This window comes from Camellia sinensis, chromosome 15 (genome assembly GCF_055761805.1).
Source record: "Camellia sinensis isolate YWXY chromosome 15, ASM5576180v1, whole genome shotgun sequence".
NCBI lineage: Eukaryota > Viridiplantae > Streptophyta > Magnoliopsida > Ericales > Theaceae > Camellia > Camellia sinensis.
Window position 1 is genome coordinate 130,222,464 of NC_138975.1, and position 72,089 is coordinate 130,294,552.

Sequence of the window (72,089 nt, forward strand, 5' to 3'; positions counted from 1 at the left end):
CCATCCACCATCACCACCAACCCGCCACCACTCATCACCACCCACCTGCCACCACCACCCGCCACCATCACCTACCACCACTACCCGCCATTCGCCACCTACCTGCCGCCACCACTCACCACCCGCCACTACCACCACCACCACCCACTCGCTACCACCCACCACCCGCCACCGTCACCCACCCACCCACTACCACCACCCATCCGCCACCACCAACTACCCACCACCAACTACCCACTACCCGCTACCCACCACCCACCGTCACCACTTTCTACCACCGTCTTCCGCTGCCACTTGCCACCACTTGCTATTTCTCACTCTTTTTTATATTTTTTATTTTTTTTAAACATTTTGTCACTTACCAAACGCGTTTGTAGTTTATGTTTTTTTAAAAATAAACAAAAATCAGTTTATAAAATTTTTATAAACGTAAACTAAAAATGTAAACGTTACCAAACACACCCTAAATATTTCAATATCGGTGGGTTTTTAACTCGCAAGATTTCCCCAAAAAAAACCCTCCATAGAACTCTTTGTCTGCCCATTCGTGTCAAATTTTAGTGATGATCACAAATGGAAAAACTATACAATAGTATTCTTTTACAAAAATAATTAAAGATAAGTGATAACTTTATCAATATTAATATAAGTTACAAAATTTTCAAACAATTTATAATTATTTTTTAAAAAATATACTAAATGATAATTACAAATCGATTTATTCTAATAAAATTTTAACAAAATTTCTCATATTTATTTTTTTTATTGACAAAAGTCAGTTGTTAGTTATTAGATGAGTAGCATCTATGGCCTTATTTGTTTTCAAAAGTTATTTTCAGAGATAGAATGGAGGGGATTGATAGTGAGAGGATTAAGTAAAATTGTGTTTGTTTTGATGATAGTTGTTAGTGTAGAAATTGTTAAATTATTTTTATACAAAATAAATATAAAATAATAAAACAAATAAAAAAATACAAAAACATTAAACATTAATGTTCTAAAAAAAATGCCCAACATGTAAAAAAAATTTAAAAAATAAAAATAAAATAAAAATTTTCCTGAAAAAAATAAAATAAATAAAATAATGATTTTTACTGAACAAAAAATACAAAAAATTAAACATTAATGTTCAAAAAAAATGTCCGACATGTAAAAAATAAAATAAAAATAAAAAGTCCGCCGGACTATTTTTCTAATACTAAGTCCTTGAGGCCCATCCGAATCCCCTTGGGGAGGCCCATCCTAATCCGGAACTCACTATCAATCCCCTCCCCATCTCTCAAAACAAACACAATATTAGTAGGTCTCACCTCACGACCAATCTCAATCCCTTCTCTAACTCTCTAAACAAACGAGCCCATAGGAGTTAGCATCTCCACCTTTAGTTGTTAGATGATTAAGGCCTATAAGAATTAGTCTCTCTAGTCTTGCAAACCACAAAGTGTTTGAATTAGTTGTAAGTAAGGGTGGACAAACGTCGGCAGGGTCGGGGTCAAGTCAAGTCAACACTGTATAATAAAGGACTTTGTGTTTGTCCAAATCCGACCTAACCTTAACATCGGGCTTCTATATCTGCCCAAACCCAGTCCAAAAATTAATTATATATCTCAAACTCACCCATTGAGTTATTTGTTAAAAAAAAAAAAATTAAAACATTCTATAATTAAATTCAATCACACATTATATTTCTTAAATAAATATATTGACATCATTATAAACTGAAAGATTTTGTGTATAAATTAAAAAATTTCTTAAATAAATTCATCGCCACAAATGTGAGTTTCAATAAAATCAACAAAGATAAAATCTGAATCTCAATAAAAAATATATATATTAATCTATTATAAATAAATAATTAATTAATTAATTTAATAGTGCACCATACCGAACTGGACTGTGTTGAAAATATAAATCCCAAGCTCAGTCCATTAATATTTCAGGATGAAAATGTTGGCCTGGTCTAGCCCTATGGATTAAAATAACATCCCCAAATCCTAAAAAAAAAAGACTGAGCCAGGCGAGTTGGACGAGCCAACGGGCTGATGTCCACCCATAGTTGTTAAATGATTAACATCTACGGGAATTTGTATCTCCACCCTTGCAAAACACAAAGTTCTTGCCTTTAATTCAAAAGTTGAACCCATGATCTCCTCTTTGGAACTAAGCCTTTAGAAGAGTCATGATAGCCAACTAAGTTAGGCATAGTTGATATACGAGTACAAAATAATCTTCACTCGTATAATTCTGTTCAAGTTTACGCTCCTCCAAACATCATCGTAACACCGGAAATCACAAACATAAACTAGCCATCAAGTGTATGCCAGAAACCCCTCCAATATCTAAATCAACAAATTGATTAAGGAAACAAAAGCTATGTGAATTGGGAAATAATAATTGCTATACATGAGATTAGGGTTTGGCTTGAGCTTTTGTAGATTCAGCATGGTACAATCTTAGTAAGATTCTAACTCTCCTTTGGAGAATCTTTATATGAATCGCATTCCTAAAGGATAATACTTATTCTTTAACATCCTCCTCACTACAAGTCAAGTGAGATGGCACAACCCTTTGTACGGCTTCCAGCCGAGCAATCGAACTACTTGACTATGTCCGCCACTAACTTAGCCGTGTGACACACAACGTGCACAACTTGCTTGGCACGCCATCTTGCTGGCACTACGCGACTCTTTCCCTAGCTCGGTCGAAACTTCACTCGCAACTTAGTTTGACTACCTTGCATGGTAGCTCGACCATGACGTTGACCCCTACTAGAAAGTATCTAGGTCCAAAATATGGCCATTTACTAGTTCGGTCAAATATCTTTACCGTCACTAGGATGTAGCTAGGTCTAGAAATATGGTCATTTACTAGTTCGGTCAAATCTTTGATCGCCTTCCAACCTAGTTTCGATCAAACCTTTGACCACCCTTCTAACATAGCTTTGGTCAAACCTTTGACTGCCTTCCAACATAGCTCGGCCCAATTTGACTACACAAATTACTCTCTCAGTTGATTACAAAGACTTTGTTATTGATCATTTATTATAGTGGCATGTGTCACACAGGTATTGAGCAAAGATCTTATTTATTTATTTATTTATTTTTAAAAAAATTGTGTATATGCAAATTTTATAAATGATTTTTTCTTCTTCTTTTTTGGATTGCAATGGTGAAGTTAGTTTTCCAAAATTTTATTTCAGTTTGGGAGAGCTAAATCAACATTAGCACTCTATTTGGATGGAGCGATTTAGTAAGAAATGATAAGAAAGATCATTATTTTCTCATATTTGATTTATAAGTTGAATGAGAAATGATGAAAAAAAAAAAAAAAAAAAAAAAAAAGAAAAAGAAAGAGAAGACACTAAGCCTATTTTATTTCTCACCAAAAGTAAAAAGAAGCAAATTGATTTGTTGTAAAATATTTATAATATTAAGATTGTCCCTTAATCATTTTTGCCTCTCATATGTTTTGTTTCTTACTCCTCCAAACATGATAATAATAAATAATAATAAATCATTTATTTTCTTTCCTTACCTAAATGAGATACTATAATCATTTTTTTTTCTTTTGACACCCCACTATCTAAATAGAGTGTAAATACAATAAGACTGTGTTTTGATGATGAATTTGAGTAAAAATTTGAAAAGAAAAAAATATATATGTAAAATAATTTTTTTTTTCTTTTTTTCTTTTCTTTTCTTTTTCTACATACTTACCCAATACATGACCCAAAAGAGTCCGATCATCTGCAGCCTTTCTTTGCGGCGGTTTCTACGGTGGCCCAAAATGACGTCGGAGGCAAAATTGCAAAAGGAAAATGTTTGAGGGCCCGAAATACCTGGCTCGAATGCCCCGAATGCCCAAAACGACGTCGTTTTGGGCATTCCGTTTTTTTTTTTTTTTTTTTTCTTTTTTTTCCGCCATTTTCGACCTCTGCATTTGCAGAGGAAGAAAGAGAAAGAGAGGGAGAGGGAGAGGGAGAGAAAGAGAGAGAGAGGTCGCGTCGCCTGCGTCGCCTCCGGCCGCCGATCGCGTTGCCTTCTCCGATCGCGTCGCCTCCAGCCGCCGATCGCGTTGCCTTCTCCGATCGCGTCGGCCACCGCCGATCGCGTCCTCGCCTCAGTCCCTCCTCCTCCATTTTTTAGGCCCCCTCCAGTCCTTCCCCCCCTCCCCCTCCCCCTCCCCCTCCTTCCCTTCTTCTTCTTCCTCCTTCTTCTCAAATTCGAGCCAAATTGGCTCGAAAGGGTTTCGGGCTCTGTAGCAGAGCCGATTTCAAAAAAAAAACCCAAAAACAAAAACACAGAATCAAAGAAAAGAAAGATGGGAAGAAGAAAGCACTGAGGAGGAGAAGGAGAAGAAGAACACCTCTTCAAACAGAGCCCCTATTCTTTCTCTCTCGCCGGCAAATTCCCCGGCGACTCATTCGCCGTCAAACTCTTCTCTTCTTTTTCCGTTGCTGCCGATTGAGAATCGCGCTTGTCTCTCTCTCTCTCTCTCCCATTGTCTCTCTCTCTCTCTCTCTCTATATATATATATATATGCATATATCTATCTATAACCAGTCGGCCTCACCACCACGTCTGCAAATCTGAGATCGAGCCGATGAACAATGGTGAGATCTGGTGGCGGCAGGGGAATTAGCGAGAGAATTCGTGTCTCCAGATCTGAGTCTCTCTCTTTCTCTGCTCTTTTTTTTAGTTATTGTTTTTGATGATGATGATGAAATTATTTTTTGTGTTCTTTGGTTTATATCAGTTTTAGTGAATCCCATTTTTGTTGATTGATTGATTAGCAGATCACTAAGGTCCATTTGTGCTAGTTGGTTTTGAATTTTTTTTTGCTTCATCTTGCTTAGCTTTGTCTCTCTCTCTCTCTCTCCCCTTCGTTTTTTTTCTCTTTTTTTCTGGGTCTTCATTGTAGAGACAAATCTCTTTTTCTGTATTTGAAGAGATGTTCTTCTCCTTTCTTTCTTCCTCTGTGCTTTCTTCTTCCCCTCTCTCTTCTCTGATTCTGTGCTTTTTTTTTTTGTTTTTTTTTAAAATTTTGCCCCAAAACGACGTCGTTTTGGGGCACCATAGGAACCGCTGCAAAGAAAGGCGGTAGAGGATTTGGACTCGGCCCAAAATAGTCTTTATAATCCTTTTGCACTAAGAAAAGGGGAAAGAAAGAAAGAAACATCTTTGCCTCAAACAAATCATCACATGTGGTTCACTTTGACACTGGAATCTCTTTTACCTTCTTTATGCAAAAGTCCCCATTTTAATTAGTCCTAACCAATTACAAATACAAGTACTCTTATCATCTTCAAGTAAAATACATGAACCTCAATGCTTTTCCATGCCTTTCCATGTTGTCTTCCACTCATGCACCTAAAAGCTCTGTTTAAAAGAATGCCTGTATCACTTTTACTTCAAATTTTATTATACAAATACATAGCCTCAATTCTTTTTTTTCTTCCTTTTTCTTTTCTTGGTGACACATAGCCTCAATTCTTGCATATATATATATATATGTGTGTGTGTGTGTGTGTGTTTCTAATGGGGCTATACTTGACACTCAATCTCAATGGCAACAACAACAATAACCACACCAACTTTGCCTGATCAACAACTGCCTCAACAAGTGGTGCCAAATCCTATAGTTGCGGCGAATTCCAACAGTTCTTGGCACTCTTCTGGATCAATTGGACCTTTCTTTGCAGTTATTTCTGTTTTAGCAGTTCTTGCAATCATTTCATGTGTGTTGGGTAGGATTTGCACTGCTCAAGGCGTGACACCGTTGGAAAGTGTTAAGCATAGAGGCTGGTTTGGGTGGTTGAAGGGCAGATGTAGGTGGTGCATGGGTGGTGGTGATGTTGAAGTTGGAGTCAAGATGGATAAAACAAGCAATGATGCAAAGGCTCAAGATGGTGTTTAACATCCTACTCAAATCTTTGGTTTTTCTGGTTTTATTATGGAAGCTGAATTAGCTTTGGCATGGACCTTTGTCACTTCAATAGGATCCATATAAATGTTCAAATTTGGTGCTTATTGCCTTTTTGTATGTTTAAATAGTTTCTTGATTGTAAGTATTTGTGGGTGGCTTTTCCAATGATAAAATTTGTCATTAATGTTTCTACAGAATTCGTGTATAAAAACAATCTCGTCAAAATCTCTAAAAAAATAAAAAAAAAAATTTAAATACTCGAACACACCTATAAATCTTACTCACCCTCAACTATATTTTTACAGATGTCTTATGTAAAAAAATTAAGGATAAAAAATGGTAACATGCCAGCTTAATTTTTAGAATAAATTATTAATAGGTTTTAATAGTTAAACTTAATTGCCATCAAGTTCTATTGAAAATAAATTCTAATAAAATCGTCGTTAGAAATAATTTTTTATGACGATTTTTTTCATGTCACTAAAAATTGATAATTAGTGACTTTTTTTTACCATAATTTTTATAAATTATCGCTAAAACTTACAATTAATGACTTTTTTTATGACAAATTTTCTAAACTGTCGTTGAAAGTTAAAAATTAGTGTCGTTTTTTGTAACAATTTTTTTAAAATATCGCCAAAATGTATAATTAGTGATATTTTTTGTAACAATTTTTTAATTATCGCTGAAAATTAATAATTAGTGACTTTTTTTTAATAGTGTTTGATAAAAAATGTCATTAATTATCATAAGACTTATTAGATGATAAGTCCACCTATTAAGATCTACACGCAAGTATCTCTAATTTTTACTAGTTCTGGCAGAGCGATGGTCCAACAACTAAACGATGAAAGTGGCACTTAAAATTGGTAACAGTGTGTGTCCAAATTAAAAATTCAGCTCAATAGAATTTTATACAATAAATATTCTAAATTACAAACTTAATTTATATTTATATATCAATACATCATTATTTAATTACCTACATTTATTTAGGAAAACAAGACTTGGTTACATTTCATACAATTGCTTTATCTCCCTCTTGTTTTCCATCATCAACCCCCAAAAGTTCAAAAATCGATACTCATCTCCTACTCCCAGATGCCTTCAATTTTAAACTCACAGCACAAAAGCACAACAAAACACACTAGCTCATCCTCTTGATAGCCGTTGGATTAACAACTTGATGTGTTTGTATGACAAAAATAGCAATAAAATAATGATAGAAATGACACAACAGAGGACCCAAACCCCCTTATATAATGGAAGCATTAAATACCCAAAAAAATGTTGCATTAAATAAAATTAGTAAAAATTTATTTGATTTGCAACGAGTTTTAAGCTAGTACGCTTACAAGATGGAATTGCTTTGCCACATTGATGATCATATCGTTCATTTTATAATATTTTATAAGAAAATTATTCACATAAAAACAGATTAATTAGATAATTATAACATATAATCAAATCATATTTATTGATACAAAATAATGAACAATAAATATGATTTGTATTCATTATTTTAAGTACAAATGTGATTTAATCATATGATTATAATTATTTAGTCAATTTAATTTTGGGTAAACTACACTTTGCCTTCCTTAAGTTTGAACACTTACTCTTTAAGTTTTTTTTTTTTTTTTTTTCCACTTTAAAATATTAAGTTTTCTTTAGCCAAAGTGAGAAAACTTAAGAGGGCAAAAGTGAAATTTACTCTTTAGTTTTTTTAATATAAATAATTTACCTCAAAAATTTTATAAAAGAAATAATTTAGATAATCGAGAATCTTGTGATAAGCTCACCAAAGCAAAATAGCATAATCCAGGACCTTCCTTATCTCCATTATACAATTGCAATGATAAATTTCTATTACAAATCTAATAACTAAAAATTTAAAATTTAAATTTACTATTATTTTAAAGAATAATGCTTGGGACCTCCTTTTTGGGGGTCACCCCCTCACCCCCTTTGCCATGTGGCAGGGGATGATTGGAGGAACAGGAAAAAAAAGAAAAAGAAAAAGAAAAGGTAACCAATGAGAGAGAGAGGGGGTCAAAGGGGGTGGGGGAAAAGGAGGATGAATCATTACTCTATTTTAAATTAATAAAAAATCATTTATATAACCGTTTGATGATATAACGGTCTTCGTCCGTTCCAACCATACAATAGGAGGATCACAACCCCATAATGCAAGAAGGCATACACAATTTCAAGGTTCATTAAAATGCAAGATTCAAGGAATCTTATTCATACCCAAAAAAAAATATAAAATTATTTAGTAACTTTGGAATATAGATACGTAACAATTCATAATATTATAATTAGTGAAAGATGTGAATATGTGAGATATTGTGATGAGTGATTAAAGAACTTGAAAAATCATAATAAATTATAATTAATTAAAAAATCCAGAGACGTGATATTCTAAAATATTTATAATTTCCCTATATTAACAACCATATTACATTTACACCTAACAAAACAAAACGAAAACAAATGCAAATGCAACCTCTCACTTGTAACAAACCACCCAAGCCCACCTCATGATTTCCCTCCCAAAATACAACCACCAAAACCTCCTCCTTCTCCTCCCCACCACCACCACCAACCCCACCACCCTCCTCCTCCTCCTCCTCCTTTGTGATCATCTCCATCCCACCACCACCACCACCATTATCATGTCCGTAGTCTTCGAAGTCAACCAACTCGACCAACTCAGAGACATATTCTCTCGCTTCGACATGGACTCCGATGGCAGCCTCACCCTCCTCGAGCTCGCCGCCCTCCTCCGCTCCCTCGGCATCAAGCCCTCCGGCGACCAAATCCACGTCCTCTTAGCCAACATGGACGCCAATGGCAATGGCACCGTCGAGTTCGACGAACTCGTCAATGCCATCACACCTCACATGACAGAAGACCTCCTCATCAACCAAGGGCAGCTTCTAGAAGTTTTCAAATCGTTCGATCGAGACGGCAACGGCTATATCACCCTAGCCGAGCTCGCCGGATCGATGGCGAAAATGGGTCAGCCATTGACTTATAAAGAGCTTACAGAGATGGTCAAAGAGGCTGATACAGATGGAGATGGTGTCATTAGCTTTAATGAATTTGCTTCCATCATGGCTAAGTCGGCCGCCGATATTTTCGGCTTCCCCGTGTCATAGCTGCCGCCCGAGGTTTGATTCGTTTATTTATTATATATTTATATACATACATATATCATGATTTTAAATAATGATATTAAAATACGTATTAATATCAGTAATACAGTCGTGTATCGACTGAGTCTTGGTATATATATGTATATGTTTTTTATAGGACTAATTGTTAGATGCTGTGATTGAATTGTAAATTAACATGCCATTAGGATTTAAATGTATATGACTAAGGATTTTGGGTTTTTTAGGTTATTTTTATGTTGTTGTTACATATTGGATTATGTGAGAAAATTTCTATTTATTTAGGCATATTTGTGTTCTACTTGATTACGTTTGTTATTGGTTTGTTGTTGTGCTCAGGGAAAATGTTTTATTAAATTGATTTGAAAAGGACTTGTAATAACTTGTTTTTCAGAAACATTTTACTTGTGTTTTATGTTTTTTACTTTCATTTTTGTAGCGAGGGATAGAGACAATGATTTGTATACAGAACATGTCTGTGTTTTTCATGAAGTTCTGTTATGTATTAGAATTTGTATGTTTTTGGAAACAAAAACAATGAAAACATAAAAAAAAAACACGCATCATTTTCATATTTCTGAAATTGGTTGGGTGGTTTCTATCTCTTGTTATTTGTAGTGCTTATTATGCTTTTTCTTTTTTTCCTTTTTTTCTGTACCTATTTTATGTTTTATTCAAAACAATGCGCAATCAAAACACATTATGTGTTTTCAGAAATTGTCAATGTTTCCAAAAGCATGTTTCAGAAAACTTAAAACGGAATAAGTCCGATAATGTTGCTTAAAACAGAGATTTTCTTTTTGTTGTATTGAGAGCCATGTAACCGTGAAATTAGATTTTAAGTTGAGGCAATATCAATCTATTTCTATGGTACCGATAAATATTTTGATATTTATATCCAAAGAAAAATGCTATACAAAATAATAAATTTTAATACTCTGTAATGATTCGTTAAAACAATATAAGGATGATATTGAAATCTCGAGCAAGATTTGTGAAATAAAACACTGGGAGAGCGCTTTTTGCTCTAATTCTCAGGTTCCTTGTCGATTCTTCCCCTCCCCTTGTTCCTTTTCTCTTTGGCATTGCACTTGGAATGCAAAGAATCCTAATAATTAAAACTATTTTTTTTTAAAAAAAATTTGTATTTTCTGTTGCCAAATGAAGCATAATTAACCCATCTAACATTCCTTTATGTGATTCTCAATAAATTTTTTAAAAAATTCATTAATGTTATCTTTGCATTAAAGAGACAAAATTCAAAACTATGCTGGAATTTATTTTTGTACCACAATGAAGTTTCACAAAATTAATGATAAAATATTTATTTATCAGAAAAATAAAATAAAAGACTACAAAGCTACCAAAACATTAAAATACTAGTTTTGGAGCTTCCTCTGCCTTCTCAACAACGCACAAAACAGAACATCCTTGTACTAACTCCCCAACAATGATCAATTGTAAGACTCATGTGACTACACAAAAGTCACTTGTAACTATTGTTGTCGTTGCAATTGTGTCAAAAAGTACCATCTATTTCTCACAACAACAATTTTGTCAAGATCTCATCCCTTCGGAACTTTGTTTTGAAAGACTTGATTTTGCTTCAAAACGTGCCGTATAACCGACAGTCGTGGGCGACAACGATCTTTGTCTGACCATATGGCAGTATTCGGGGTCTTCAGATTGGCCATTGATGCACATCCATTGGATCATCTGGTGATACATTGGGAAAAACTGCATTTGAACAGTCGAGTAAGCGACTGAGGGGATGAGAGTCGAGACAAGCACGAAGAGCGTCGTGATCCAAAACAATGGGGATGGTGCACATGCTTCAATGAAAACCATGAAGGCGGTTGTTGATATTGTGGGAGACATAGCCCCATATCCCAAGAGGAACAAGTACCAAAAGACAATGCTACCCCAAATGAAGAGGTGTTGTACGTATGTGAAGTAATTGATGGAGAGCGCCATTTGGCAGTTCACAACCAATACGACACACGTGTACATGGTTGTGCCGAGGATTTCTAGACTGACAACTTCCCCGCCTTTACGGAAAGCTTGATCCTCGATAGAATAAATGCAGAAAAAGAAGATGCACGTGGCACTGAACACACCGTTTAATGCCCAACTGAAGATTCGCAACCAGCTAAATAGCACATTTTGTATGCCTTCTTGGTACAAAGCTGGGAACTGCATGTTATGTAACGGTTGTTAATTGTCATCGTGAAATTGATTGATCGTTTGTCTAGAATCTCGTTCAGTTGAAATAAGAAAGGGAAGGTTTTGGAAATTGGAACTTGCCTTGAGACAGCACTGTGCAGATATGTCCTGATCAAACACTCCGAGGGCAATCACAGGAAGTGATGTGAAGAAGACATTATAAAAGGAAAGATACCAATCGTTATACGGAGCTTGGCCAGAGAACGAGGCATATACCTCGAAGAAGAAAAGAGTGAAACCAAATGCAATGTTCTTGTAGAAAAAGTAGCATATCTGCAAAATAACAAAGAGAACACGTTATCATCGGCTTTTCTATGGGCTAGTTCTTAAAGTTGTGTTCATAAGTTGGCAAAAGAAACTAGTCAAAATTTTCAACAAATTGTTTTTACAAATTTCAAACTAAAATACTCATTATTCATCTCAAAAGGCTTCAAGATTTTATATCTTCATTTGTATCCGTATTAAAATTAGTCCGTTTTGGATGGACGTAGATTTGAAATGCATGGGTTTGACTTCAATTATACAAGGAGAATAACTTACATTTAGAATTGGTAGTTTACATTTGAATTTCAAGATTGAATTAAATAGTTTCATCATGATGGATTTGAAATAACTATACAAAAGTTTTTATATTTGAAATCATGTCAAGGATTCTCTTCTAGCTACAAAGATCAGACTAAAATACATATCTTTTATCACAACTAATCTTTACTATAATTTTTCTCCCCACGTGTAATAGCTAACTCTACAATAATTTTAATCTCAAATCCCTTGATTTGAAATCCACAACCATCCAAACCGACCCTAAAATTGTAATTTAAAATGTTCACTCATGGCCACTGCTGTTTCTAGGTGATGAATTGAGTGCAGAAAATAAAAGCTTACCATTGACGAAATCCTTCTGTAACACCAATGTCCATGCACAAGTAATAAACGCTCAAGAAAGCGGAATTGTGCAATTGCAATGTCGCTTGACATGACTGCCTTTTTTGGGGAATGGAAAAGGAGAGATTAGAAGTAGCATAATGAAATAGTTTCAAGATACACGTACACCTCATTGATAATGAAATAATAAACCATTCAATCTTCATCCATGTGATAAGCGTATTTACCTGCATTCCTTCAAAGCCACTGATACCAACTCCGATATCCGCTTCTTGAAGCATTCCAACATCATTTGCCCCATCACCAACTGCTAGTGTTGTCTTACCAGTTCTAACTTTAACCAATCTTGTAACCTTCAATATATATACATATATATCGAAATACATTACTTTGAATATTCTTATGTACACGACAAAAAGTAAAAGGATTTCTGGAAGCTTGTTCTATTTTTTATTTTTTCTCTGGATGAGTAATTTTAAGAAACAAGTTTGTGTTCAGTAAGATATCACAAAATGTGCTTTCTTCATAAACGATGCTTATGAAAAGACGAAATGAAATCCAAGCATGCTTGACTGCTTTTCTCTTGAGCATGGGCTTTTATTTACAAAGTTCAAGAAAAGGGCTTCTTTTTTTTGATTGATTAAATTTTCTTTCGGCACTTGATTGGCATGAATTTGTTGTACAAAAGACAACACTAAACAGCACTTAAACTCGTATTTATTAGAGAAAATAACCATTATTCGTGTCCATTCAAAATAAAATCCAGGCCTAAAATAGAGAACAACAAAGAAACAAGCAAGAAGACATTGGCCTTGTTTGGTTTAACTCTCAAAACATAATTTTTGAAAAAAATTTCCAAAATTTTGTTGTCACTTTATCTCTCCTACACATCAATCAATCACTTTTTCTCTCACACACATCTACTCAACTACAACAAAATATCAAAAATCTCAAATTGCCAAACTCCAAAACTATTTCCAAAATATACAACCAAACAAACCAAAAAAATTTCTAAACTCTTTTTTCAAAAAAAAAATTCAAAATTTATCTCTCAAAACCAAACCAAACACACCCATTATCTTTATTATTTCATAAATATCATGATTTGTGAGTGCTAAATTATATTCTTATTATGAATAAAAATAGAAAACGACAAAGGAACAAGGTACAATAAATTTATCTTTTCTACTTTAGCATAAAAAATTAACTCACGAGTGCTTTCTGTTTTGGTGACGAACGACAGCAAATAACAGATGCACAGCCAATGGCAAGATCCATAAACAAGTCCTTCACATCATCGTCGAGAGCATAAGTGAGTGACTTCCCATCAATAATTAGAGCCAATGCATCATAGCTTTCACTTGATGCAGTAAGCAGTTCCTTCCCCTCTATTATCTGATTGAGTACACTCGCTTTTGATGCCTAAAGAATCAACCAATGCCCATCAAACTTCCAAGTTAAACCTTAAATATGTTTGTCAAACTATTACAATTTACCATGTTTGGAGGAACTGTAGGTATATATGGCTAGCTAATAGCTATTTATATGTTTCCAAATGCCAACACTGACAACCTCGACTTTCCTATAATGACTATAAAATCAAACATATAATATGACATGAATCTTTAGATTGGGGGACTAATGGACACGCATATTTTATGCAATATATAATATACTATGAGATTGTTTGTTTAGCATATTTTATGATATTGGTTGTTTAGCACATTTGCCCTGATCATTGATATTGGTAGTTTAGCATATATGCCATGATCTTTGCATTCATTTGTTGGTCATAAATTTGTCATGATGTTACCAGTTAGGAAAGTGTAAGAAAAACTGATGTATTATTGATTTATGTATATTGTTGTGTGATTGATATTACAAGGATTCCTATTATATAGAAGAGGATTTGGGTAGTAGGTGAGGAGTAGGTGAGGGTAAATTGGTGGTAGGTGTAGTAGGTGTGGTAGTAGGTGGTGGTAGGTGTAGGTAAATTTTAACAGCCCCCCGCAAACTCAAGGAGGATAGAAACTAACCAACTTGAGTTTGGAGAGAGGAACAAAACAAGAAAATACATAAAAATAAAAGAGGATAGGAGACACTGTATGGTCGTGTCAGACCATTGGTGAAGACACTGGATGGTGGTGTCATAACGTTGTAGAGGACACTGTATGGTGGTGTCATAACGTTGTAGAGGACACTGTATGGGGGTGTCATAACGTTGTAGAGGACACTGTATGGTGGTGTCATAACGGTGTAGAGGACACTGGATGGCGGTGTCAGACCGATATAGAAGACAGTTTATGGGGTCATGTCGGACCGTTGTAGCAGACAATGTGGTGACAGTTGTTGTGACAGTTTACAGAGTCTTGCTGGACCCTTGTAGAAACTAACCGGAATCAATGTCGGGACAGTTTACAGAGTCTTGTCGGACCCATGAAGGAGCTAACCGGAATCAATGTCGGGACAGTTTACAGAGTCTTGTCGGACCCATAAAGGAGCTAACCGGAATCAATGTCGGGACAGTTTATGGGGTCATGTCGGACCGTTGTAAAAGTTGCACCCTCAAAAGGTGTGCCCAATTTTGTCAAAAGGCGTGCCATCAAAAGGCGTGCCCATTTTATCAAAAGGTGTACCGGACATGATGGCGAGGCGCGTGACTTGGCTTGCGCGCCCAGGTTGTCGTCTAGCGCCGAGCGGCGCATGATACGCGTGGCTGCCTTGGCTATATAACCAAGACGAAGGCAGAGGCTGAGGCAGAGAAAAACTGGGAGAAACCTCTGAAAAAATCCTTCGTGTTGCTGAGAAAGAGAGTTCCTTGTGCTGAGAGAGATAGTCTGTAACACTTTGTTGCCCAGAAAATGGCCTCGTCTTCCCGTGGACTGCTCACCCTCTTTCCCGACCTCAACGAGTCAACAAGAGAGAGAACTGGAGCGGTGGCACTGGAACCTCAACCGAGTGCCCCGGAGTTTGCTCCGTTGAACTTTCCGATGCGGTCGGTGGAGCAAAAAATGGCAGTGCAAACGGATGTGGAGGCTAATCAGTATACTTTGAAGGCATGTGTGGAGTCCATGACGGCGGTCACAAACTTGTCGCACCGGCTGCAGAGTAGGACAAATGAGGTGCAGCAATTAAACGCTCAGCTGGCTCTGCTCCAACGCATGTATAAGGATGCGCGAGCAGAGATAAGCGTGCTAAGGGCAGAAAACAAGGAGCTGAAGCGGAAGGCCACCGTGATGTTTCGATTTGGAGGTCCACCATATGCTGCAGTGGAGGAGCAGGGAGGAGGCAACTTGCTTGGTGGTCTAGGAAGCACGGAGGCAACTCCGGCAAGGGCCGCCCAGGACGGAGGCAAAAAGAAGAGACCGGCGGCAGAGTAGAGAAGAAAAATCCCACTGTGGGTGTGGTTGTTTTGTTGTGGTTTGTTTGTTTGTTTTGTATTTTTTTTTTTTTTTTTTTTTTTTGTGTAAAATTCTGATCGGGGTGGATCCTCGGCATGAAGAAATGACAAGTGTGTGGAATGTTTTGTTTTGTTTTTTTTTTTTTTTTTTTTTTTTGTGTTGGTGTTTTGTTGAATAATAAAAAGAAAATAAAATAAAAAATAGATAAAAAATATATATATATATTTGGATGGGCTATTTGAGAAAGATCGGTGTGAGGTGGATGAGTGCCTATGTATGCAGGTGTGTGGCTGCCGTGTGTGTTTGGATGTGGATCTGTGTCTTCATGGGTGTGCATGTGGGTGTCTGCCGTGTGTGTGTGGATATGTGTTAATCAGCAAGAGTTTAATTTATTTTTATTTTATTTTTTTTTTTGATAAAATAAAATAAAGAAAAGTAAAGTGGGTTTTATATATATATATATATACACTGAGAGAGTGGGGAACAAGGGGAATAATGAATATGATAAAAGTGGGTCTAGTGGAGAGAAAGGGACCAGAGAGACAGACAGAGAACTCGAGGTGGTGGAAAAGTATGGTTAGAGAGAGAGAATGAAATGTAGGGCCGCTTCAGATCTGTGATCTGTGATCTCCACTGCTTCAGAATGTTACTCTCACCAAACTCTTTACTATGGCCATCCCAATTGCGAGAAAGCACGCAGCAGCATCAAAAGGTGCTACAGGCCCAAGATTCAAGCTATCAACTAGCAGGTTTCCGAACAACCCAGTGACAATAGCAACTAGACCATTGCCAAGAAATATTGCCTTTGAGAATATTAGCGACAACCATTGTTGATCAAACCCTCTCTCAAAGTGTTCTGCCACAAGCCAAGAACCCACAAGCACTTGGTGTCCAGAAGAGTATTTCAGGGACACCAAACTCTTGAGCAGCTTTGAGAGTGAAGCTCATGCACCCATCGGAGACGATACACGTCACCGGCGGCACATCCGATGATGACGATGACGTGTCATTGAACTTGGAGAGTAAATTGCGGAAAGGAACAATGCAATTTTTGGAGGTAGATTAGGAGAGAGAAGGGATGTCTTGGGTGGAGTCGGCTTCTGAAGGAGGGAGGCCATCGGGGATGGTTTCGAACTGGAAGTCCGGCAACCCGTGGACCGCGTTGGTACCTCTGGACCTGAGTAAACGTTCGTGACTGTATTCGGTGTTGACAAAGGTTATGTGAAAGCCTCTGTAGTGGAGTAGCTTTGCCAGTTTTAGCATTGGGTTCACATGGCCTTGTGCTGGTGTAAACATAAGTGGAATAAATGGTGAAGTGATGCCTAGCCAGTGGGAGTTTCAAAGTGTTGTTGAAGAATCTGCCATTGAAGAAGAAATTAAGGAAATTTGGGTTTGTCCGGCGGGCGGCCAAGGCGAGGTTGCCGCCCGCCGGTGAAGCGGAATTACTAAGTTGTTAACTTTGCTCTGATACCATGTAAGAAAAACTGATGTATTATTGATTTATGTATATTGTTGTGTGATTGATATTACAAGGATTCCTATTATATAGAAGAGGATTTGGGTAGTAGGTGAGGAGTAGGTGAGGGTAAATTGGTGGTAGGTGTAGTAGGTGTGGTAGTAGGTGGTGGTAGGTGTAGGTAAATTTTAACAGAAAGGAAACCAGACAAACAGGGGAACAAGGGAAAATAGAAAAATGAAAGAAATGTGGTAGAACATTTATTGAGTTCTACAAAAGAAAAGATACGTTAAGTATTATTTTCTATTCTTTTTTTCCACCTAAATGTCATCTAAACATTGTGAAGATCTTTTTGGCTAAAAGTTTTTTGAAAAAATGTTTATCATATGAAGAGATAACAAATCTAGAGCAGTACTAATGATTGATATCGCTCATTAGAAATAGATTTCCCAAAAAAATTGTAGAGGAGCTCCATTTGGTTTGAGATTAAATATTCCCACAATCAATTGATTCTAGTAATTCTGCTGTATAAATGCGTAGCAGCGTAGGCCATGTTTGTGTAATAAATACACAAGAACATTAGATTAGTAGCATATATGATGAGCCTATCCTAGTTAAAAGTTAAAGACTTAAAAGAATAATAAGAAGAAGAGCAACTACTGCATGTTAACCTCACGGATGGCAGACTCATTCCCAGCTTTCTCCAGCGCTTTAAACCCTGGTGCCTCCGAGTTTACTATTATTTGTTTCATTCCTTCTCTAAGTAAACTACAGGAAAAACTGCAAAATTGAACTTAAAAGTCAGAAATGTTGGTTTTAGACTTGAAGTCTAACTGATGTGGAAAGTCATATCTACCGATCATACCCAATATTAATCGCAGTCTCCATCTTATCTCCTGTCAAAACCCATATTTTTATTCCAGCTTGTGCAAGCTTGTCAATGCATTCAGGAACCTATTCCAAAGGACCCAAAATAAATCACTCATAATGATGATGATAATAATAAATAATATGAAATTAAACATGAATCAATAAAACCAATACCCAATATCATAAAAAAAAAATTGTGGATGTTTATATATAATACTCAAGACGAATTTGTGAGGCAGCATGAAATTGATTGTGTTGGAATTCAAAATAAAAGTTATTTTGAATTTTCCATCCAAATTTTCCGACGAAACTGTATTTTTACTTCTTCCCCAAAAAATTAAATAAATAAAAGATTCCATACTATGCTCTAGAAGGCTATAATAAAATTTATTGACTTTAGTTCAAATGTTGTATTCAAGCACCTTCTTTGTTTAATTTCGTAAAACATACCCCGTGTTGCAGTTTGTCTTCAACAGCTGTAGCACCAAGAAGAATCAGATCTTTCTCAATCTTCTCCGCAACTGTCTCAATTATTTCTTCACGATCTGCACTGACTAAATTCTTGGCTTCCGTATATGCCTCGTTGAATTCATTGTATTCATCCTCATCAAGTTCACGATACGCAAGTACCAAAGTCCTCAAACCAGCATCAGCATACTCATTAATGTGCTCCTTAGTCTGCTCTTCAAATTCCCCTCCATTCTTTGCAAGTCTTTCAAATATGACGCTATTTGTGAAAACAAATACAGATACCATGTTAAAGTAAAATGAAATTGGGATTAACTACCTTACATAGGTACCAAATTTATAACATCCTAAACTAAATTTCATTAACCTAATGGGATTTAAATTGGTTGTTCATTTTACAAACCTGTCAGCGCCTTTACAAAGTAGAAGTAGCTTTCCTTCATAATCTCTTATGATTACAGACATCCGCTTTCTTGAGCTACTGAACTCCAAGATATTCAAAAGTTTATACAACCTGCAAAAGTGCAAGAGAATGTTCTCTGAACACATTCAACACCAATAACTTGTGACTAAGAAGCAAGGACATAGATACAGACATGCAACGGACACACCGATATGACAATTTTTAAAAAATGCAGTGCAGGACACGACACGACACAACACATGAGAGATAAGCCCAAAATATAGGGCTTTATATGTTTATTATGTTTCATTCGAATTTAATAAAAATATACAACATAACATGAGTTTCTAAAGTTTAGAAGATGATGAATTAATCAGTATAAATCTAAATTATTTTTCTTTTATCATTAAATTCTAAGATTTATCCTAAACCTTAAAAAAAAATAAATAAATAAAAATTTAAATAAAAAATAATAAGACATGTTTGGACTGTGTGTTCGGCATGTGTCCTGAAGTGTCTATATCTGACACGAGCCACACGGACACGTCATCTTCTTAAAAGTATCTGTGCTTCTTAGACTTATAACACTACCTTGAAGAGAACAGATCACAAAAAACTCAATGAACTGACCTTTCAACCTTCCTTCCAGATATGGGATCTATCTCATGCAGTGAAATGCTTGTTTGAGACCTCTCAAAAAATTCAAAGCCAAGTTCTCTTGCGGCAATCACAAAAGCTGCCTCGTCTGGTGATTCGGCCTCGTATGAAATTCTACCCGTTTCTTCATCAACTTCAGGTATAGCAGTATGGCAGACAGCCAATAACCTGAAGAACTTCTGGATCACATCTGATCGAGGCTCATTAACCCAATTCCCATTCATAATCCTTTCATCCACAAAATTAAACCCTTTAACGGACGGCTCTGATTCAAGAAAGCCTTCAACGGGGACCCCTTCTTCTGTCACTTCCTGAGCTAAAGGTGATCCTTTTGTCTGAGCCAAAGCCCTCTCAACTTCTGTAACTCCACGTCCATAAGCCGTCCCCGCCACTGAACACTTGATAAATTCCATTGAATTGCAAGTCAAAGTTCCGGTCTTATCAGAAAGTATTGTGTCAACTTGTCCAAGTTCTTCATTTAAATTCGACGTACGCGCGCTTGCTGGCTTATCGCCTTCCTCGTAGTACATGTGCAAATCATGGTTGATGAAAACAGTCTGAAGAACTTTGACAATTTCAATTGAAACATATAATGAAATAGGGATCAAGTAACTATACAACATTAGGGCAGTCAAAAATTGCAAAATTGCTGCAATCACTGCTCGTTTTGGATCATAGTAAATTGTCGTGTCATCAGGTCTAAGGTACCATCTTGTCATCAAGCCATTTTGCAGGTCCTCCCTCGTTGCAATTCCAAAGAAAATTGATCCAATAAAAGACATCAGAACTAAAACAGAAAACAACAAGTAGACAAGTTTATCAGTTCTTTTCTCAATTCTGCTTCTCTTTGATGGGGGTGCTGTCGAATTTTGCATAACCTTCGTATCGTGACCTGTAAAGATAACAACTCCATATATGTAATCTGTGTTCTTTAGCTTTGAGCCTCTTAGCAGAAGCTGCTGAATTGTAAGAGGGAACTGTTGTTCTTCGATTTCCAAGCTCCCAACAAATGAATACAAATTTGCATTTGGGTCCTCACATCTAATGACAGCTTTGAAATTTTGGAACCTAGAGTCCTCATTTAAGGGTGAAGTTACTTCTAGTGCTTGTTTTAGTTTCAAATTGGTTTCTCCATCGAGGTTTGTGGTTTCAACGTAGCAAAGTGCTTCATCATAACTTGATGAAAGCAAGATAATATCTGCTGGAAAAAATTCATCCTTTTCCACCTTCACTACATCTCCTACTCTCAAGTTCATCCATTTAGTATGATCAAAAATGCCATCACCATGATGCACTTTAACAGTTCGATTGTTCACCTCGATATCCTGATATCATTGCAAAGACTAATTATAAGGGTAGATAATTACCAAAGAAATAGAGAAAAATGAATATCAGAAACAAATAGATGAAACAGAATAACTTGGACAAGGTTGTCTTCCAAGTTCAAGATTAGGCTCCTCTTTGTACCGAGAAAACAGCTTTGCATAATATATCTAATAAAAACTAACAATGCAAGAAGTTAATAAAAACAATTTTGATTCTTAAGGCAGTTCAAAGAAGCAATAAGTCTAACCCTTTCGCATCTTGAGACAGGAGGCTCTTAAAGAACACCCCCCAAGAAAAGCAAAAACAATGCACTTTCCAATAATTTCTTATTCATCATGAGTAATTGTGAATTATTACCAATATGCCAATCCAAAATATATTCACATTGTTTGAATGATATATACAACACTCAGGTGGCTGATCTGCATTGCAAATAACTACTGAAACAAATAATCTCCAACATCCACATAGTTTAAAAGCTACTCTGTTTTACTTCATTGATCAACCCCATCATGACCGTGCAAATATGTTGCTTCCTGGTATTAACATTTCTAGGAAGATTATTCCATTTAAGGACCCGTCTGAATAGGTCAAATTTGTACAAGTTTGGAAATCTACACATGTAGCATGCATAGGCTAGGACATATCATAGACAATGTGACAAATAACCAAGAAAGCAACATCTAAAAAAACCATTGATACAAAAGTCTGATGAAATATTAGAACAGAAAATTATGTTACCTGCATTTTCCTCCTCCAGTCTTCAAGGAGCTCTTTGCCCATTGTCACTCCAACCACAAGAACAAAAGGAAGTACAGTACTGACTGCAGAGTAAGGAGAGAAAGGCGTGAAGGACAGAATCGCACAGATGAGGAAATACACGTTTGCGACGCGCCTGAATTGCTCGAACAAAGCTTTGGGAACAAATGTTGCAAAGGTGAACTTTGTAGTTCTGACATAATTGGTTCCATATTTGAGAGAAGTGGCTTCAAGGCATTCAGGGTCATTGCAAAAGACTACTCTCGAAAAGCCCGGACCTCCAATCTGTGAGTGCTCACCATTGAAAGATGGTTTCCCAAATGAAATAGAATGGATTTTGCTCAAATGCTGTTTTTTCCTTCTACCATCAGACATTCTCTGTAACTATCACCTTTACTTCCAAATGTTTTCAAAAAATAGAGCAAAACCCTTTAGAAGGGACTAAATTTACTTACCAAACAGAATATGATTTTGCTCTCCAAATCCCGCTTTAGAGAGAGTCTTGTGCATTGGCTTTGAAAAAACATTCAATAGCAACATTTTTCTAGAACCAGATTCTAAAACAATGGGAATTTTTCTGAAACAGTAAACATGTAAATCTCCAATGACCTAATTCCAAGAGACTCTACATGAACTAAACACAGATGATGTAAAATTTCAAAATAGAGAGGGGAAAATCTCAAGAAAAAAACCTTGAAGATTTTCAATGTTTTGAAAACAGTATTAATATAGCTCAAGACAACAGTCAAAGTCAGAATGTATATGCCCCTAAATATGTGGTGTGTAGTGTATATATGTGTTTAGCAAAGAAGAAAGTAGCTCAACCCAATTCATCAATCAGAAAGTTCAAATTATGATAATTTGCTAATGTAGTTAGAGTGAATAGGTCTAATAAGCCTTAGACAAAATATCTTGCCCATAGACCCTTGACTAGTAGTTAGAGACCAACAAGCTGAGACTGTTGACATGGGTTTCAAATCTAACCCCCCCAAAATTCAACTACTTCAGAAGCACAAAACAAATAAAAGTATTTTGAGGATGGAAAATTACAAACCACTGACCTTTTCACTGTTTAAACTTGTAGAGTGTACAATGAAGAACAAGTAAAGAACAGAGTTAGAGACAGTTGAATACAAAGCAAGGGCAGCCCAATGCCTAACAAGTGGTTTTTTCATCTGGGTCTGCCTCGGATTGATCTTTTTTTATTTATTATTAAATTTTTCTCCTGTAAATGTGAATCTACGAAGAAGAACATACCCAGAAAAGTCTGATTCCATTAAATGGACATGTGTAATATGAGAGGTGTGTGTGCAAGCGACTGACAGTGAAGTTATTTGCTCAGTCTTCGTTTGGAAACAGCTAAAATAACTTCTTCTTTTTCTTTTTTTTTTTTCCGTTATTTTAGTTTAATTTGTTTAACCTCCTTTGAATTTTTTTTTTAACCTTTTTAAATTTTTGTAAAAAAAAAATATAATAATTATAATTTAAATATAATATTTTATCTTACTAATTTATGTGATCAATCTTGTCTTTTATATTTTTTTAAGTTAAAAATCCAAAACCAAACGTAGCTTCCGTACTGTGAATCTCCTAAATGCAAGAGCAAGGATCCTCTAGAGTGATTTTTCCCTAAAGTTTCCTAGAGTGTTACATTGTGTGGTTGAGATTTACTGACAAGTCACATCAATTTTTCTGATGTGACTTATCAGTAAATCTCAACCACACAATGTAACACTCTAGGAAACTTTAGGGAAATTTCACTCTAGAGGATCCTTGGTGTAAAGGCAATTGTGGGGAACAAATAAAACAACAATGATTCATCCCACTAAAAATATCATCACTAATAGCACTAATGCATTAAAAAAGTAAAAAAAAAAATACAACTTCAAGACCAAAACATCACATCATTAATGACGGGACCCACTGTCACCTAATTAGTGGGAGCACTAATTAGTGCTCCCAAGCATTTTTCCAAATAAAAATTGGGAAAGATGGTCTCCAGTCTATTTTTTAGATGAGACGATATTATTGTGTCTGTGGATTCATCACAAATTTTATTTTTATAATCCGAATCATTAATATATAGTTCTCGTTGTGTATTTTATTTATGTAAAAAATTATATTAATCAAATATCGATAGTTCCTTGATTAAAATACATTTTTATTGACAATTTATTTTTAAAATCTTATTTACTATTAATAAAAATATGATCTGATCAAGAACCATCGATATTTGATCAATGTAATTTTTTATAAAAATAAAATACATAATAAACTCTACATATTGAACGATTCAAAACAAGACTCGTAGTGAGTCTCATAAATACAACAATACCGTTCAATCCACAAAATAGATTGGAGACAATCCTTCCCCATAAAAATTTATTGAGCAATTTATTTTTTTCCTAGCTTCTTTTCACTTCTATTTTTTTGATTTTTTTGAATTTTTTTTTTTTTTTGGCGTTTGCTTTGGGGGTGTATAAGGACAGAATTTTGAGGGATTGTAAAAGTCAAACTTCAGGCATCCATAGGTCCAATAAGGATGCCTAGAATTTTAGAATGGACTTGGTTTGTCTGAAGTAGTTCATCTAAATTTAAGAGAGAGCTTTGGTTTGATAGTTTTATTTTGGCATCAATTTTGATAATTTGACCTATTTATTTTTTAAAATTTATTACATAAAATATTTATATAAAAAATTAAGAATATTAGATATTAATAATTAAGATAAATTATAATTTAACCTCCTGTGATTTGTCTAAAAAACACGGAACCCCCTTATAGTTTCATTTGTAACACTTAAACCCTCTACACTTCATACCAAAGTGCAATTTTCGACATAACTGTTTATTTAAACAGAACGTGTGCTGCACGAACGACTATGAATGATGAGTGGAACAGTTTTTCCCTCCCAAAAGTATATAGCAAATGACCAAAACACCCTTATTGTCATATATATATACAAAATGGTGTAGTGCAATAGAGCATGGATTACATTCTTAGCGAAACATTAACATCTTTACCCCCAAACGAAATTCAATGTTTGAGCATGGGTTTCATTTACCTCAAGCATTAACATCCTTTGAGCATTGGATTGAGCATGTGTTTTGTAGGGATATATTTTCTGAGTGCCAACACGTGGCTAAGGTAACGCCGACGTAATAGCCGAGGTGCCACGTGTCCAGGTCATGACGCCGAGGTGATCTCGGTTAAGCCGAGGTTATCTCCAAAAATATCGGAATCCGAAATAAGCAGATAAGGCACAAGAGTCCTAGAAAAGGGGAAGACTACAGTTGGGAAAGGATAAGACTATTAGGGAGTTTATCCCAATCCTACTGGGAGTCCAAGATAGATAGTAATCCTAAGTCCATTAGAGCAAGGCTCCTATTGGGACAAGGATTGAGTTAGCTATAAAAGAGAGGCACTCCCGTGGGTCTAAGGTTTGCAATTTATATTCGGAATAGTGAGTTTGCACTATTGATTATCTTTGAGAGATATACTAACTTGATCGTCGGAGTACCCCCGGGTGGACGAACCACCGTCGGAATCTTCTCTTTTTGTTACAGGTTAGCCAGGTGTCATCTATTCTGCCAGTGTTCTCCAACTGAATACTGAGTTGGGCAGTGTGATCGGAAAATCACTCACACAATTTGGCGCCGTCTATGGAAAAAAAAGTAGAATAGATGGCCAGTAACGGACAAAAGGAAAAAATTGGGGACGACACTCCTCCTGGGAGTGGAAGACTGATTGACCTTGATATCACAGGAGACAAACGCAACGCAGAAACTCATGGCCAGAATCACGGAGTGAAAGACGTCAGCCAGACTGGCGACACACCAAAAAAATCAGATCGAAGTGGATACTACAACGAGGACGACCTCCAGGTTTGGAAAGATAGGTGCCTACGGAGGGACGAAGAGGTAAAAGAGATGGCAAACAAATTGGCAGATCTGCAGTCGATCGTCAATTTCATGATGCAAAATAACGTAATGTAGCCACCGTTCCCGCTACAAGACACGCCGGTTCCAGCGGCCAATACCCAGAAGGGAGGACAGAAAACAATCCCCATAGCCCCTCAGCACAACAAGAGCGACAGATACTCTCACCGACCTTCTAGGGAAGTCGGACGAAGAGAGTCGAAAAGAGAAGAATCACGGAGGATGCATCGCACAAAGGAGGCAGACCCCAAAGGACATCGGCATGTTCAGGGACAGGCATTGTGCTTTGACACAACTCATGGAGAAAGGTCGAAAAGAACTCACCACGAAGCTGAAAGTAGCGCACTAAAAAGACTGAAAGCAGGAGATAGCCGAGCTCCTGGGCGGACAAAGGAAGACTTAAGAGATTACTTCAAGAGAAAGCAACAGAATGCCGAGGCTGAGGTAACCTCTCTAGATAAGTCGAGGACACCATTCTCGGTGGAATTGGACAGGTTTGAGGCATCGAAGAGATTCAGTATGCCGAGGTTTCAAATATATGACGGTAAGTCAGACCCCAACTTTCACGTTGGACTATATTTGAACTCAATGGCATTGAATAGTGAAAACGAGCCGTTGCTCTACAAAGTGTTCCCCTCATCCTTCGGGGAGATTGCATCAAATTGGTTCCACAAACTACCGAAGGGAAGCGTGAAGACTTGGGAAGGCATGGTCGAGATGTTTGTGGCTAGGTTTGTGACAAACAAACTGCAGCCATTAAGGGTGGACGCATTGATGGCTCTGAAGATCAGCAAGGATGAAGGCCTTAGGACCTATGCAAAAAGATACTATGAGGTGTTCAATCGAATACCCGAATGTAATCAAGAGGTGGCGGTCGTATTCTTCAAGAACGGCCTGAATGACAACTGTTCACTACGAAAGTCTTTGGCAAAGACATTGCCAAAAAGTATGGAAGAGCTCATGGCGAGAATCGAGATGTACGCTAGAGCCGAAGAAGACACGTCGGGAACTAGGGAGATAAAATAAGAGAAAGAAAACGGCTCGTCGAAGCGAGACCGAGGTAATAATGGATCGAGCAAACAAGAAACAGAGCTGAGGGCCACACAAGCAGTAACAACTGTGTTCCGAATCCCAATTCCCAAAGTCCTAGATCGGATTCGGAACCAACCCTATTTCAGAACACCAGCGAAGGCACCAGGAGAGTTTATGGGAAGGAATGTTGGCAGACATTGTGCTTACCACAATGAAGACGGGCACACGACTCAAGGTTGCAGAGCCCTGAAAACACACTTGGAAGAATTGGTGAGGTAAGGCCACCTGAGAGACCTCATCGATGAGGCCAGGACAAGGGAAGAATAGGCAAGATTGCCTCAGGCACCAGCAGCTCCGCCTCCCCTAGCACCACAACCTCAGGCAGGAGGACCTCGGGTAGTCAATGTGATTCACTCGAAGGTCAACGAAAACGAAATTAGGGGGGAGACCTAGAAGGTAAAGCACCTGCAACATGTCTACCAAGTTGGGGAGAAAAGATATCGCGCAGAGGAGCGCCAATGACCAGTAGTGTTCTTTTCAGAAGCCGACCTTGAGATGGTACAGCATCCGCATAATGATGCCTTGGTAGTATCCCTCCAGGTTGGAGAGTGCCAAGTAAAACGCATCCTGATTAACCAAGGCAACTCTTGCGACATCATGTACGTTCGATGTTACAAGGAGCTCGGCCTTCACCCAGACGATATGGAACAATCCAATAGCCTAATGGTCAGGTTCAATGGAACGCCGACATGGCCACTGGGAACAACCAACTTGGAGGCGAAGGCGGGCACCAGGAAGGTAACAACAGAGTTCACCGTAATCGACACACCCTCCCCTTACAACATCATCTTGGGAAGACCATGGTTGCATGCAATGGGGGCAGTTCCCTCAACATTGCATCAACTATTGCGATTCCCAACAAAGCATGGGATAGAGGAAGTCAGAGGCAATTAGCTGCAGGCGAAGAATTGCTCCATGGCAGCAATAAAATCTACCTGCAGCATACGAAAGCTAGAAAAGGCAGAAATTGAAGATGAGGACGTGGAAGTCCTCGAAGACGTCGGCAAGGAGCCAGCCGAGAAGAGCGAAGAGGCACTGAAGAAAATCCTCGTCCAGTATGGGGAAGAAGAAAGCTTCTTTCTTCTCGGCTCGGGCTTAGCTGAAGAAGATGAAAAAGAGTTGGAAGCTTTTTTAGAGCAAATATTGAGGTGTTTGCTTGGACACCTTACGAAATGCCTGGCATTGACCCCGAGGTCACTTGCCATAAACTAAATGTTGACAGGTCGGCCAAACCTGTAATTCAACGAACCAGAAGACCGACGTTGATGCACATCGAAGTAGTAGAGGAAGGAGTAGACAGACTTCTGGAGGCCAGGGCCATTAGAGAAGTTCACTACCCGACGTGGCTATCCAATACAGTGATGGTAAAGAAGAAGAACGGAAAATGGAGGGTCTGTGTAGACTTTACCAGTTTAAACAAAGCCTGTCCCAAAGACAGCTTTCTTCTACCCAAGATTGACCAACTGGTAGACGCCACTTTAGGGCATGGAAGGATGAGCTTCCTGGATGCCTACAGGGGGTACCACCAGATAGCCATGTACCCCCCAGACGAAGAGAAGACCGCGTTCATCACCCCAAAAGGCTTGTACTGTTACAGAGTAATGCCTTTCGGGTTGAAAAACGCAGGAGCAACTTACCAAAGGTTGGTAACCAAAATGTTCAAACACCTGATTGGCCAAACAGTAGATGTCTACATCGACGACATGGTCGTTAAGACCAAAGAGCCTGAGGGTCATCTCGCCAATCTAAAAGCAGTCTTTGAAATTCTTAAAACATATCGGCTCCGACTCAATGCATTGAAGTATGCATTTGGAGTTGGATCTGGTAAGTTTTTAGGATACCTCGTGACTAAAAGGGGCATCAAGGCCAGCCCAGACCAGATCAAGGCTATTCTAGAGTTGAAGAGCCTAACGTCGGCAAAACAAGTGCAGATGCTAACTGAAGGGCCGCAGCCCTGAACAGATTCATCAGCAGAAGCTCAGACAAGTGCAGACCTTTCTTCAACTTGGTGAAGAAAGCCACAGACTTCCTGTGGACTGAAGAATGCGAGGCCGCCTTGGCCGACCTAAAGAAGTATTTGACCACAGCTCCAGTCCTTTCAAATCCAGAACCTGGAGAGGAGCTGTTTTTATACTTAGCCGTTTCAGAGCATGCGATAAACGCAGTAGTAATCCGAGAAAACAAATGAGAACAAAGAGCAGTTTACTATGTAAGCAAAACCCTGGCCGATGTAGAAACGAGGTATCTACCCTTAGAGAAATTGGCAATGGCTTTAGTAATGGCTTCAAAGAAGTTGAACCATTACTTCCAGGCCCATAAAATTGTGGTGCTAACAGAACACCCTTTGAAGTCCTTACTGCAACAAGGAGACCTGACAGGAAGGATAGCTAGGTGGGCAGTCACCCTAGGCCAGTATGACCTAGAGTACAGGCCAAGGACAGCAATCAAAGGCCAGGTTCTAGCCGACTTCGTGGCTGAGTTCACGCCAGAATCTATTGAACATCGGGCTCCATTGAGCCAGGATGAACGATGTCCAAACAAGCAAGGAGAAGCTCAGCCAAAAGAGAAAGAACAAAGAAAAGAGAAAAAACTCAAACCCTGCAGCATTTACATTGACGACTCCTTTCGACTGTTCATTGATGGGAGTTCAAACCGATAGAGAGCGGGGGCAGGAGTAGTGCTGATATCTCCAGATGGACAGATAGTGGAACAGTCCATTCGTTTGGGGTTCAAAGCCTCAAACAACGAAGCAGAATATGAAACATTAATTGCAGGACTGAAGCTGGCAGTAGCAGCAGAGGCAGACGAGGTAATAGTCTTCTGCGACCCCCAGCTCATTGTTAACCAGACAGCGAGTGAGTTTGCTGCCCGAGATGAACGGATGTCGGCCTACGCAAAGGAGGTCATCAGGCTGACAGCCTTGTTTCAGAACTGCCGACTACTTCAGGTTAGCTGAGATGATAACAGCCACGCCGATGCGTTGGCCTACCTAGCTAATGCAGTACAACCTGAAAACGCAAGGACAATAATGATCGACTATTTGTCGGGCCCGAGCGTCGAGCCACTATCCACAGAGCATGAAGCAATATGCGTGGACATGGGACCAAGCTGGATGGACGTAATTATTACATTCCTGAAAGAAGGAAAGCTGCCAGACGACCACAAAGGGCCACACAAGATCAGATTGAAGTCGACAAGATTCAGTTTGACAATAGAGGGACACCTCTACAGAAGATCCTTCACTGGACCCCTTTTGAGGTGTGTACATCCTTCACAAGTCGAAGATTTTTTATATGAAATTCATGAAGGAATTTGTGGAAGTCATGCTGGGGGCAGATCGCTCGCTCATAGGGCCATCACCCAGGGGTATTTGTGGCCTTACATGCAGAAAGATGCAGAAGCCTATGTAAAGAAGTGTGAACAATACCAAAGGTTTGCACCTCTGATTCACCAGCCAACAGCAGACTTGAACCCTGTATCCAGTCCTTGGCCATTTGCCCAATGGGGCATGGATCTCGTCGGGCAACTGCCCCAAGCAACTGGACAACGGAAGTACTTACTGGTAGCAACAGATTACTTCACTAAATGGATAGAAGCTGAACCTCTTGCCAAGATCCGAGATGTGGACGTAAAGAACTTCATTTGGAAAAACATTATCACCAGGTTTGGGATTCCAAGAGCAATTGTTGCAGAAAATGGAACTCAATTTGACAGTAAGCTAATCAAGAACTTCTGTGCAAAGTTTAAGATCAAGAACTACTTTTCAACCCTAAGCTTTCCACAAAGCAATAGACAAGTAGAAGCATCCAACAAAGTAATTCTGGATGGGATAAAGAAGAGGCTGCAGGCAGCAAAAGGAAAGTGGGTAGACGAATTGCCCAATGTACTCTGGGCATATTGAACTACGCTGAGAAGATCAACAGGAGAATCCCCCTTCGCCATGGCTTATGGCACAGAAGCAGTCATTCCGCTGGAGATCGATATCCCAAGAATCAGAACCCAGGGAGTAAAGAACGAAACTAATGATGTACTCTTAGCCCAAGATCTGGATCTTCTAGAAGAACGAAGGGAGAAAGCTGCGATTCAGCTCGCAGCGTACCAGCAACAGCTTGCCAGAGTTTATAACACGAGGGTTAACCCAAGGGAGTTCCACGTCGGCGAAGTCGTCGGCAACAAAAATGATCCCAAAAAGGGGAAGCTTGGCCTAAATTGGGAAGGACCCTACAAAATAATCTCGGTACTGGGTAATGGGGCATATCGGCTTGAAGATAATGAGGGCAAAGAGTTGCCAAGACCTTGGAACACTTGTAATTTGAAATTTTTCTATCATTAGAATTTCTTTGTTCCTTTGCCATTTGCCGAAGTAAATAAATAAAGATTCAGCTGGTTCACTTTTCAAAATACTTGATATTATCTCTAGAATACATACATAATGAGAACCCAAGTGAAACTCAGGTTCACACTAGGGGGCAAAGAGAAGAAGAGAGAAGAAGAATATGTTTAACACTTGTTGAAATTTGTGGATAATTTATAAGTTGAAGTTAAACCGAAATCATTGTTTAACAATTGTTGAAATTTGTGGACAATTTACAAGTCGAAGTTAAACCGAGATCATTGTTTAACACTTGTTGAAATTTGCGGACAATTTACAAGTCGAAGTTAAACCGAGATCATTGTTTAACACTTGTTAAAATCTGTGGACAATTTACAAGTCGAAGTTAAACCGAGATCATTGTTTAACACTTGTTGAAATTTGTGAACAGTTTACAAGTTGAAGTTAAACCGAAATCATTGTTTAACACTTGTTGAAATTTGTGGACAATTTACAAGTTGAAGTTAAACGGAGATCATTGTTTAACACTTGTTGAAATTTGTGGACAATTTACAAGTTGAAGTTGAATCGAGATCATTATTTAACACTTGTTGAAATATTGTGGACAATTTACAAGTTGAAGTTAATCCAAGATGATGTCTAACACTTGTTGAAATTTGTGGACAATTTACAAGATGGAAGTGTCACGCCCTCAAAATAATACATAAAACCCATCATTTTAGACATGCATTGATATAAAGGAAACCAACCATTTCTATTTATCAGAGTAATTCTTACAACTGTATTACATGTTAACAATAAAAGCAAATGCCCTACGGGCTTACAGCTTTTCCAAGTTAACACTTGGTTACAAAAAGGAGTACTAACTCAATACACATAAAGCCCTTGGCTTGAATTTACATGTAATACACCAAAAGAAAATAAACAAAACACCCCGCCTGCCTCTAGCCTCCCAAGCTATGTCCTTGGAGGTGGCATACTACCTGTACCTGAAAATGATATCCCATAAAGGGTGAGCCACAGCCCAGTAGAGATATGCTAAACACAGTATGAGCAATGACTAAGACATTAGCAATTGATAAATGTTCAATTTCGATAATCCATTTCCATTTCTTATCAATTTCACAATTTACATCAACGGCTCAGAACCTGGCCAACCACTTGTATAAAACAGTGACTCATATTAAACATTTCTCATTTCTACAACAGATAAACATACTAGTTGTATCAACATATCAACAGATAAGCATACAAGTTGTATCTACATTTCAACAGATATGCATATTAGCTATATCAACACTTCCAATGACAAGCAATGTGACAAGCATATGAGTTGTATCAACACTTCTAAAGATAAGCACAGGAGCTGTATCAACACTTTATCTGACAAGCATATGAGCTGTATCAGTGGAGTTCATCCCCTATCTCCTCCCAAACAATATCCGGTTTAGAGGTCCATCCCCTATCTTCCCCTAAACCGTGGAGTACATCCCTTATCTGCTCTCACACACACAATGTATATACACATAGGTCATATACACAATCAATCAATACATAACGTTAATGTATTCTATCAACCGTCATACTCTATGACATATCCAATTAATTAGTTTTAGTTTGCCTAATCATCATGCATTGTCTACAACAATCAAAACTACCCTCCACCGGTAGCCCAAGCAATTATTTCTAAACAGATAATAAAAGTTCCAACAGATAAAATATCAATGTTTTCAAAAGTGAGCGATTTATAAATCCAACTCCATCATTTCACAACATAATGAGCCAATTTCATTATTTCCAACTCAATTCCATAAGTCCACAATTTTTTCCAAATTAATTATACCAATTAATTTATTCAACAAATTAGGGTTTTCTACCCCATTTCCCAATATTGACCCAATGGCCTATATATCAACAACCAACAACAACATCATTATTTTGAAACCCAAAATACATGTTTAAGAATCAAATTATCAAACCCTTGTTTATACCCTTTTGAAACCCTAAGTCCCAAAATCAACCAACTTCAACACTTTATCAAAACTACCAATAATCTATGTCGAAGACCATAATAGTGAGTAGGAATCCCTACCTCAAATTCGGAGCTCAAGGGAAGAAGATGACGAAACTCAACGTGCTCCAAAACTCAAAATTTTCAGATCAAGGTAAAGCCCTCGACGATCAACCCAACTTATGTGAAGACCAAAGGTGAAGAAAACACCCTAGCTAGATCAATACCTAGAGAGAAGGCAAGGTTCTAGAGAGAGAAGCTCTCAAATGGCTTTTTAGAAAGTAAGAGAGAGAGAGAGAGAATGTAAAAAGTGAATTTAAAACGCCCAGCTGCCAACTGATATATAACATTCCCGTTCGAACGGAGAACACAACGCTCGAGCGTCAAGAACAAAAATCTAGACACGTTCGAGCGCAAGAAGGCCCACTCGAGCGCCAAGACACAAGAATAAAGCACATCTGCTCGAGCGCGAAAACCAGTCCGCTCGAGCGTAGATTTCCCCCTCCCAGAACTTACACCGAAAAGGTACTACCCGCTCGAGCGCCAGAGTACCCGCTCGAGCACCACCGCTCGAGCATAAACAAACCCGTTCGAGCATAAAAATCACACCTGCAGAAGTTTTGCAGGGACACGAAACACTGGGAGTGTGCAATATCCGCTCGAGCGCAACAAGACCCGCTCGAGCGGGACGACCAAAAACCTGGCAACAAGATTTCAGACCAAGGTTCAACCCACCTGTTCGAAACAAGCCCAACACATCCTATAACTCAAACAAACGGAATTAAAGGATGACAACAAGATAGATACAACACTCAACTCCACGGAACCGAGCTCAGAATACAACAGAACAATAAAGGGACAACCGGGATCGCTATAGAAGACTAAGGTTAAATACTTGTCGAAGTTTTATATCTACAAAGTGAAACCAAGATTATGCCGAGAAAGGTAGTTAGGTACTTACCGAGATAAATCATCGATTTGTACAACCGAAGTGTGTCACCCTAAGGAGGTTGCACAAGGATTGAAGTGTATATTGAAGACATGCCAAAACTTCTAAGTATAGAATCATGCAAGAGCAGTAAAGAAAAGACAAAGATACAAACACTCAGAGAAGGAAAGTTATATTAATATTCAGAAAAGGCACATCGGCCAAAAGCTTACAATCGTTCCCAAAAAAGAAAAGCAAAGGTACAAAAGACAGAAGAAAAAGGCATCAAAATTAAGATTCCTCAGCATCGGCAGTAAGTTGGGTTGGGACCTCGGAAGACTGTTGAGAAGCCACCTCGGCCGCCTTCTCCGCCACAGGCTCAGCATCAATCTCTTGCAAAGTTTTATCAATGCTCTTGTCGGCGAGGGAAACGTCGGCTGAAACCCTCTCAGGAGCAGCATCTTTGAGGACCTCATCACCCTCCTCATCTTGAGTCAAGTCTAGGACTTGCTCATTCAGAAAATGGGACTTGGCCCCATCAGCCTCCTTGGATTTCCTGACCAAGGTCTCCTCCTCTTCAGATTCAGAATCATCATCGGATTGAGCTGGTGGAGGAGGTGGAGGGAATGGAAGAGGAATGGCGTCGGCTTTCCGAAGAGGCGAGTCCTCGGGAACCTCAAGCCTTTTCAGAAGAGACATCCAACCAAGGGTGAAACCCCTGTTGTATGCCTGCTTCACCTGCCTTTCGTAGGCCTTTGTGACATCGGCCATGCCCTGAGCATATGCCTTCTCATCGGCATCCTTGATTTCGGCTTCTTTCGTGGCCAAGGCCTCTTGAAGCTTTTTTTGGGCCTGATCCATATTTTTCTCGGCCTTTCTTTTTTGGGCCTCAGAAACCTTCCTGATGGCCTCGACAGATTCAGCCTTTTCTTCGGGCATCGGTTTGGGCTTTGATTGCAGCCTCGACTTAGTCCTCCAACTTCTTCATCTTTGATTGCAAACTCTTGTTGGTCTTTTGAAGACTGGAGAACTCCCTCTTCATCTCGGCCAACCTCTCTCGATTTTCAAAAGATTGAATAGAGAAAGAATGGGCATGCTGGATAGCCTGAAAAAATACAAGACAAAAGTTATTACAAAATCTTCTAAAGTACAGGAGAGGAAAAATTACCAAGTAAAGATACTTACTTGAATAGATCGCTGGAGCATCAAAGCATAATTTTCGTACTCACTCAACTCGGCGTTCCGGTCGAGATCGCAGGGAAGGAGTAGAGCAGTATTGAGGGTGACACCAACGTTGATATCATTGGCGCTATCACTAGCCATAGCAGGCTTATCTTCCAAAGTAATTTCGGGGGTCCAGGGGGCGGCAGGCTTTTTAGACCCCGAGGTCGTTGCAGAAGATGACCTCGGCCTTTTCGATTTGGTAGATTCGGATGGAAGTGTTTCGGTGGACCTCTTCGCAGGGATAGAGGCAGTCTTCTCACTCGGAGCCAGTTTGGAAATTGGCAGGATATCCTCAGAATCGGTCTGAGTCACCTTTGCCTTGGGCTGAGCCTTTTTGGTTCGTTTTGGCTTTGGTGGAAGCTGGGTTTGTGTTGGTTGTGCATCAACGTCAGAAGGGATGCTGGCCAAGAGGTCTTTTGCGACTGGTTTTGGGCGACCCATCTCGACAGAAGAAACTGTTCAGCGTCGACGACGGCATTGGGATATTGGAATTAAGTATGGAGCCGAGGTTGACGGTTGCTCAGCTGGATCAGAGGTTGATCCTTGGTCTGTCCGAGATGCGGATGCGGTTTGTGGAGTTGTGGCAGAGGGTGGAGAAAGGCTTTTCTTCTTCCTCCTAGGGACGTCGGGCAAAGTTGACTTGTATGTTGGAATAAAATTGAGAAACAAGGGCGCCGTTCGTTTATAGACTAGCAGGTCCAAGAGTTTCTTCAAATCCTTGCTGGGAATGAAGGATTAGCGAAAGTTTTTTGGTGGCTTAGGAACAACTGCAAGAAAAACAGACATTAAGAAATGGATAAAGTATGAAAGACTTTAAAAAACAAAGTAGGTATGAATGCAGGGCTCTTACCATTGCCCTTTGCAAAGACTGATCGAAGGAGAGGGAAGAGATGGAGATCTTCATCTGGGGCGAACTCCCAGTTCCCCGAAGTAATGAAATAATCGTCACCAGCTCCCTTGTTGGAGTCAGGGAGGTCGGCAACGATTTTGTATTCAGTGGACCTCGGCTTGAGGTAGTAACGTAGCCAGTGTCTTTTTTAAGGCCGCACATAGTGTAACAATATTGGATGTCGGCTAATGTGATCCTAGTGTTTTCTTGTTTGGCTAAGGCTATGATACCATTGACGGTTCGATAGGAATTGATGGAAAGTTGCATTGGGTTCAACTTGTAATAATGAAGTATTTCACGGAAAAGGATGTTGAGTGGGAGCCGAAGTCCACACTCAATGAAGGCTACCACAGGGAAAGGCATAGAGTCATCAGTAGGCATGATAGAGTCATCATCCCCAACCAACCTCAGATGGACGTCGGCTGGGATTTCAAACTCTTGTCTAAAGAATTCTAGTTTGGATGGGGTGTTTACCCTATGTTTCCACATACCCATGATGTCGGCTTAAATGGAGATATCGAATTTCAGGAAGAAGAATTTCTGGAAGGTTCAAAGGACCTCGGCCAAAAACCTAAAAGTACACTTTGGTAAGGGTTTGTATGGATCTAGAGGGAGTTCGTTTCAGTTTTTCCTAAATTGTGGGTTCTACAGACAAATCTCAAACCTAAGTCTATGGAGATGAAGATTGAAGGAATGAATCTGGAAAACAGAAAAACAGGGATCCGTTTCAGAAACAAGAATGGCGATGAAGACATCAAGAAATCAAGACAAAAAGATTGCACAAGTGTATCAGGCCAAGAACAATGGCAGAAAACAACAGGCATGTGAACAGTACGAGTGTTCAAGACATGGACAAAGAGCAAAATTATGAAATAAATATGTTCAGATACATGATTCGCAAATCAAATATTCGAGTAAAACAGCAATGGCGACTAAATGATAAAACAGAATTTCATGAAACACAACAAGAACTGAAAAACCAAGAGGAATGGTGACTTACCAGAGAAGGGAAACCGGTGTGAGGATCGCCGAGATCAGGTGACGGTCGTGAAGACAACGAAACAATGGAAATTACGTCGGAAGGGATGAATGGAATGAGTTGTAGAGCAAGGAGAGCTTGAACAATGGAGGATTTGGAGAAAAAAACTAAAAAGAGAGAGAACAACAGAGACAATGAAAAGTGAAAAAGGTAAAAAACAGAAACAAATTTTGTTAAAAATTGGAAACAGCGGCAAAAAGGCCATCAATGCGCCTAGGAGGACGGCTTTGTTAGACGGCGCACGCAGGCGCGAGACGGTTTTTAGGCGCGTCGTAAGTACGATCCAATATAGGAAAGACGCGTGTCGTAAACGGTTGAATTATTGTATGACAGCCCATACGCGTGAAAGGGTTCTTGAAATCCTTGTTCTTTAACGAAGGCATGTCGGCCAACATAATGATCTCGGCTGAAATACTGTAAACCGACGTACTGGAAGAAATGAATGATATAGGTTTCATCACCTCAGAATGCCGAGGTAATAGAACCTAGGGGGCAGTTGTGGGGATATATTTTCTGAGTACCAACACGTGGCTAAGGTGACGCCGACGTGACAACCGAGGTGCCACGTGTCCAGGTCATGACGCCGAGGTGATCTCGGTTAAGCCGAGGTTATCTCCGAAGATATCGGAATCCGAGATAAGCGGATAAGGCACGAGAGTCCTAGAAAATGGGAAGACTACAGTTGGGAAAGGATAAGACTATTAGGGAGTTTATCCCAATCCTACTGGGAGTCCAAGATAGATAGTAATCCTAAGTCCATTAGAGCAAGGTTCCTATTGGGACAAGGATTGAGTTAGCTATAAAAGAGAGGCACCCCCGTGGGTCTAAGGTACGCAATTTATATTCGGAATAATGAGTTTGCACTATTGATTATCTTTGAGAGATATACTGACTTGATCGTCGGAGTATCCCCGGGTGGACGAACCACCGCCGGAATCTTCTCTTTTTGTTACAGGTTAGCCAGGTGTCATCTATTCTGCCAGTGTTCTCCAGCTGAATACTGAGTTGGGCAGTATGATCGGAAAATCACTCACATATGTTTCATTTACCTAAAGCATTAATATCCTTTTGTTTGTTTCATTTACCTCAAGTTCTCTCTCTCTCATTATATAAATATACAACACCATCACCTTCACCACCATCACCACCATCACCTCTATTTTCCCCTCTCATCTCACCACCATCACCTTTCATGCAAAATCACAACCAACCAACATCACCACCATCATATTTCATGCAAAACCACAATCAACTTCTTATTCCATGCAAAACCATCACTCAAAATCACCACCACAACTTCTTTCTCTAAAAATTATTCACAACCAACTTCTTATTCCATGCAAAACCACCACTCAAAATCACCACCACAACTTCTCTCACTAAAAATTATCCAAACCCACTTTTCTTCTTATAATTCAAATTAGTAACAAATCCAACCCATGAAATCAAATAATTAATATGTGTAAACATTTAGATTTTTGAAATAGCATTGATGGGATTCATACCAACCAAACCCACTTTTTCTTCCTGTTTCCGACATTTCTTCGGCCCATCTTTCGGACTCCATAACTTTCGTGTTTCTTAATGGTTTTATCCCGTTCTTTCACCAATCTTCTCACCTTGCTTTATACTTCATCCTACGCTACCTCATTTTCTCACTTTCTTCCTGAAATGGGTGGTTTCGGCATGCCGAAAGTTGTCCGAAAACTAATGTCACACATTTCAAAGAAATATCTCAAAATCTATTTCTTTCCTTTTCATCTACTCTCTTCTGTTGCTTCATCTATAGCATTTTGTAATAGGTGGTTCTTGGTTTTGACGGAGCTGGGCAATGGTGGCGATGATGGTGGTCACGGTGAGATAGAAGATATAATATATACATATATATATATATATATATATATATATATATAGAGAGAGAGAGAGAGAGAGAGAGAGAGAGAGAGAGAGAGAAGTCAAAGCTTGGGTTCACCATTTATCCTTCTCCTCAAGTGTCTACATGTTAACTTATCAATGATAGATTCAATTTGTTGACTGGTAGTTTATAATGGCATTAAGAAGAAAATTAGAGAAATAAATAAGGGTAATTTAGACTTTTTACAATTTTTGTTACGTCCGTCCAAAATTACACTTTGGTATAAAGTATAGGGGGTTTAAGTGTTACAAATGAAATTATAGGGGAGCTCCGTGTTTTTTGGGTAAACCACAGGGGATTAAGTTATAATTTACCCTAATAATTATATGTTTGAGTTATATATATATTATAAAAGTAAATAATTATTCTTAAAATTATATTTATTAGTTATTTCAAATACCTAAAATCATCTCCAAAACAAATCTATTAAGCTCGCTGTCTCAATTTAAAATTACAAGTTGAGAAGAATCAACCCTTTCTAGAATTATGATGAACTCTAATTATGAAAGGCTTCTAAATTAAAAGGAAAAATTACACATCAGTTTTAGAAAAATATTTACACAACCATGAAATAGTTTATGATTTAATATTTTAATACTTATGATATTTAAGAGAATTTTGTAAACTTATAATCCATAAGATCCTAAATATTTTTTTGGCGATTGAGTGGTCCCTTAAATTATTTGTTGACTGTTTTGCTATTGTTAGTATAGTTGGGGCACAAGTGACGTGGTTATGTATGGGGAAGGTGGTGGGATGTTTGTGTGTTACGTTATTCGAAAAGTGCACTAGTAGCTTTTTAAAATTTGGTTGTTTTTAACACACGCAGTGTGGGACGTAAATTCCTTACTAATTGTTTTTTGGCATGTGACGTGAAGACATGCAGTAATTCAATTAAATTGGGTCTGCCACGTTGGAGTGTTACATGTCACGTTTAAAAAAAATAGAGTTTTTATGTATAGAAAAGGTGGTGGGATGTTTGTGTGTCACATTGTTCGAAAAAGTGCACTAGTAACTTTTTAAAGTTTAATTGTTTGTAACACGCGCAGTGTGGAACGTGAATTCCTTACTAATTGTGTTTTGGCACATGACATGAAAACACGCAGTAATTCAATCAAATGGAATCTGCCACGTTAGAGTGTCACGTGTCACGTTTAGGAAAAGTACACTAAAGAATTTTTAATTTTTTTAGAATGTCACAACATACCCCCCACGTTCTGAGCATTTGAAAAAAGTATATTAAGGAGTTTTTTTTTTTTTTTTTGAGTGTCACATCATATTTATCACGTTGTCACATTTGAAAAAAATACACAAGAGGCTATTTTAGCCAATTAGCCAAAAAGTTACTAAATTAGTCAAAAAGCCAACAACCCATACCAAAAAGTCAAAGATTCTCTTTTCTCTCTACTTTTTGCACATCTTTTCGTAATTAGCCAAAAAGTCATCCCAAACATACAAGTTTTTTTTACTCACCTTTTTAGCCAAATAGCCAAAAAGTTACTAAATTAGCCTGTTCCCAAACGAAAGTATGAGTAAAAACTCTAGAATGTCACATTATACCTACCACGTTGTCCCATCGTTGGAGTATCACATTAATACCTGTTACACATTCAAAAAAAAAAAAACTTTCCCAATTAACTAATAAGGGTATATCTGTCTAATCAATACCCATCTACATTTGAAAAAAGACTACTGATCACACACTACACCTAATAAAGACTCCTCAATCAACCATTTAAAATGTGAAACCAAATGATATAAAAGTTCCCAAAATAAAACTTTCTAATAAATTTCCCTAATAGTTGTCATTAATATGTATATATTTTTTTTAAACTTGGATTGAATTGATATTTCTCCAAATTAAAATTCGAGTGTCATAAAAAAAAAAAAAAATTATGAATGGAATTAATTAAATCAGTTTAAGCAAGACAAAATCTAACACAAGAATTCACTTACGTGCACTGTTATATTGTGAACAATCAAATATGTAATCATTCTGCCATGTTTTTTGGCAATTGACTATGTGGTCGGTTGATGAGATTTTTTTTATAACTTCTCACAAAAAATTCATTTTAACCAATGTGAGATTTTTTTTTGCATTTGGTTCTATTTTTTTGAATTATTTTTTCAAAAAGTGAATTGAAAACTCTATTTTGAAAAATAATCTCTGTTTGGTTTTTTAAAAAATACATTATTGTAAATTTAAGTTTCCACAATTTTTTTTAAAAAAATTGTCACATCAAAAAATACTTCCAATTTAGTTTTCAGAAAACTTTGTCCGGTTTTCAAAATGACCAAACAAAAACTCAAAATTTTCAAAAAAATAAATTTAGAAAACAGGATCGAAACACAATGAATAATTTTCATTTCACTTTTTTTTTTATTCCACTCAACTTTTTTTCTTTATTCCACTCACCTTTCTATTATTTTTACTTTTCATTCTATTCTATACTCTAATCAAATAAATAAGGACAAATCTAAAGGGAGGAATGGGGGCAATCACCTCATACTTTTGAAAAAAAAAAAAATATTACAATAGTATTAGTTATTGATTATCTCAAATTATTAAAAAAAATTGTCCCTCTAAATTTTTTTATTAAAAACTTAAGTGGATGACCCCTTTAGGTTTTTAAGTGACCGCCCCTCTATACGTATGAAATCTAAGAATCAAAATATAAAACTAAAACTGGGGCAAACCATACCCTAGAGATTAAAGAAATTATTTGATCAAAGCATAAAACTAATAAAAGAAATTAAGTTGCGTTTGGTAGAGTTTTGTAAATATGATTTGAGAGTATGAGTTATGATTTGAGTGTAGAAAATTTGTTTAGTTATAGGAGTGTTGAATTGAGTGTGAAATTGAATTTTGAAAGATTGATTCGACATATAAAATAAGAAAATTTGTTTGGTTATGAATTTTGAAAAGAGTTTTCAAAACTTAATTCAAATTGTTATAGCTCATAACAAAATACACTACTTTCACACTATTGAAAATTCTGATCAACACTCATAACCAAACTCTTTTTAAAATTCAATTAAAAAAATTTATTATTAGCAGAAAATTACATTAATCAATTTTTTAATTGAAAATACTACAAAGAAAATAATTTTTTTTTTCAAAATAAATATTCAAAAAATTTAAATCATAAATATTTAAATAATTAAATAATCTAAAAAATTTAATAAGTAAAAAATTAAAATAAATATTCAAAAAATTTAAATCGTAAAAATTTAAATAATTTAAATATTCAAAAATTTTAAATAATTTAAAATGTTAATATTTTAAATTAAAAAAAAACTACACTCAAATCGTAACCAAATACATAAAACAAAACTCAATTAAGAAATTATTTTTAAAACTGATAACCAAACACATAACTCGAAACTCCATACTACTTTCACAACTCTACACTCAAATTGTAACCAAATACATAACCAAAAAAATTAAAATATTTTTATAAAATTGAGTTTGAATTTATTTTTATAAAATATTTAAAAAATTAAAATCGTAATATTTTGAAATTAAAATATTTAAAAAATTAAAAAAATCGTAAGATATTTAAATATTAAAATATTTAAAATCTTAACAAAATTAAAATATTTAAAAAATTAAAATATTGATTTGAATTGAGTTTTGAAAAAAGTTTTGAATTATGTGTTTGGTTATAAGTTTTGAAAAGTAATGATTATGTTTTGAATTGAATTTTGAGAAATAGGTGTAGAATTATGATTTAAAAGTTCGAAACAAATAATACACTTAAATTAATAGGTGAAACTATAATTTAAAACCCTAAACAAACGGAGTCTTGTTTTTCAGGACTGATGTCCATTATAAGCCCAAGCCTAGAGATAAAAGAAAAGGGGGAATTTCAAAAAAAGTGGAGGGCAAAAAATAAGGAGAATGTTATGGATGTTAAACGAATTATTAAATTTTTTACCAAATTTTTCACATGAGTATGGAATCTATACAAATTATATGTGTATGGGTCCCACACTTATGTGAAAAATTTGGTAGAAAATTTGACAATTTATTTGAATCCTTAACATAACTTAAAAAATAATTTTAAAATAATGATAGTATAAGTTTTTATTACATAAATTTACATATATGAACCATTTGTACTTTTATGGCATGTTTGATTGGAAGGATTAGAGTATGGGATTGGGATTATTAATCCGCATGCCCAATTATTCTATGTTTGTTTTGACATTTTGTTTTAGGATTATCAATCCAATGGATAATCAATCCAATAAATTTTTAAGATTATTAGTAATGGGATAGAAGTGGGATTGTGAATGCCACACTAATTTAATTAAATTATTAATATCTCATTATTAATCTTGTGAAATCAGAAATGACCTTATTATTTTGAAATTATTTTTCCTCCACTCCACTTTTTTGAAATTCTCCCAAAAGAAAAAGGTGGAGAATGAGTCAACAACTTTCTTGATTTTGATAAATACATTATTTGGAATTTTAATGTCAGTTATATCATAAATATTTTTAATCATATGAAGTTAAGTATAATTCAAAATTTCTCATTTTAATGTAGATAAATTGTTTCACAGTTGCTATCTTTGTAACTCAACATTGATAAAAGAAACCTTGTATATATTTTCATCTTATTTATTTCTTTTTATATCAATAAATTTTGAAATTATAATTCTTTTTTTTAAATGGTTTATATATATGTTTGTTTCTTTTTCTTTTTCTTTTCTTTTTTTGAACCGAATTCATTTCCTTATGTTAAAATCATGAATATATTCATGTAAACAAATTCATCAATGATAATAGTTGTTCAAAGTATGTATATGTGGTTCTTCGAATGTATCTAACATATATATACCAAGTGGTTGTTTGGGGAGTTGATATTTCAACCTAAAAGTCAAAAAATCACTAAAAATATAAATAAATCAATAAATATCAAAAATTCAATTTCATTCTACTTTTTGCATATTTTTTCGTAAAATATTAAAAAATTATCATAAACATATTAATTTTTTTCATCTCATATTTTAACAAAAAAATTAAAAATATATATTTAAAAAGTCTGTTCTCAAACGACCACTAAAGTAGCAATGTTATAATTATCAAAATATTCAATCCTCAATTCTCTGTCAAATGTTTATATCTATAAATGCAAACATAATTTTCATGATTGAATTTTTCAGTGAATATATTTTTTCCTATAGTAAAAAACTTATATACATATACCAATGCAGTGTCATATAAAGACTTGTACAAATCTATTTTTGGCCAGATTGCAGTGTCCCAACAAACTGGAATGGATAAAAATTAAAAAAACAAGAATGTTAGGTTGGATTGGGATTCAACAAAAATACAAAAAGCAACTGTTGACTTGTAAGTTTTATTCACTGGTTGATCGAGGGAGAGAAAGTTTGGTAGATTGCCAGTCATATTGAACACTTAATAATGTTGTTGACAACAAAACAATATAAGTGCATGTTCACTTGGAAATTCATGCTAGCTACAAGTCTTTGAAAACAGAATTGCCATGGCTAGCCATTTTAGATCAAGTATGACAGTTCTTAAATTTAAAGCAGTTGTATTTGAAAGAAATTTCTTAATTATAATAAAAATAATAAATAAATAACCCAGGTCAGATGTTCGATTTTTAAATTTGTTGGGCACTTGCCCTAAGTTTTAATATTATTTGTTTATGGAGATATTAGCAATTTAAAAACCATAATATTTTTTACTGTCAATCTATCTATTCATTTGTCCACTTATATGGCCTACTTATTTGTTTACCTGCTTGCTATCGTTTGACCATTTTTTTCAACAACTTTTTGGAATTGGTAGTGACAACGGTGAGTGATGACTGATAATAATGTGTGAGAAGAAGATAAAGTAAAAATAGAGAAAAAAACAAGTGCAAAAATGGGAGAAAAATTATGCCATATAAACTCATAAAAATGAACTTTTCATCCATTAATCTTTAAAAAATGTCATGATAAAGTTTAAAGAGTTGTCCATGTTTATGAGTCACCAATTATGCCATAAAAATTCTTTAGGATGAACTTTTCTCAAAATTTCTCTTAAGGATGGAAAATTTTAACCATAGTTACTTTAGCCTCCATTTGGGAAGTGGGTTGGTTTTTTTGGCTTTTTAACTTTTTTTGACTATTTTAGCCTGGGGTTAAAAAGCCTGGTTTGGGAAGGGCTTTTTGACTTTTTTGGCTTTTTGACTTTTTGGTGATGTGTGTTCCTGTTAATTTACCAAAGTGCCCTTCCCAAAACACATCTACCTTAATTGCAAGGGCCATGTCGTCCACGTCAGCAAGCCAACTGTCCGAAATAGTTGTTGTTCTTTTTTAATTTTTTTTTAATATATTTTCGGTTTGGAGTTGCCGTTTTTTGCTAACCTTTTTTTTTATTTTAGGTTTGCATTTGGCATATTTTGTTTAAATTTTTTTATTTTTTATTTTTGGGTTTTATTTTGGGGTATTTTGGTAAAATATTTATTTGTTTAGTTGTTTATTTTGGATTTTGATTTGACGTATTTTGCTTAATTTTTGTAATTTTTTTTAAATTTATGTTTTTGTCATTTTTATTTTTTTATACATTGAAATAAGTTCTTGTTCTTTAATTTACGTTTTTTGTAATATTTTGTTTAATTTTTTTTATTTTTTTTCATTTTCTGTGAAATGATAAAAAGTGAGGTTTTATTTTATTGTCCTGTGTAATTTAAATAATTTAATTTTAATTTTATTTTATTTTTATTGTAAATATTTAAATAATGTAAATGATCTAAAAAATTTAATAAGCAAAAATTTAAAATAAATATTCAAAAAATTTAAAGCGTAAAAATTTAAATAATTTAAATATTCAAAAAATTATTTTAACAAAAAAATTTAAATAATTTAAATATTCAAAAAATTTAAATAATTTAAAATGTTAATATTTTAAATTTAAAAACAACTCTACACTCAAATCGTAACTAAACACAGAAAACAAAACTTAATTAAAAAATTGTTTTTAAAACTCATAACCAAACACATAATTTGAAACTTCATACTACTTTCATAACTCTACACTCAAATCATAACTAAATACCTAACAAAAAAATTAAAATATTTAAAAATATTTTTATAAAATAGAGTTTGAATTTTTTTTATAAAAAATTTTAAAATTTAAAAAATTCAAATTGTAATATTTTGAAATTAAAATATTTAAAAATATTAAAAAACGTTTTCGTTTTTGCTGTTGACATGACTTGGCTGGTTGAGGTTATACTTTAGTGCAGCTGAGTAGGACACGTGGACGGTAGTGGCTAATTGGTTCAACATTTTCAACATAGGGCATTTTGGTAATTTAAACCCTTGTTGTATGTGAGCTACCATTCAAATGGAGGCTGATTCATATTTTGTTGCCTTGTGGCTAATTTAGCCAATTTTGTCGTGTTTTGGCTAAATTAGCCCACAACCGGCTTCCCAAACGTACTCTTAGGTAGTGTTTGGTAGAGTTTTAGAATTATAATTTGATAATAGAGTTGCATTTTGAGTTTGTGAGTTTTGAAATTTTGATTTGAGTGTGAAAAATTTATTTGATTATGAGTTTTGAAAAGAGTTTTAAAAAGAGTTTTAAATTGAATTTGAATTAAGTGATGTGACATATGATATTTGACACAAAAACTTACAACTTATAACCAAACACACAACCCAAAATTCTATTCAAAGCTCTTAGCTCATAAAAAAATTTTAAAAAAATTCACAAATTTTTTTTTTTGTAATATAAAAAAAAAAAAAAAACCCAAACACTGTTCCGGTCAACCGACCGGACGATCAGTAGGACCCAAATTTTCAAGAGTTTTTAAAGTGAGTGAAATTACTTTTTAAAAATACTAAACAAACACCACACTCAAAAGTGAGTGTGGAACTATATTTTGAAAACTCCACCAAACAGAGCCATGTGTTTGGTTATGTGTTTCAAACACATTTCCACCCACTCATTTTAGTGTGGTGTTTGTTTTAAGGCCAAGTTTAGCATCTCCTCAAAAAGTCAAAAAATTATCACTATTCACAAAAATAAAAAATAAAAAATTAATTTTTCGCACATCAATTCACACAACCGTACAACTCATCAATTGACCCGTGAAGCTCTTTGCTGCGTTTGAAAGGAAAAATTGCACAGTTTTGTGTAATTTTCACACACTGTTGTTCGGCCCATGAGGGCCCATCACGGGTCCCGTTTTGATAATGTGAATCGTTCAATGTGTAGAACTCATCGAGTCCTATATGTCTATAAAAAATCACATTGATTGGATATTGATAACTATATGATCAAATTAGTTTTGTATAAATAAATGGACGGTGTTATAATTAACGGTTGGAAAAAAAGCACATCTGATCAGATAGCTATCGATATCCGATCAACGTGACTTTTTATTTGCATATAGTACTCGACGAGTTCCATACATTGAACGGCTCAGATTATCAAAATGGGACTCATGATGGCCCCCATGGACTGGACAAAGCCGTTTAGTACAATGCCCGAAAATTAGCCAATAATTTCTTACCATCAACGCAACCCTCCGATTGTACGACTGTTGACTTTTCATTTCTAATCTTCTCCTACACACTTCTTTATACAATTTTTTAATACACATTTTTTCATAAAAAATCAAAAAGTTAACACAAACATCTATATTTTTTTCCTCAACTTTTTAGTCTAAAAAGACAAAACGTACACTTATTTAGGATACCCCAAACAATCCCTAAGTTTTCAAATTAAAATTCCACACATACTTTTGAAAACTCTTTTTCAGGCAAAAAATTTTATCCAGTCGGTTGACCGGAACAGTGTTCGATTTTTTTTTTCTTCTCTTGGGCACCTATTATTTTTATATTGTAAATAAAAAAATATTTTCAGATTTTTTTTAATTTTTATATGAGTTTTGAATAGAATTTTGGATTGTGTATTTGGTTATAAGTTGTAAATTTTTTAATCAAATAACTTTTCTAATTTCAAAAACTCAAAACTCTCTCCAAAATTCAATTCAAAAATTTTTTTCAAAACTCATAAACAAACAAATTTTTCATACTCAAATCATAATTCCAAAACTCACAAACTCAAAATACAACTCTATTATCAAATTATATTTAAAAACTCTACCAAATACTACCAAAATTTTAACCATATAAAAAAGAGAATATTGGTGAAAAAATCATTCTTAAAGAATGTATAGGGCATTGGATCCAAGAGAAAATTTTATTTGATGATAAAGACATATTGGAAAAGTTGTTGAAAATTTTGTCGAAAAAATCACCGTCATCACCAGCTGACGGTAGTAAATGGTAGTGATGAATTAGAGAAATGTATAATATTCAACATATAGAGTGTTATTGAATGGGTAACATGTATCACATTTTAACAGATAGGTTGTTTGGTGAATTTTAACAAATGAAAAAATAGGGTTAGTGAATTTTAACAAATAGACAAATTTAGTGATTTAAAGAGATAGACAGATGAGTTGATTTCAATATATAGTGTCATTTTGACCAAAATACACTAGAACTTGGGCCTAATGGTCCAAAAAATTCATAAATAGACGTATGGCGTTAGGACCCTATAAAAAATTACTCTAAAATATTCTTCAAAACAAACCACACTAGAAAATTCAAACTACACATCATCACTATCTCATTAGGTTTGTAAGGGATTTGGATCCTCTCCATCCAAAACCCCAGCCATCTCCAGTCGTTTTCTTCACAATGCACCACATGTCTTTTGAAAGATCCAAAAGACTAGAAATTGCCACATTGCAAGCACATTTGAGGCTTAGGTAGAACGGCGTGGCTTGGAATTTTCGAACAAACACTCGCCAAATGTCGTTTGGCTTACTAACGGTAATAACAGAGAAGCGAGTTTTGGCCCTAACCCCTTTCTTCTCTCTCTTCATCTTTGTATCTCCTCTTCCTCGTATTCACTATCATCTTTACCTAGCTTGATCGAAACACCCAACAGCCTCGATGGAGTGAGGAACCTCTATAGTATTTTTTTAGAGTGATCTTATAGTATTTTTTAGATGATTAAGATTTAATTTTACCAAAATGGAGGATACAATAATCTTTTCACCTTCCAACTCTCAAAGTCTAACCTTATCACTCTATAATTATTCTAAAAAAAATCACTCTAGAGAGTCCAACGACCCTGAGTTTCATCCTCACGGAAGTGTCAGCCACTCTTCATTGTTCCTCACAATAGCTCGACTTTCAATTTTGTTCTAGGAATACATATTTCAAAATAGTGAAGATCAACTACTCAAAAAATACTCAAATTTGATGAACATTGTGAAAATTTTCTACCATGAATCAAAGAAGAAATTCTAAACAATGTAATAACATATACGATTAAAAAAGAAGGGATTGGAAATAAAGGATAACAAGAGAAATACGCAACACACATTCCACAAATACAGAGCAAAGCCACAAAACAACTCTCGATGTGTGTCGACATCGATGCTCGGTAGTGAAGTGAGAAATGGAGACATGCCGCCGCAGTCGTTACCTAAATCATTTAATTAAGTTTTCATAAAAAAAATTAATTTTTTTTTATTATCACAAATTTCTCTTTTTAATAAATTTCATAAAAAAAAAAAATATAACCAACATGTTATCATTTTACGTTTTTAATTTGATAAAAAAATATATGTAAATTACACATTATTTTTTTATATTTAACTATTTTCTCACTTTGACATCTAAATTTTTTCTTGTTTTAACCCTTCATATTTTAAAAAAATTTCCCAGTTTACTTATGTTCAAAGTTAAACAAAAATGCCACCTTAATTGGTACCTAACACAAAAAAATATTTTATGAAAGTTTAGGTTTGTGTTAGAGGTAGGGGTGCGCGTGATGCGATTCAGGTGGTTTGAAAGTAATATTACAAATTGAATGGCAAATTGATAGATTGACAAATCGCGATTTGAGCGGTTTTAAGCAAATTGGCAGCTTGAAAAATATTCTAACCAATTATCAAACATTTGCATGATATATAATATTAATTTGCATAATATTTTTCATATATGTAGGACAAACTAATTTTCCATAATATGTTTCATATATATAACTATTAATTTGAAACAAATTTCATATTTAAATATCTCTCACAATTATTTTTACTTTGATATTTCATTAGAGGTTAAAATTTATATATATATATATATATGTATGTATATATATTAACTATAGTGAATCGGAGCGATTTCAAAGGCGGATTATAAATTATAAAGGTTAATTCGCAGTTAACGGATAGAACGTTGCAGATTAGTATGGATATGTGTGGTTTTAGCAGATTGTACAGTATTTTGCACAGTCCTAATAAGAGGTGTGAATAATATATAATAAAATATTTTTATGTTATGTGACTGTTAATGTGTTATTTTTTTTAATCTAATTTTGAATATAAATTAATTTTTGGAATAAATTGAGAAAAATTTAAAACAATAAAGGCCAAATTGGAGAATACATACATTAAAAACCAAAGCGAAAAAATAACTAAACATAAAAAGAGTAAATATAATTTACTCAAAAAAATATTTATCTCTTAATCTGATAAAAATTTGATAGAAGGATTAAGTAAAATACAAATGCACCTATGAGGTTTAATTAAAATACAGTGGTTTTAAAAATTACAAAACCCACATTATTAGAATTTTTTATTTAATAAAATTTATAACTATGCTCTTGTACAGCAGTAAAATTATTTGAATCGTAAATTGAAATACATTTATGACATATTAAAAATTGGTAATTGATTTAATAATTTATTAATAAAATAATCATTTATTATGTGATTAAAAATTTGAAGAGACATTATATAATTTCTGAAATTATAAGAGACAATTTATATTTTAAACAAATTGTGTTTTTCTAATTTATCCAAAGATTTTTTTTTTATTTATCAGAATTTATCCAAAGATTAGAAAGAACTTTTTTAACCTGATTTTTTGGCAGGTAAATTACCTACACCTCCCTTGAGGTTTAATGAAATTATAGATTTCCCCTGAGGTTTCAAAAATTACATCGTCTCGTCACAATTAACGCCGTTAACAGATATCATAAATTGACTAAAATGCCCTTTTGACAAATAAGGACAAATTATCTACACCCCTTGAGGTTTAACTAAATTACAAATTCTCCCTTGAGGTTTAGCTAAATTATAGATTCCCCTGAGGTTTAGCTAAATTATCATTTTTAAATAAGTTATGAAATATAAAATTAAAATGGAAAAAACACTTATCACACTACAAAACATTAAGGTTTTAGAGACCAAAATTTAGGGACAAAATTATTTTAAGGGGATCAAATATTTTTGTTGCGAAAAGTGTCATTATATTTTTAGCAACTAAAATTGAACATTAGTCATTAATTATCATCTTTTTGGTATCAAATTTTTTGTCTCAAAAAATAAATCATTTTGAGACCAAATTATTTTGTCCTTAAAAGTCTATTTATTATTGACTTTTTTAAAATTTTATCGCTAAAAGCCTTATTTTTTTACTTTTCAGGGCAACTTTTTAGCGACTATCCTCATGATGATAGAAATTAGTCCCTAAATGTCTTTTGCAACAAAATTTTCACTTTTAGAAATAAAAAAAAAAAATTGGTCTGTAAAACTTTTATATGTTGTAGTGTCAGATAGTGAGAGTTTATAAAATTAACAAATAATTAAATAAGTTAAAAATACAATAAATGACTTGTCAAAAAAATTCTTACAATATGTTTGGTTTATTTTTAGAAATTTATTTTCAATTTTTTAAAAAAAAATTAAAAATTAATTTGGTTAAGAAATAAAAAATAAATATTATTTTTATATAATTTTATTTTTTGAGTGGTTAGAAATAATTTTTACAAATTAAATATATTTTTTCATATTTATTTTTAGGGTAAATTACACAGACACCTCCTGAGGTTTATGTTTATTACAGTTTCTCCCATCACATTTGGGAAATTACACTAACTCCTCATTGTTAATTGAATTTTATGTACGATGATCATTACGGTGAGGGGGGAACTGTTATGAAACTTTAAACCACAGGGAACAATCTGTAATGAAACTTTAAATCTCAGGGAGCAATCTGTAATAAAACTTTAAACCTTAGGGAGGGAGATGTAATTTTCAAAAGGTGAGGGAGAAACTGTAATAAATATAAACCTCAGAGGGTGTCAATGTAGTTTACCCTTATTTTTATTAAATTAGTTTTTTTTTAAATTCTGATTTTTTTTTTCTAAACAACAAATCAAACATGATTTCAAAAACATATTTTTTCCATCTAACATAATTCTTTTGTAAATTTTGTTGATTTATCACAAGGACTTCAGCAGGGGCAATATCGTCCATCAATTTATATTTTGGTGATGTCAGTTAATCATTTTTAATGTTTAGTTAACGGTAAGGGTTAAATTGTTATGCGAATATAAACCTCGTAGGACATGATGTAATTTCTAAAATCTCAGAAAAATTTGTAATTTAGCTAAATCTCAAGAGATGTTGAGGTAATTTGTCATTTTTTGACTATTTTAACTTGAATAAAAAAATTTCGCTTGATATATATTTTTTATTTTTTATAATTTTATAAAAAAAAATAATTATAATTTAAATGTGATATTTTATCTTATTAATTTTTTAAAATATTTATTTTTAGTGAGTTAAATTAGTTCAATCATCTTTCTTAGTGGAGACTAAACATTCTTTTTAAAAAAAATGATTAAAAGTTAATTTTTTTTGATTTTTTTTAAATGTATAAAAAATATAATAGATAATGTGATGTAAAATGAATTAAGAAGTGAAAGATGACTTTTAATTAACTTTTCAAAATAGGCTTAAGCCTTCATTTGAGATGTTAATTGACTTTTTAAATATTTTAAAGGGTACTTTCAAACACTTTCTCAATTTCATGATAGATTTAAAAAAATTGAAGATGCTGTCATTGGCAATTCATCGAACACCAGCTCTTCATTCCAAGACTGAGAAAACCTCTACATACATCATCACGCATAGCATATATATATATATATGATATATACAATCCACAAGTCTCATCGCCAAATCTCACCCACACACTCTCCTTAATCGTGCACCACACACTCCAACAACAACAAAAGCCAGAAACTCGTGGATCCAACCCACGCGCTCTCAAAGCGCGTGAAAAACCCAGATCCAACGCGCCATAGAGAAATGTTGCCCTAATCGCCTTCGAAATCCCCAACACCCCCTCCCTCTCTCCCTCCTCTACTTTATCTATATGGTCGCCGATCTCTCTGCAACTTCGATCTTCTAATTCAATTCGTTTCTGGTTCTCTCGATTCGGCACTCTGTTCGATCTTTGGATTCAGAATTTTCGATATCTCGGTGAGTCAATTTTTCAACTCTTTGTTCTCTCATCGATTTGGCTTTTTAGATCTGTTGAATTTGAGTTTAATGCGTTCATATACGTGTTTGTTTTGTTTGATTTGGATCTTTTGCGATTGAGATTTGATTTGGTTTGGTTTGGTTTGACTTTGTGAAGGTAGGAAAATGGAACCTATGGACATCGTTGGGAAGACGAAAGAGGATGCTTCTCTTCCGAAAGGTTTGCTTTTATTTCTTTATTATAGTCATTTTTTCTTACTTAATCCATATTCATACATATAATCTCTATCTATATGTGTCTGCCTTTATGTTTTCTGTTTTCCTATGTATGTTTGTGTATTTATAATAATAATTATTATTTTTGTGATTCAATAAGTTCATTTTTGTGCGATTTTTATCTTATTATTATCATTATTGTAATCCAACTGCATAAAAAAAAAAAAAAAACTGTGTTTGTTCTCATGAATCAGATTTCCAGTGGAACTCTGCCACATAAAATTGATTGTTTTTAAATTTTTTAATTATTATTAACCTTAGATCAGCAACTTCTGAACTGTTTAAACTTCAATTTTATTATTATTATTATTATTTACGCACAGTTTGTTTGGGCAGAAAACATTTTCAAGAATTTTTTTTTTCTAGAAAATATTTTCGAGAGAAAGCATTTTTATATGTTTGGTGGTGATAGTGGTAAAATGAAGGTGGAGGTGGTGGCATGATGGTGGGGCTATGGCGGTGGTCATAGCATTGGTGATGGTGGCCGTGGTTGTGGCTATGGTGATGGTAGTGTGGTGGTGGAGGTGAGAGTGGGGGTGATACTGTGGTGACATTGGTAAGATTTTAGTCCAAAACACCTTTTAAAAGTGGAAAATATTTTCTATCCAAATAGGCCTATTTTCCGTTGACTTCCGTTTTCCATTATACCAAACACCAAAAAATACGGAAACAGAGCGTATTGAAATTTACTTTCTTCAAAAAATGAGAAGAAACAAAAAGGAAATAGCCATTGATTTTGTTGTGAGCAAATTGAGTTATAGATGCTTGTTGAAGTTATTGGGTAATGGTGAACTTACATTACAGCTTCAGATACTTGCCCGCTTTTAATTCAATTACCACTTTGATACATATTTTTGTTAGGCATGTGTATAATGGTTTCGGAGCAAATTGTGTGTTGGTTTCTTAAACTAACCTTTGGTTAAAGCCAGAGACATTTAAGGAAGGAATAAAAGGTCTTTAACCAGAATTAAATAGTTTCCATGTTGTATATTGCACATGAACTATAATTGAGACAACCAATTTTGTTTGTAGCAGTAGATTCTATTTGACAAAACATAAACAATAGTAGAGGAGTTCTAAGCCAACACACTTTACCTAATGATGTTTTTGCATTCTGGTTTTTGTGCATCAAGGGCCATGGTCTCCAGTTGGGGTATTCTTTCCAGTGGAAGAACTTGAACCGATGACCTCCTAATGAGGTGCTGGGGTTCTGGCTAACCCCAGTTGGTTCATGGTTTTGCGCTCTTTCTCTACGATTTTGGTTCAATTCATAGTCTTCTTAGCTGCAATGCCCTTTGCTAATCTGTTAATTTAGGGCATCTTATTCTCTTAGCTAATGTGATGTATCCTTTGAATGTTTCATTAGCCTTTCAACGTATTAAGCTCACACCTTGTTGAGTTGAAGTGGGTTGTCATTTGCATTTCGTAAACCTAATGCAGAAAGCAAACTGTTGCTAAGATGAATGATACCAAGAGAATGAAAGGCATATCATTTTCTTTGTGAGTCTGTAGGTGCATTAATTTTCACCACTAGTTAAATTTACAATGCATTTGGTTGTTATCTGAGTTCTACTACAAGCAAAGTTAGTGGATATCATTCTACTTGAGTTGGTTTGTTTGCTTTGTGTATTATTGCTTTTGTTAAGTGGGGTAGTCTATTGTTTTGCTTAATTAATGCATCTTATGTACTTTCAGCAACCATGACTAAGATCATTAAGGAGATGTTGCCTCCAGATGTTCGTGTAGCAAGAGATGCTCAAGATCTCTTAATTGAGTGTTGTGTCGGTGAGAATTTGATTATAGAACTTCATAGCTTTCATATAAATTCTTTATTTACATTAACAGCACTTTATAATTGTCGTTATCACGCTGATTGTGAAGTCTTTCAAATGTTACCTTGAGTGATATGAGTGTCATATTATTTTCTCATTTATGCCGTGTCGCATATAACTGGAAATTTTTAGTAGCAACTTTGTTTGGTTGACTGCAGCAATTTTCTTGATGACAACCTTTCCCTTTTGTGTTTTTGACGGATTAGGTTCTTGTTTTTGTTTCTATTCTAAAATGTCATGGATTGATAGTAATTGCACCAAAAGTTCCATGGAAGTTTACCTCCTTGAGCCTTCGTAGATTGGTGAAGAGAATCTTATTTTCAAAACAAGCATGATCACGAAGCTTATAAAACAGTATGATCATAACATGAGGACAGATGATGTAGGTATGACCAAACGTCCGGCACTGTGGTTTATGGGAATTAAGGGTAGTGACAAAGCAGAGCTAGTTCTGAGTTTTTGGTATAATGTAACCCTAAATGTTGGATGAAGAGGGTGGAAAAACAATCCATATATTAGGATAAGCAAGTGTTAGCATGCTAATAATATCTGTATGACTAGATCTTGCAAGGACTATTAAGCAGAATTCTGTTATTTGTATAGGAGAAATCTTTAAAGTTAATTACAGTGTGTTACAATTCATCCTAACCATGTTATCATGCAATAAAGGACTTTAGCCTTAGAACTACAGAATTTTTCTGATTATAAGCCATAAGTGGAAGTTGAGAGAGGCAGAACATTTTATCTCCAAAAATTTACATTTTTTCTGATATAAATCTTGAACTGCTCCGCTGGTGTCGTCATGACGGGACAAGTTTGCTAGTTGACTGGAAGATCTCTCATCAATGGAGGACTAGTTAGGATCTTCTTTCAAACGCTTTCTTGCATTTTGTTAACTTGTATTTTCCCCTATTGTTGTTATGTGCTTGTTTCTCCCTCTGCATGTGGTTGAATGCCTTACTCTACCTAATTACAAGCTTGCGAAGGATATCAATCGTAAAAAAGATCTCAAGCAAGTGATAAGTGATTCTTCAGATTTTTTCTGGTATTCCTCTCCCCTATATCCCACAATTGTAACTGATTTTTCTACGAGTTGTTCTTATGAGATTTTTATTAATAGAGCTTAGATGAAATGTACATTAAAAGGATTTTTTTTTTCATTTTAGAGCTTCGATCTTTCTTCTGAAGTGGGTGCTGGAATACTGACCCTTCACAGGAAGAAGGCATTTTTGGTTTATTAACTTCCTCAAATTACAAATGATTAAATAATAAATAAAGAAATAAAACAAATTAAGAAATTAAAACAATACAAAGAGAGAAAGAAGAGAGCATTCGCTGCATCAACTCATTCATGTTGCTCCTATTTGTCCTATTAACTCCATTGCTAATTTGGTTTTGGCCTCAGCATATTGTATGTAATGTACAAGTTGTTTTTTCAGTTGTAGCTGTATCTCCAAGTTTAGTGGGACATCAAAAACAGTGTCACTGTAAAAAAAAAATTAAGCCGTGAGCTTGATTGTCACACAAATCCCATCAGTCCTAGGTTTTGTTGGGCATTTCTAGTTTAATAACCAGATGATCAATTGAGGGATTATTAAGTATAACTTCAACCTGTCCTAGCAACTTTTTGTATTAGATACTTGACTTCTTTGTGACTAAAAAAGGAGATAACCAGGCTTTGTCTATCCGTTGGAGAACATATGTAGTTACAATTGAAGTTGAACCTTTTTTATGATGGATAATCATTCAAGGAAACTTCCAAACTTGTGCACCTTGTATTTTCAATTGTGTTTCTTTGAGGTTTTTAGGAGACAAAAGGGGCAATTGAGTTTGGTTATGATTATTGAATTAGATTTGAGTATGTGAGCTTGTGAAGGGGAGGACTATCAAAATTATCCATTGTGCAACTCATATGGATGCTGTGATGTTTTTCGGGGAAAAAATTATTGGTGGTTGATGCAAAAGATAAAGTAGAGTATTTTTTCCTCGGCACATACAAATTGGTTTGCATCCTTGCTTTTGGATCTTCTGGTTGTATTCTTGTAATTTGGGATGATTATGATGGAGACTACAAATTTGCTTTGAGTTCTTATCTATTTTCATTTTCTTCAGAAACTGAAATTATAAAGAACCTTGGACAGTTGGAAGCTTTTGGTAGCATTTTGATTTCATTAGTTCTATAGTAAGAGATCTTTCAAGTGTCACAATGTGGAGAGGGTAAGTGATATTTCCAAGAGCATATGGTCATCAGGTTTTCAATATTATGCTCCTGTGGTGTGAATTTTTCTGTAAGGCACATAGGTTGAATTTGTTGTGAATTTTGTGTGGAAGCAAGAAAATGTTCCTTTGTTTCTTTGAGATTATTTTGGGTTTAGACATGCATTCTTCTTGGCATTAACTTCGATCTTGCTCAAGTCCATTCCTTTTAATTCGAGCATAGTGATGCCAACAACTAGCCTCTCATTACTAGTCTTCATTAATGTCATTCGGAGGATTAAGGACTAGGGTTGAGGTCTTTATAAAAGTTGTACATATTAAGGATTATGGGATGTTTTTGTTCGGATTTGAATGGAAAATAGGCTTTACAAAGGGTCAACTGGGAAAAGACAAACCTGTGTAGTACCCCCAGCTCAGTGGTCTTTTTACGTTGAACTTAAGCTAATTTAGAAGTGACCTTGTAATCAAGAGGGTATCAACTGTAATGTATCAGTGCAGCATCTATCAATCCCCCATCCCTCGGGGAACTTTCTCTCTCATTTTTTTTTTCACTTCTCTTTATAATGATATTGTTTCTGTGAAATAAGTGTTTGTGTTTTACTAGAAGCAATGCCTTTTCCTATAAACAGAAAGGATTTTATTGGTTTCAAGAATCATGTTTTTAGTTATTAGATTAACTTCAATATCCTTTCTGTTGATATTTAGATTGACTTGGAGATTTCAGATAATAACTTTTATGACAAGAATTCAATCGCTCATTTTCTGGAATTTGTTTTTGGAGTTTCATGGCCCATACACCTTTTTGGTAGTAAATATTACATTTGTCTGTGTTGTAAACATTTGATGCAATCCATTATTTATAGTACTTATATTGTATCCACTTACCTAACATATCATTCCATAAGGATTTTCTCACTATGTAGAATTAGATGTACTCTCTTGTTAAGTTCATTTGCCAGTTCATATTGTACATTGTTCTCAAGGAACAAACTTCTTTCTTCTATGCTCTTCTTGCAGAGTTCATAAACCTTATTTCATCGGAGTCCAATGAAGTCTGTAGCAGAGAAGAGAAGAGAACAATTGCACCAGAGCATGTACTCAAGGCTTTAGAGGTTTTTGATAAATCCTGTATTTTTTTTATGTTCAATTTTTGTTCTTGTGTGTACAAGGCATCTTCATTTTACTTTTAGGCACATTAGGAGGTTAGATTAGATGCACATTATTGTGTAATTCATGGAAACCATTTTATCGGGGTCCATCTTATCTAGAATTAGATCAATATGAGGTATTCTAGAGCAGAATCAAATTGTCAGTTCCTTTTCAATGGATTCTTGAAAAGCACCTTTTTCTTTTTATAAGCATGGAGGTCCTGAGACTACAAATAACACAGGTGGTTTCTCCAGCCAAGCTTTTACATATGAGAGGAATGCTAGAGACCAACAATTTACAACTCACAATTTACCCACCACGATGAGATGGCAAGGGGGTTGACAAATTAAAAGTTGGCATGTAAAGGGAGCTTTTTTAGGGTTTTCAATCTTTTTCCTTAACGTATTTTCCAAGTTGACTAGCCAAATTGCATTTGGTGTGTCTCAGAGTTGTGTAGTAAATATTATCAACGTGAATTCAAATAGTTTGAGATTTTTTGTTGTTGTTGTTGTTGTTATTCTATGAGATAATGAGAACAGAGTCATTCCTTGAGCTTTTTAACCAGGAGTCTTGCATACTCAATTTTGATGTGAAATATGATTAGCAATAGATTGAATCTAGTGCATTTACACTCCATGCCCCCCCTCCTTCCTCCAAGTGCAGAATATTACCATCTCCTCATTTTATTTGTCTTGATGCTAAAGACACATGGTTGTCCTGACAAATGTGGTTGTCTGTCAGGTTCTTGGTTTTGGAGAATACATTGAAGAGGTTTATGCTGCATATGAACAACACAGGCTCGAGACTATGGTAATTATCAATTTTTACATGATCCTTTTCACATTTAACTATGGCAAGACTAATGATAGGCAAATGTATTGAACTGGTATACCAGATTGTCTGTCTGGATTTAGTCATTGGTTTATCTGATTCCACCACATCTAAATTATTCCACTTATCCCTAATTATTTTCATTAGATGTTAAATGGATGCGATGAATGGGAAAAGTGATCTTACATTTGATCATCGATGCAGTTTCTACATTCCACAACCATGCTTATTGATTATTCTTTTGGAAATTCATTCTAGCAGGACACGCTAAAAAGTGGGAAATGGAACAATGTTGCCGAAATGACTGAGGAAGAAGCATTAGCCGAGCAGCAGAGGATGTTTGCCGAGGCACGGGCAAGAATGAATGGTGGGGCCACAACTCCAAAACAACCGGACCCTGAACCCACAGTCCCTAAACAATCGGAACCCGAAGCCACAATCCCCAAACAACCGGAACTCAAACCAGGTGTGAATAGCTAACTTTAGGACCCTCTCTTTTTTAGTCTTGAACCATAGGCAAGCGTCTTACTTCCATATGTTCTTCTCCATCTGTGTTTTTTTGTCTTTTTCTCCTAGTTATGTACAAAAATGCCCTTGGCTAGTCTCTACTGAAATTCTCTAGATTTGTTTGAGTTTGTTTGTACTTTTATGAATTATATATGTCTATATATTATTGTAATTAGTGGGTTCAAACTTCTATTTCAGAATTATGACGTTTACTTGTATTTTATTCTTTTTTTTTTTTTGGCTGGAAGGCTTGGTCACCATTGTGACCACATTTAGTATAGATGTGTCTGACACTTAAATTTGTCTGCTCTATATTTGTGACCACTTTTTTTTGTCTTCTAAATTATTATTATTTTTTAAATGGCAAGTTAACACAAATGGGGGCATGAATGCTGAATATGTTGGTCGCTAGTTAAATCAATTGCATGATGGATTTTCAATTTGGTGCTGTTACACAATGGGTCTCAATTAGGATCTTGTTGAATCTCTGGAGCATGTTCTGTTTGGTTACGGCACCATTTGTTTTAATTTTTCAGAAATTATTTTTAGACAGATTTTTTTTCAGTCTTCAGTGATTTTGTTTTCAACAATGCTAGGTAGTTCAAAATTTTGTGGTTCAAATGGCTCAAATCACTCAAAACGACGTCGTTTTGACAGATTTGAGCCACAAAATTTTGGGTTATCAAACATTTTCATTTTGGCTTTTTAGAAGCATTAGATGACGAGTTTTTTTTTGTTTTTAGTAAATTTTTATTTTTTAATCATTTTTGTAGAAGCATTTAGATTATATTTAAAAAGTTCAAAAAAATATGAAAAAAAAAATCATTTTTTTTAGGGGAATAAAAAAAGTTCATTAACAACAAATAAAAATTTAATTAAAAATAATTTGAAAAATCAAACTAACCAAAATAATTCTGAACTCCGCTTGCTCTAAGTGACAATGTGATATACTCGAAAGTTATAAACAACAATTTTGATTTGATGTGGTTATTATCGTAATTCTGAGCAGATAGTATCATAAATTAGAGTAGATTACATCTAATTGAAAGAAGTGTAATTGAGAAATAGAATGATTATTCTATGGTAATGTTCATTATTGTGTATTGTTTACTAAAAGAAGTATATACTTTTTTTAAAAATAAAATCATCATTTACCATCATTGTAACGAAATATCATTACAACGAAATATCATTACAACGTAATAATCATTTTATAAGATAAAAGGGATTTTGATCATTTTATATATTAAAAAAAAAAAAAAAAAGGGGATTTGATCATTGCATTTTGTTTTGTTTTGTTACAATGAACTAAACGTTATATATGAATTGTGCACTGATGGTATTGAATATTGAGAATATTGCTAAAAATAAAAAGTCTATGATACCAGATAAAATATTGAGAATATTGGTATGGATTTCAAATCAATAATATGTATTGAAAGATATTATTGGGAGGTCACATTCTATTTAGAATCTTGATCAGTAATGTGAAATTTTAAGAGTTTTATTCAGCGTGTTTGGTTTCAGTTTTTTGAATTTAATTTTTTAAAAATTAAAATTTTTATTTTTTGTATTTTTTTAATAAATATTTTAAAAATTTTAAGTATTTTTTTAATTTTTTTAGATGCACCTTATTTAAATGTATCTAAAAAGTAAAATATTTGTAAAAAAATATTTTTAAAAATTAATAAATACACAAAAATACGAAAAATATATTGAATTTTTATATTTTTGGTATTTAGTAAATTTTTTAAAGATTTTTTTTTCAGAAAAATTATATTTTTTAAGTATATTTATGTTAAGTGTGTCTACAAATTACTTAAAAAATTCAGCAAAAATCAAAAAATACTAAAAGTAAGGGGAAAAAAAATCAAAAAAAAAAAAATGTAAACCAGCAAAGGGATTGATTTTTTCTAATGAGATTTGTAGCATTAATTGTTCAAAAAAATGAGTGTGCTTTTGATTGATTTGTCTATTGTTTCTGATAGGTCATTAAATGTGGGTTATTAAGTTGGCACCACTGAACCAATGTGGTGTCACTTTATAGGTAGGTGAAATGTATGCTCATTTGACGATGGATAATATTACAAATATTAAATTTTTTATTAAATAAATGGTTAGTTATCTCATATAGGTGTGAAATCTGTAATTTTATAGAACCCATACTCATATGAAATGCTTAGTTATTTATTTGATAAGAAATTTGAAATTTATAACATTTTCCTTCGAAGATTAATACTGTGATTCATCTATGAAATTAAGTAAGAAATTAGAAAATGATTAACACTGTGATTCATGTATGAAATTAAATAAGAATTTAGAAAATGAATCCCAATCCAAATCTATCATCTAAACATAAGTATCTCCAATTTATTAGGCATATATGTTTGTTAGTTAAAATACCTAATATAATTCATTTTTTTCAACTCCAATGCACTAGTTATATAATTAAGCATTTTAGCTCAACTCCTATTTATTAGCTACATGTAGTTAGCCTTCGAAGGTTAGGAAAAATGTATTTAATCATCAGGATCATTTCCCTTCATCTTTATTATTAATGTGCATTCTATAAAGTTAATAGTATTTGATTAAATAGCTAAAATAAAGAGTATGGTTGGAGTAGAAACATAAAATAATTGATAGACAAAGTAAAATGTAAACTTTATAGTAATGTTTAGATATAGGTAAAATGCTTACTAGCATTGGAGATCCTGTTGCATCTTAGGAATTAGGTTTTTTTTTTGGAATTTTTTTATTGAGCATGATGTTTTGATTAGGTTATGCTAAAATCATAGATTTGGATAGAAATTTACAAAGAAAAATGAAAAAGATATTATATTTCATTCACATTTTATTTTTCTTTTTCAAATCTTTACTTAAATTTATATTCCAAACACAATCTTAGAATCTTATCGTTGTAAGATTTATCTTCTTTTATTCATAAGAACATGGAATTTCTGGAACCCTAGAACTTTTAACAACAACAAACACTACCAGAAAAAAGACATGGTTACAGAATGGTGTGTGTTTGTGTTGGAAGCATGTCTGGGGTGAATAAGGATGGATGCCTCTGTGTTTCCCTATTGCTTTTGTGACCTTCCCTCCCCTTCTACTGTGTCTGGATTCAGTTCCCCAAAAAAGAGTCTCATCTCATCAGAGTCAGACAATTGCTTTTGCTCCCTACCTCACATGGAAAGTGAAATAACACATACATTGTCTCCCTAGATACTTAAGTCAGATTCTTTCCTTTCTTCCTTCATCTCAAAACTTCTCTCTTTTTCTTTACTGCTACTATGGTTGGTTTGATAGATTATGTTTACTTTTTCAGGATTCTCTTCCACTACAACAAAGGACTATAAACTATCAAATGACAATAATCTTATGAAAATCACAATCTTTATCATACTTTATTTGTCATTTTTCATATTAATAATGATAACAAGTATGAGTGGTGTGAAACTTGTTAGGCTATGTTTGGCATGAGTTTTTTTTGTGGATATTTTAGTTATAAAAAAATAAGATAAGTTAAAAAGTTAATAAAACAAAATGTTATATTCAAACCATAATCATTTTATTTTTTCTCTAAAAAATGTTTAAAAAATCAAAAAATCTATCGCAAACGAGACTTTTTAATCCCAATCTAAATAATTAAAAAACTAAAAAATTAAAAATTTCAAACGAATGCTAAGTCAAGATAGTGTTGACACAGGCCAAGGATTCCTGTTCCTAAATCTTCATACTCTTTGTCTCAAAATACTTAGAACCATTTGATTATTGAAAAATTCAAGTTGTGATTATTTCAAAATACGATTCAATTGTTGTATTTTGAGATAGAGGGAGAGAGAAATTTTAGGACAGAGGATCCAATGTCGTTGACACATAAAGTGATAAATAAATTATGGTACTAAAATATGATCTTCCTAATGAGTAATTATTTGGTAGTCTTGAACTGTTATGTTAGATTATGTACGTAGTGTTTCAAATTAATTACATAATAAAAACAAAAATTATGAATAAAACAAGTTGACTCACTTATATTTATTAAGAATAGTGGGAAGACAAATGATAATTTATTTACTTTTATACAAAGAGTTATGCTAGGGATCTTAAATAAATTATTAAATTTTTTATCGAAAAATGTTTGAGACCCTCATTTTTTAAAGATCCCTACAACCCCTTTTGGATCTCCATTATTAATGTTTGTATGGGACCCACTCATGTATGTGTGGGGCCCACACCATCCATGGTAGAGATCCAAAGGGAGTTGTAGAGGTCTCTAAAAAATGGGAGTCTCAATTATTGTTGTTTTTTATCAAACCTCTTACATGGGTGTAGGACCCACACACATATGATTTGCCTTTTTGTGATTTGACTCACCTACTTTTACGCTGTATTTGGTTGAGAGATTTGAGTAAAGCTTTAAAAAGGAAAAAAATATGTAAAATTAAGTAAAATATAAGTATATATTATTCAAATTTTACATACCTTTTTTATTTTCCTTTCTGAATTACTTTTTAAATCCTTCAACTAAATACAGCGTTAGTATATGTTGCAATTTCTCATTAGACACGAGTACCATATAGTAATTTTGAGAGGATGCAATAATTTTCCTTCCTGACATTATTGGACAAAGCAGTAAATGGAAACCCCACAATCCTAAGAAAATATCAGAATCACTCTCTCTCCACCCACAAATCTTCAAGGTACTGCCTACCCATTGATTAGCTCTCAAAGATGAAGACAGGCATGGCAAAGACCTCTGAGGACTTCTCCTCCAAAACCCACTTCCGTTGGACAAACAAGGTTACTAATGAAGAAGAAGAAGAAACAGCTCCAACCTTGAAGCCTGAGCATGAAAAAGAAGAGTCTGATAAGGTGCCAAGGAAAGAATCACAAAGAAGGAAACTCCAGGGAATGGCAGTTTCCAGGCTGCGATCGGTTCTCGCTGTGTTTGGCAAGAACCAATCACACTGGCCATTGGGCTTAAGCCCAAAAGTTATCGGTACTCTTTTTGGATACCGACATGGGCACGGGCACGTGCACTTTGCATTTCAAAAAGATGCCAACTCGGAGCCTGCCTTCTTGATCCAACTCGCTACTCCGATTAGCGTGTTGGTTCGGGAAATGGCTTCCGGATTGGTCAGAATTGCACTGGAGTGCGATAAGGATGAGGAAGAGGACAAGGAGGAAGAGAAAAAGGCAGTGAGGACGGGGAGGGGGAGGAGGAGGAGGAGGCGGCTGCTGCTGGAGGAGTCACGGTGGAGAACTTACTGTAATGGGAAGAAGTGTGGGTTTGCGACGAGGAGAGAGTGCGGTCCCAAGGAGTGGAAGGTGTTGAAAGCTGTGGAGCCTATTTCAATGGGTGCTGGTGTCTTGCCAGAGACTAATGGTGGTGGAGGAGAAGAGTTTGGTGGCGATGGTGGCAGCGACGGTGGTGAAGTTATGTATATGAGGGCCAAGTTTGAAAGGGTTGTTGGGTCTAGAGATTCTGAGGCTTTTTATATGATGAACCCAGATAGTAACGGTGCTCCTGAACTTAGTATTTACTTGCTCAGAGTCTAATAAGCCTGCCATGGAAACTCTGATCAGCTTCTTAGGGTTTTTTTTTTTTTTTTTTTCCCAGTATTTTTAGACTTAAGTAGTGATGAAACTAATGGTAGCTCTTGAGCCAACATGGAGGTCTAGTTCTCTCTAATCTCTCTCTCTCTAGAAATGGAAAAGTGGGTATTTGTTTTTCGTTTTGGCTGGAATGATAAAGATTTATGTATATAATCTCAATTGTACAATGGTAGGAAGGACTTTGGAGGCATTATGTATGGGCACCGGATCTTATGTCTCTAATTTATGTGTTATTCTATTCTATCACAAAACACTTGTAGTTGTTGAATTATGTAGCGAGATTTTCTATCTCAAATTACTCTGTTCTTGTGTCACAAAATACTCGTAACGCTTGGACTATGCATCACGATTCTTGTATCATATCTTAATATTCTCACATAATTCAATGATTGTAAAATTTTTAAGGCGAAGAAATAGAAAAATTTGGGAACAAAGTGTCCTTGGCTATGTATATGGATGAAAGTATGGCAATAGGTAAATGCAAATATGGTCAACTCTTCATACTGGTTCCTAATTATGCAATATTGGGGTCTGAACTCTGACGAAATGAGAACTCTTGGTATCTTATGCTTTCTCTCTCCATCTGTATTTGCTTTGTGAGTGTTGAGTGTTTTTGTGTGATTCTGTTTTTCAGAGTCATTAAAATTCTCTTGGATTGAAGTGCAAAAAAATTTACATAGCATTTATGATGAGGAAAACACTATAATATATGTGTTTCTGATGGAATTTAAGTTGATGTATTTTGTTCCACAAAGCAATTTACAAGGTCATTGTGAGTATCGGTGTTCTTTGAACATTGTGCATTACATGATCAAGCTGTATAGTGAGGGAAATGACCCATAAAAGAGCGAGTTTTTTTTTTCTTTCTTTTTTTGAATCTTCTGAGGTATTATCACTGCATCCATGAACCGAGACTTCAAAGTAACCAATTGTCAGCCTGATTTAACTCAATTCAAAAGAAGGGATATGAGTCTAAGATTCGATCAGAGTACAGAATGGGCCCAGGCTCCAAAATAACCGGTTGCCAACCTGATTTAACCTAACCCAAAGGAAGGAACACAAGTCCAGGATTTGATTAGAGTACAGAGCGAGTTCTTCATAGAGAACCACTAAAATTACTCAGTATTTCGCTCCTCTAAGTGTCAAACTTGAGTCACGCTTGTGAAGATCCTTCTCTGCCAGGCGGTCCCAGTGATATAAAAAGAGTGAGTTTGGTTAACATAAATGAGGATGAAAAAAAAATAAAAATAAAAATTCTAGTGTTTATATGGTGTAGGAGTGATGAAAACTGTAAGATATGAGCATGATGATAACTCAACTTTCAATTTTTCTTAGAAGGAAAAAATTAAATTATTTTTGGAAAGAAAATAGTCAAATTGTTATCTCATATCCTAATTATTGTTATTTTACAAAAAGAAATTTTTTAAAAATGAGTTTCATTTGTACGACATGCGAAACAAGTTCTTTTTTATGGATAGGTTCAAATCTCTTTTTCTTTATTTCCTTTCTTTTACTTTAGATTTCTTTATTTTTTTTAATGCTGTGTTTGGTTAGAAGATTTATAGAGTAATTTAGAAATAAAAAGAAAAAAGGTGTGCGAAACTAAATAAAATATAAATATATTTTATTCTCATTTCACCTATCTTTTCTATTTTCCTTTCTAAATTTTTTCTTAAATTCCTTAACCAAACATAGTGATAGCGTAGGTTCCTCTTTAGGCAAATAGGTTATGAATTCCATTTAACATGTTGACATATGATCCAAAAGATGGTATGCTGTTTGTTTTAGGCAAATAGGTATGTTTTCTTGTTTTTATTTTCCTGTTTGTTTTATTTTAATATAATTGTTTTTATATTCCTCAAAAACGGTATTAGATATTCCCAATCATTGAATTTAGTGCTAGCAATGATCGAATATTTAACATGAGAATCCTCAAAAAAAAATATTTTATTGAAGACAAAGTCTACAAAAGCATATCAATGGAAAATTTGTCATCTGACAGCTTAGCCTGCAGGAGGGAATGATTTAGCTTTTCATTTTGTTGACTGCCAATTTATTTATTTATTATTATTATTATTTGAATTGCTCACTTAGAAGTTAAAACCATATATATATTGAGTAATGCTCTATGCAAAAATAAATAATAAAAAAAAATTATATAGAATGTGACATTATTACAAGTCTATCATTTTAAAATTAAAAAATCATCTTAATTACATAAATGCTATTATATTATTCTTGTAATTAATTTTGTATAAATTTTCTCTAAAAATAAATTATATCCATCTAAATTATAGAGAGAATTAGTGAAACATTCATCTCTAACTTTGTATAGTATAAGAGATTCAATATATTTTTTTTATTAGTAGTTAAGATTTCTCGATAAAATTTCTCTGTAAACATATCAGAGAAATTTTAAAATTTTTTGTGTGAAATTGAAATTTCTTTGTGTCAAAGCTAAAATTTCTCTAAGTTTGGTGAAATTTCTTTGTGAAATCAAAAAAATTTCTTTGTGAAAATTGAAATTCTTTGTGTTGAGACCGAAATTTCTCTGAATTAAATTTTTTCTGTAAAAATGTTGAAGTACCTTAACTACTATAAAAATATTATAAATTATTTATCTTATAAAATTTTAATATCAGAAATCTTAAAAAAATATTCACCATTATTATACCCAGTTGTTAAAACCTATTGGGTATGAAACTCTTCTTTTGGTGCTATGGAAACTTTAATAGTTGACTTTGGCGTCACATATAAGATTAATGTTATGATTATTATATTTTATTTATTATGTGATGTGCATTATTAAATTATTGTATTAATTTAATGAGTTTCAATAATATTATTTATAAATATATAATTATTATAACATAGTTGTTATTGAGTGGTTTGAGAAATCAAATCAACCTGATTAAAGAGATTGAGTAGTTCAATTCTTGAAAGGTCACAGTTCAATTCTTAAGTTAGCTGCAAATTAACTCCAACAAATTCGAGAATCAACTATACATGTTACAAAAAAATATTTGTATGTCATATGGCTTTAACTCAAATTAACTTAACTCAAACACACGCTTAATTTGTTGGCAGGTGGTGGTTAAAAAAAACTGAAGTAAAAAAAAAATCCTTTTGAAGATTTTTTAGTACATATTTTCCTATTTTGTTGTATTCAATAAATTATTTAAATATTTTGGTACAAATTTTGTATTTTTAAGGATATCTAAATTAAGTGAAATAAAAAGTAAAAACCAAAATATAGATTAAAATGTTAAAAAAATCACTAAATAAAAATATGGATAAAAATTCAAAAAATTAATTTTAAAAACTTCAAACCAAACAGAATGTTTTTGGACCAATACCTTAAAAAACTCTTAGGTCAAGTGCTTATCCATTAAGAAATATGTTACCATAAAAAACCTCCCTCGTTTTCAAACTTTGGTATGTTACTCTTCTGCAAAATTAAGAATGCATAAATATAATTTTCATTTTAATGTGTTCTTGTCCTCCAATCAACCCAAATCCAATAGTTAGATCAGCTCATAGGTTATATACATTGGTGAGTTTAAATGAAAGAAATCAACATATATATATATATATATGACAATAACATAACAAGCAATCCACATTAAGTTTTTCACCATGAGGCATTTTGGTTGATCAAATTCACAAAAAATAAAAAATAATAATGAGGGAGAAAAAATATTGCAAGAAAGAATAAAAGTGCTGAGTAATGCCATCTTCAATCATTTTGGACTTGATCACTCAACCAGCTCATCATCCTCTTTTCATCCCCTGACACGCAAAACCTGGCTGAATAAACACAAACCGAAAGCATGGATATGAAAGTTGCAAGTAGCAGTACGAAAGAAAATCGAGCAAATATTTAAAATATTAAACACTAATAATAATAAACATTTCATAAGAAAATTCAATTTTTTTTTTAAAAAAAAAAAAAAAATCTCAAAGGTATAGGTGAAATTTTGAGCAGTTGTTTCAATCTTTTTCTTCCAAGAAAGAGAAACAGAAATCCCGAAAAATTCATCCCTAATTTTGAACTCCACTATACAGATGGTAGGACGAGGTTTTTCTTGGTACTTTGCTGCCTAATTTAGAGGGAGATATAATTTGAAAGGGCAAGAAATAACTTTTGATGGGGCCTCTAATGATTCTCTTTTTGAATTTGTTGTTCATATTATGCATGTGTGAATGTGAACATTGATCTTTTGAGCCAAAGCCAATCAATTTCCACAAAAAGATAGGAGGGAAAATATACCTGAAGAAGCATGGAGCGAGCTGCTTTCGATTCATCATTGACATGGCTTCTAGTTTTTCTACCAGTTAATGTCATAACTGATGGGCTATTAGCTGTTGTTATGTCCCAAAAACTGCGTTTCTTAGCTGTTGCTGCAGGAGATAGAAACCGTTGACTTGAGCTCTTCAATTCACCCTCAATTTTCTTCTTTGGCCGCAAACTTTCCCTTGTGACAACTCTCTTCATCATCCCCTCCTCCCCACTCGCTGTTTTTGCACGCTTCAACGAAAGCTCAAGAATAAATTCATCCTTCTGCTTTATCTGCAATTCATAACCTTTCCTCATTTTCTCAATTTCTGCCTCCAAAGCCTTCACCGCCCGCTGAAGCTCCCCAACTGTCTTCGATTCTGGTGTGAAACAATTCCCAGCCAAGAAAGTTGATTTGGGTTTTAGTTTTTTGTTTGGTTGGGTAGAGAGTGGAGTAGATAAGTGAGAGGCAATAGAAGAAGGGGTTGGCGAGGCGTTTGCTGCCAATGATTGTGCCTGGATAGTTAGTATCTTCTGTTTTTGGCGAGCTAATTGTACACGTAGTTCACGATTCTCTTTCTGCAATTCGAGTAATAGCTTAGCCTGATCTGTTTCAGATTCGGGTACTTGCAGTATTTCTTCATTTGCATCGTATGCCTGTAATTCATAAGATGGGAGTGGAAATAATGTTTACTAAATCATACAGGATTTAAGTGGAAATTCAATGACAATGATGCAAAAGATTGAAGGCGGGCAAGAACGAGAATCTTAGAAGGTAAAGGTGAACCTTTGTTCGGATTTCCTTGGCTCGATCAGCCCAATGAAGGGTATTTTGCGTTTCACCAAACGAAAGATTGCTTGGACTGATATTGGCAATCATAACAGTGTTACAAGCTCCCCCTAGAGAGTCTTTAAGCAGTTGTGTGAGCTTGGAATTGCGGTATGGGACGTGTTTCTTGCCTTCTACAAGGGCATTGATGCAGCTGCTCAGTGCCAAGAGTGACCTATTTATGTTCGCACCTTCAAGTGATCGAAGCGTTCTTTGATCAGTAGCTAGAGCTCTTTCTGAACCTGCAAGATCGATAAGTGATAGCTTCCCTACTCGGTTGACAACATTGTTGGAAGCATCTTTAACTCGATATTCAACCACAACCTGATTTTAACATGGAAAAAAAGATTAAGAAAATAGCAGAAGAGTCCAGAAAGAGCAAAATAGTGTTTGCAAACTACCTGTAGAATAGCGTGGGAGCGTGAAGAAGTTTCGTTGACACGAGTTGGTTCAGTGGTTCGGTTTTGGTTTCCTTGTAAGAGCAAATCCATAACCTGTCACGGTGTAAACAAAATCAAAAAACTAATCTTCCAATCAGTGAAGTAAATATAACATTATATGCCATAGAGCAGGAGAGTAGGAAAATTACTTCATCTGTGGAATAAGCTCTGTATTGAGTAAGACCATGTGCCACAATCCCCTGAAACATTTGAGATTTTTGTTCTTTCAATTATCACTCAAAAATGTAAATATCATAATCAAATTATGCACACTAAAAAACAAAAACAAAACAAAACAAAAATAAATAAAGTCCATAACTATCCATTTGATAGCCAAATTATGACAAATAAGATGAAGTCCATTGTCTGTTGCAAAAAATGAATTTGAAAGCAACAAAACCTAAGAGTGTTTCTTTATTTTTCATTTTTTTTTCTTCACCAAACTAGTTTTTGAAATTTTTTTCAAAAAATAGATTTTGTAAACTTAACGAAACATAGAATTATTTCCTTGGAAACAAAACAACAGCTATTTTCTCCCTTGCTCTCGTCTTTAACTTCAAATCAACCAACTACTAACTATGAATGTCTCTCTCTGTTTGGTTAAGTTTTCAAAATCTGCCGTCTAAAATTTAAAAACTAGTTTGGTGAAAAAAATGAATTGTTGTTGTGAAATATTCAAGCTGACCTGTTTGTCTTCTCTGAGGACTAGTGGCCTTCCTGGAGAAAGCAAATCTCTAACAGTTTCGTTATAGACCTCAAGGTAGGATAGATGAACCTCATGATTACCGTCGCAGCTCCTCTGCCTAATCTTGTTGA

General features: G+C 34.7%; 5 protein-coding genes and 2 pseudogenes across 15 annotated transcripts in view; 4 read left to right on the plus strand and 3 right to left on the minus strand.

Annotated features, from left to right (window-relative positions):
* Positions 1-5,565: 5,565 nt before the first annotated feature.
* Positions 5,566-5,916, plus strand: LOC145813289 (uncharacterized). The gene has a single exon (XM_082908578.1). The coding sequence runs from the start codon at positions 5,566-5,568 to the stop codon at positions 5,914-5,916; it is 351 nt and encodes a 116-aa protein (XP_082764704.1).
* A 2,463-nt stretch (positions 5,917-8,379) lies between these two features.
* Positions 8,380-9,407, plus strand: LOC114305868 (putative calcium-binding protein CML15 pseudogene; annotated as a pseudogene). The gene has a single exon (XR_014356731.1). The product of XR_014356731.1 is annotated as a putative calcium-binding protein CML15 pseudogene (transcript).
* Positions 9,408-10,362: 955 nt separating this feature from the next.
* On the minus strand, positions 10,363-11,318 carry LOC145813574 (phospholipid-transporting ATPase 10 pseudogene; annotated as a pseudogene). Its single transcript, XR_014356730.1, has one exon. The product of XR_014356730.1 is annotated as a phospholipid-transporting ATPase 10 pseudogene (transcript).
* Positions 11,304-22,857, minus strand: LOC114305869 (putative phospholipid-transporting ATPase 9). The gene is made up of 10 exons (XM_082909166.1): positions 21,535-22,857; positions 19,441-20,792; positions 18,811-18,921; positions 18,390-18,666; positions 17,935-18,023; positions 17,741-17,849; positions 13,425-13,634; positions 12,440-12,565; positions 12,213-12,311; positions 11,304-11,600 (listed from the first exon to the last, which is right to left on the minus strand). Exons 1-10 carry the CDS (start codon positions 21,925-21,927, stop codon positions 11,319-11,321), a joined length of 3,048 nt encoding a protein of 1,015 aa, XP_082765292.1. The 5' UTR covers positions 21,928-22,857; the 3' UTR covers positions 11,304-11,318.
* Positions 22,858-52,836: 29,979 nt separating this feature from the next.
* LOC114305870 (protein Dr1 homolog) lies at positions 52,837-60,295 on the plus strand. 8 transcript variants are annotated; one of them, XM_082907863.1, is made up of 6 exons: positions 52,837-53,297; positions 53,455-53,517; positions 55,269-55,358; positions 58,640-58,734; positions 59,513-59,581; positions 59,861-60,295. In XM_082907863.1, exons 2-6 carry the CDS (start codon positions 53,463-53,465, stop codon positions 60,080-60,082), a joined length of 531 nt encoding a protein of 176 aa, XP_082763989.1. In that variant the 5' UTR covers positions 52,837-53,297; positions 53,455-53,462; the 3' UTR covers positions 60,083-60,295. The 8 variants fall into 8 exon arrangements, with proteins under 8 accessions (XP_082763989.1, XP_082763991.1, XP_082763992.1 ...); XM_082907865.1 differs by having other exon boundaries at positions 59,864-60,295; XM_082907866.1 differs by having other exon boundaries at positions 52,856-53,297; positions 53,459-53,517; positions 59,864-60,295.
* Positions 60,296-64,704: 4,409 nt separating this feature from the next.
* LOC114322859 (protein MIZU-KUSSEI 1) lies at positions 64,705-65,999 on the plus strand. The gene has a single exon (XM_028270285.2). It carries the CDS (start codon positions 64,844-64,846, stop codon positions 65,669-65,671), a length of 828 nt encoding a protein of 275 aa, XP_028126086.2. The 5' UTR covers positions 64,705-64,843; the 3' UTR covers positions 65,672-65,999.
* A 3,192-nt stretch (positions 66,000-69,191) lies between these two features.
* The window catches only part of LOC114305873 (kinesin-like protein KIN-8A), a 5,541-nt gene continuing 2,643 nt past the window's right edge, over positions 69,192-72,089 (minus strand). The window contains exons 2-7 of one of the 2 annotated variants that reach the window (XM_028251012.2): positions 71,959-72,089; positions 71,423-71,473; positions 71,235-71,327; positions 70,792-71,157; positions 69,999-70,661; positions 69,192-69,531 (exon numbers count right to left, since the gene is read on the minus strand). The exon at positions 71,959-72,089 is cut by the window's right edge and continues 143 nt beyond it. In XM_028251012.2, the coding sequence (XP_028106813.2) occupies positions 69,511-69,531; positions 69,999-70,661; positions 70,792-71,157; positions 71,235-71,327; positions 71,423-71,473; positions 71,959-72,089 (1,325 nt within the window). In that variant the 3' untranslated portion in view covers positions 69,192-69,510. Of the gene's footprint in view, positions 69,536-69,998; positions 70,662-70,791; positions 71,158-71,234; positions 71,328-71,422; positions 71,474-71,958 lie in introns of both variants that reach the window. The other variant, XM_082908660.1, reaches the window with a different exon arrangement.

Coding starts and splice junctions, on each gene's coding strand:
- LOC114305869 (XM_082909166.1), bottom strand. CDS start 21,927: ATGTCTGATGGTAGAAGGAAAAAACAGCATTTGAGCAAAATCCATTCT. Junction 17,850..17,934: donor GAGACTGCGATTAATATTGG/GTATGATCGGTA, acceptor TCAATTTTGCAG/TTTTTCCTGTAGTTTACTTA. Junction 12,312..12,439: donor GTGGCTTTGAAGGAATGCAG/GTAAATACGCTT, acceptor TCCCCAAAAAAG/GCAGTCATGTCAAGCGACAT.
- LOC145813289 (XM_082908578.1), top strand. CDS start 5,566: ATGGCAACAACAACAATAACCACACCAACTTTGCCTGATCAACAACTG.
- LOC114305870 (XM_082907863.1), top strand. CDS start 53,463: ATGGAACCTATGGACATCGTTGGGAAGACGAAAGAGGATGCTTCTCTT. Junction 58,735..59,512: donor ATGTACTCAAGGCTTTAGAG/GTTTTTGATAAA, acceptor GTTGTCTGTCAG/GTTCTTGGTTTTGGAGAATA. Junction 59,582..59,860: donor AACACAGGCTCGAGACTATG/GTAATTATCAAT, acceptor AATTCATTCTAG/CAGGACACGCTAAAAAGTGG.
- LOC114322859 (XM_028270285.2), top strand. CDS start 64,844: ATGAAGACAGGCATGGCAAAGACCTCTGAGGACTTCTCCTCCAAAACC.